This window comes from Hippopotamus amphibius, chromosome 14 (assembly GCF_030028045.1).
Source record: "Hippopotamus amphibius kiboko isolate mHipAmp2 chromosome 14, mHipAmp2.hap2, whole genome shotgun sequence".
NCBI lineage: Eukaryota > Metazoa > Chordata > Mammalia > Artiodactyla > Hippopotamidae > Hippopotamus > Hippopotamus amphibius.
Genome location: NC_080199.1, coordinates 32,041,709 through 32,113,797, shown reverse-complemented (window position 1 = coordinate 32,113,797; position 72,089 = coordinate 32,041,709). Strand labels below are relative to the sequence as shown.

The 72,089-nt window shown below is 38.8% G+C and overlaps 1 protein-coding gene across 1 annotated transcript; it reads right to left on the bottom strand.

The window, feature by feature from the left end:
* Positions 1-33,301: 33,301 nt before the first annotated feature.
* Positions 33,302-56,026, bottom strand: EDNRB (endothelin receptor type B). The gene is made up of 8 exons (XM_057707969.1): positions 55,805-56,026; positions 54,470-55,007; positions 40,129-40,241; positions 39,789-39,993; positions 38,258-38,407; positions 37,347-37,480; positions 36,656-36,764; positions 33,302-33,810 (listed from the first exon to the last, which is right to left on the bottom strand). The coding sequence occupies exons 2-8, from the start codon at positions 54,953-54,955 to the stop codon at positions 33,676-33,678; spliced, it is 1,332 nt and encodes a 443-aa protein (XP_057563952.1). The 5' UTR covers positions 54,956-55,007; positions 55,805-56,026; the 3' UTR covers positions 33,302-33,675.
* Between the last annotated feature and the right edge of the window lie 16,063 nt (positions 56,027-72,089).

The following is a 72,089-nucleotide window of genomic DNA, read 5'->3' as shown; positions in this document are numbered from 1 at the left end:
TTTGAATTGAGATGTATCATTTAGATCCAATCTTGCACTTGGGACAAGTTCTTATACTTTCTCATACATAAATAACTTCCTTTTCTGACAGAGATATCTGTTGCCCTGAGGTGCATTTCATGTATAGTAACAGAAATGACCAAAAAATGTAATATTTGAGACTCACCACCTCAGTTTTAAAATAGTAATTTAAACTACAAGCAAAGAAAACAATTTTGAATACCAAGGCTTTTGATTTTCAATAACTGGGCTTTTTAACAGATACAAGGGTTTTGAGTAGTAAAAGTTTGGTTTTGAGTATTAAGAGCAAAGCTCTGGAGGAATCAGGAAATAAAGTTAATGGGTTCAGGACTTTTTCTGGAAGAGGGCAGATGAGGAACCAGATAATCTCTCCTAGAATTCCTTTTGGGGAGATAAGAGATAAGGAGGAAGCCCACATTCCATCCTGTTCCCCTACCCCCAGGCCAGAAAATACCCTCAGCCAATACCAATAGGGATGGATACTGACAACCTGATTCCAGAGGAAATGTGGAAATCATGTAGTTTACAAAAAATGATGAAAGTTCTTATGTATTTTTTTCACATCTCAAAAATATTTTTGCCTGTTAAATAATATAGGTTAATGTGATAATGTAGATTAAGAAACAGTTTACTGGTTTTTCCTGTTAATAGAATATAACAAGCAATATTGTGAAAGACTTTGAAATGTACAAAAAACTGGTGGGCATCCTGCCTAGTGCACTCTTCTGGATTATCTACTATGCTTTTCATTGACTTTAAGCAAATTTTCAATCTAAATTATATACTAATATAAACAACTTTTGTCCATAGGAATGCAAATAAATTTTATCAGTGAAAATGTAATTTGTTATTTTCCTGTGAATATTAGCAAATTTTGAATCTATTTGCACATTCATTTCAGCATTCCTGATGGTTTTAACAGCTTACTGGTTCCCTCATTTATTAATGAGTTAAATAAATTCTTGATATGTTTTAATTTTATGTTTGTATAAAATCATGACTTTACACATTTATTTTTATTTTATTTTATTTTTGACCAAAATTGAGTTTTTATTTTTATAATTGTATAAATGTGATCCAAATGTGTCCACCACTAATTTTTCAAAAAGAAACATTCAATAAATAAGTAAAATACCCCTGTTCCTGATATGTGTATGGACTCCCTAGATATCTTGTTGGGTTTAATTATAGATCACTCACAGCAATACATGTTAGTAGAAACTGTAGCATGATGTGAAGCCATTTGAGCTTTTGCACAAACATGGTGCACTTTTGGCAGATGATGAAAAATGATTCTCAGCATTACACTGTTAAAATGGGCATGTTTTTACCTTTTAAAAATTATCTTTTTACTTATCAGGTAAACAGGAAATTTCTGGAGCTATATTAATTTACTTTAAATCTACGTATGATGGAAGGAGAAAAACAAATATTGTATAGTAATGCATATATGTGGAATATAGAAAAATGGTACAGATCAGCCGGTCTGCAAGGCAGAAGTAGAGACACAGATGTAGAGAAAAAACATATGGACACCAAGTGGGGAAAGCGGGGGGAGGTTGGGGTGGGATGAATTGGGAGATTGGGATTGCCATATATACATGACTAATAAGAAAAAAATGTCAAAGTGTACACTTTAAATACATGCAGTTTATTGTATGTCAATTATATCTCAATAAAAGTTTGTAAAGATTAAATCTATGCATGATGATGGAGATCTTAGGCATCTCCCACAAACACCAGGGGAAATAGTTTGTGGAACAATAGGTAGTAGTTACCCATTATCACTTCTCCAATCATACCACCTAGGTGTTAAGTGCTTAGGGACAAACTCCTTTCCCTTGGCTATCTGTTTGCATAGGAAGTTTTTCCATTGGGAATAAACTCTTCTGTCTTTTCCACCCCTTTATTTAGGCCTTCCTAAGGGAAGTGACGTGACTTATCTGACTGGGGAGATTGCAAGGAAAGATTGGACAAGGTTCGGAAGGAATATAACTCAATTCTTTTTTCCTGATGCTCTTCAGGATCAGCTGCTTTCATCTTAGAGACTTTATAGGGGTAGTGCTAAAAATAAGAGGGCTACGTTTTATCTGCATTGCCAGTGAAGTCCGCTGAACTAAGAGATCTGGAGCTCCATTTTCCAAGAGCTTTGTAAGTAATAAAGCTAATACTTTGAGTTCCATTGCCTACGTCCATCTATCAAATGGTTTAGAACGTGGATGAGGAAAAGGAGAGTTCTTCATTAGTCTCTCAAACTCTAGACCCAAGAAAAGGAACTGCTGTATCAGTCTTCCATATACAAATACACAAATTGCTGTTGGTTTCGCTTTAATACCAATTAACAAGGTATGTTCCAGGAATGCCTTAGTAGACATTGAAGTGATTTTAGAATAAATTTATATGACAGAGCTACCTCATGGAATAGAAATATCTATTTTAATATCTATTTAAGGGACTCCTTGGTGGCACAGTGGTTAAGAATCTACCTGCCAGTTCAGGGGACCTGAGTTCAAGCCCTGATCCAGGAAGATCCCACATGTGGCGGAGCAACTGAGCCTGTGCACCACAACTACCGAAGCCCACACATCTACAGTCCGTGCTCTGCAAGAAGAGAAGCCACTGCACTGAGAAGCCTGGGCACTGCAGTGAAGAGTAACCCCTGCTTGCCACAACTAGAGAAAGCCCACGTGCAGCAAAGAAGACCCAATGCAGCCAAAAAACAAAACAAAACAAAACAAAACAAAACAACAACAACAAAAAACTACTTAGCTCTTAACTATTCAATTTTAGAAGACAAAGCCTTGTTCTATTTTTATTACATCAGAAAATGTCTAAAAGTTTTTTTCTAGGCTGTCATTTATGTTGTGGGATGTGTCCAATGACCTATATACCTTCTGTAAGCACAAGGGACTACTTTGTTCACTGTGGTAAGTTAATTAAGTTAGGGAAGTTGCAGATTTCTTAAGACAGTTACAGACACTAGAAGAATACTAGATGAAACAGCCCAAGCATGACACCATCAAGAACCTCCAATGGTTTCATGGCATACTTTATATCCTATAATAAATAATTACATGATGGTTTTCATGTAGTATTTTTTTAAGCTTCTATGTTAGATTTGTGTAGTTAGTCCAATAAGATATTTACTAGGGAGTTGTTACAATTTTACATGGAATACATAAATGAGAATAATGGACATAGTTAATATCACTGATACTTGCAATATAAAGTACAGTTATTTAAAATGTGCAGTGCTGGTTACTGATTCCACGACTCCCTGAAGCGACCACCAAAATAAACTGTTGATAAAGCAAAGCCAAGTTATTTATTACCTCGGTAAGGGAGACTTCTACCTTGGGAGTCTGTAACTTCTCAGAAGAGGAGGGGTAGATGGGATATTTATCAGATTTTGAGGGTTCTGGTTTAAGGAACATCTTTCAATGTGGGGTAGAGGACTGATTGGGATTAGGGAAAGTTTGTAACAAAATAGTTTAGGATTGGTAGGTGCAGTGAGGTGACGGTTTTAAAGTGAATCTTGAAGGATTAGAGGTCGACTGGGGAGCCTGACGGAGCAGTCCAGTGTCCTGAGCAGGGGTATTTACTTTGAAAAGGGCTAATTGAGTAGTCAGTCTATTATTGAAAGAAATGGATTTTTGGAAAGCTTCTCCAAAAGTGCAATTAAGTTATTTGCAACTTCATCTTCCTGGGCAAGAGTTTACTGGAATAGTAAAGTCTTGTTAGAGCAGGCATTTGAATTGTAAAGCCATTTTGATGTAAACAGTATGCTTTGTGGTGACAGATAATTTAGGTTCTCCACAGCAAGTTTTTGTAATGTAATTTTCAGTAACATTTAATTTTTTGGTCATTTGTTGATTGTCTCAGGAAATAAGTGAAATTCATTGGGAAGGGCAATTTAGAAGCTATTGTTTAATATTTTAGAATTGAAAGAAATGGAAGCAATACAAATTTTGGACTTATTAAATGGCAGAATAATCCTAAAAAGATGAAATAAAGACAGTTTTTTAGGTAGAATTGCTTTGCTGGTTATTTTCCTTGTAAGTAATTTGTAGTCTGTCTGTGATTTGTCATGCTTCCAAAATAGATATGCCACTTTCATTGTATCTTCTTCACAGCAAAAATCTTTATAGACAGTAAGCTTATTTCTGTATTTTAAAATTCACGTTTCCTGGTTAGGAGTTAACATTAATAGGTGATGTTAGTAATGCGTCTGTAAATTTAGAATTGGCAAGTCATTGGTTTTTGAATATGCCTCATCTAGTTCTGTCAAACCCATCAATAAATTTGACTGAAATTATTAACTGACTATTTTGGGGTCATGTACATAGCTTTGGTATGAGTAGAAATCAAAACAAAATTAAATATCTCAGAGAAGTGAAACAGGGGTCGTGATCCTTAGAGAAAGAGGTGCCTTTGGAATAATTTTATCTATTATTTTGAACATCACCCTAGGAATTCCACAGCAGGTGTGTCTGGCTTGTGTTTTGTTTTTGTTTGTTTGTTTGTTTTTGTCTCTCCTATACCTTTAAAAAATTTAACCAGAAAGTTTTCATTCCTTTCCTCTCATTTTATTAAGTAGGTAGCACAAGAACCCAGATCTTCACTTTCTTTTTTTAAGTTGGGAAAATAGACATTTTTAAAGACGAACAAATTTAATAATAAAAATATATACCACGTTATGTTGCTTGTTTAATAGTTAAATATTCATTATTTTCATTTATAGTTTCCAATTCCTACCTTTTAGATGCTAAGAAATATAACTACACAAAAATAACCCTAGGGATGATGTATTGTATATTGCTTCTGGTGTATATATATCAAGAGCTTTCTGGGGACTTGAGCGAAGTCTCATTATAGAGAATATAGTGGAATAAGTCCTAAACAAAAGTTCATATTACATTCTTAGAAGACCAAGTACAATTGTAAAACGTAGCTCAGTATTCGTACCTTTGTGTGTCAACCCCCTTCAGAATGGGACTATTTTTTCCCAAATCAATCAGGCGGAATAAAAACTAAGTGGTTCTGAAGAGGAACCACACGTAGCTTTCAGGTGCAGCAAATCTTGTAATAATAATCTTGATCTTAGAACTTTAGATTAATCCAAAGCTCAGGGTCCTAAGATTGGGTCAGGAAGGCAACTCATGGTGGAAAGAAATTGATTCATCTAGAAGATGGTTTAAAAATAGCTGAGTCTGGGACTTCCCTGGTGACACAGTGGTTAAGAATCCACGCTCCCAATGCAAGGGGCCCAGGTGTGATCCCTGGTCAGGGAACTAGATCCCACATGCATGCCTCAGCTAAGGAGCCCACCTGCCACAACTAAGACCTGGCGCAACCAAATAAATAAATTAAAAAAAAGTAGTTTAGTCTGTCTAATGCATGGTCAATTTACAAGGTTCATACTGTCACCAAGGCAAATGCATGAGTTTTTCCTTTTCTTCCCAGGCTTCTGTTACAGGACATTGCTTTCCTTTGCAAGACTCATTTTTATTTTTCATTTATTTTTTTTTGGGGGGGGACCATGTTGTGTTGGAATTCATCACATGAAGTCATTAACCTTAAATGACACTTCTCTCAAAATAATCCATATGCGTTTATCCTTAGCAACTTTTTATTTGAAGATTTATAGTTTACTCTTCTGAGTCATATATGTACATCTGTTTATGGTATGGTTCACATGTGACTATATTAAAACATTTAACTCACCAAACTCTAAATAAATTGGGCCAGATATGCATGTTATGTTGCCCCACAACACTATAGAAGATAATTACTTAATTTTCCTTTTTTATTTTAAATTAAGAGAAACAAATGAAAGATAAATACACAGGTTGTGAATAGTGTGGAACCTCCAATTTAATCAGCCATGCAAGACATTTTTGGACTTTGTGTGGAAGTCGTAACACACAAAATGACATATCTACTCAGAATCAGGAAGCAGATTTAATTAAACAATTAGTATTTTTTATCTCAGGTTCCATTTTGATTGTCTTTCCTATTTTATTCTGTATTTCAACAGATCTTGTGTATAGTGTACAAATCTTAAGTTAAAACCCTTTTCCTACTCCACAAACTAAAATTACTTGTAGGGAGTATAAACCAAATACTGATTCCACCAAAACAAGCTTATACTTTATTGCATTTTTCTAATATCTTTAAATTTGTTTTCCACATGTGACAAAATACAGTCAGGAGTATTTGACAATAAGAGCTGAAGGTACAGGAAATAGCTGAGTATGTAACAGAGGGGGAAATACAGAAAACACTTATAAATATGAGATCAAATCTTTTAACAATAATTTTAAATAAATAAAGAAAAATACTTAAATCAAGAGTCTGGTTTTTATTTTTATTTTATTTTTTTCTAGTTTTATTCATATATAATTGACATAGTGTATAAGTTTAAGATGTACAACACAATGATTTGATATATGTCTATATTACAAAATGCTTACCAAGGTAAATTTAGTTAACATCTATTACCTCATACAGCTAAAAAATAACTTTGCTATCAATTGTAGTCTGATTTCAGTTGGAGGGGAGAGGGGATGAAGGGGTAAGACATAGGCCTAGACTGACATGCTGAACCCTAAACCAGGCTCTGTGTTGTCTTGGGAAGGCTAGCTCTGGGCCCAGCATAGTGGATCCTGGCCACCCTTCTGACCTAGCTATCCTTGGTACTTGGAAATGGCTCATGTCCCTGAGTAAATGACAATGAAAGGGAGAGCTGAACGATACATGAGAGTGGGGAAGGGCAGTGCTTTTGTGCCCCCACTTAGGACAGAGAAAATATGTGTCTTTTCCTTGACACAGTATGGAGCACTGCATGTGCAGAGAATAAAGGGGAAGAGAGACCCAAGAGAGGTTGGGGGTAAGCTGGTGTTAGTCTATGAAGAGATTTTTAAACCATGGGACTAAATTTTTTTTGAGCTTTTCATTTTGAGATAACTGTAGGCTTGCATGCGTTTGTGAAAAATAATACAGGGAGAATGAGTGTACCCTTTACTCCATTTCCCTCAGTGGTAACATCTAGCAAAAACTACAGTACAATCAGATATTGACATTGATACGGTCAAGATCCAGAACATTTCCATCACCAAAAATGTCCCTCATGTTGCCCTTTTAGAGTCACATCCACTTTCCCCTTGCTCCCACCTCCTTCTGTGCTCCATTTCTATAAAGACAAAGGCAGGTCTCTGCATAGTGAGATGGTAGAGTTTGAAGAGCAATTAATCATTCAAGGTAGATGTTTTCCAGCAGTTAGAAATCTCAAAGAAATTTTATGCAATTTGTCAATACTGGTTTTGGAATGTCAAAACATATTGATAATTCTTAACATGAGTTTGATATTCAGCTCTAAAGAAATTGGAAAATTTGAGTGAACAATTGATAAAGAAATCAATAGATGAATTAAATAGCAAAACTGTTCAGCCACTTAAAGCCTAGGTAGCTAGAAGAGATGTCTAAGAACCTCTCCCAGAAAGTATTAGGAGCGATTACAAATGTGGAAAAAAGAAAATAAAATTGAAAAGAGGAAGATAGATTGGACCATTTTTATTTACTAGAACAAACAGTGTTTCTTTGCATGTGGGTGTCCTTGCACTTAGCTGGTCACCTTGATAAACTGGGGGAATGCAGTTTCTATGGGTCTGGAACACTGTGAGAGGGGAGGAGATACAGGGCGAGGGGGGCAAGTGCCCCTGGGGCATGTTTGAATTGTCAAAAAACATGACACAGATGCTAGACAGCCAGGGGAAAAGAAAGGCCATGAAAAGCTTAGGTTGGACTTCTTTAATAATTTTGTCCATGAACATGTTTTAAGACACGGATAAGGGAGAAGAGAGACTATGTTATTTCAGCCTGGTGCACAATGGAATCACCCGAGGAGCTTTAAAAATGATCAGTGCCTCAGCATTGTCCTCAGAGATTATGATTGAATTGATTTGGGGGATGGTCTGGGCACCAGGATTTTTAGCAGCTCCCCAAGTGGTACTGATGGACAGCCAAGATTGAGAAAGATTGTTTAGATGTAGACCTGTTCAATATTGTGAGACTGATGGTTTGTATATTTATGAATGATGTTTCTTTTATTGTGAAAGAACTTGAATTAGGGTAAGTAAGTTAGTTTACAAATAAGACCATTGGAATTAAAACAAAACAAACAAACAAAAAACTCAACAAATTTAGAGCATCTATAGAAATGACTCTGAACTCCCCCTCTATATCTGAATCATCCCAGAGAACATTTAAAATATTCCAGCACCTGGCCCCAACCCTTAGATCTGGGCTGACTCTGCCCCAGACATCCAGTATTGTTGAAACGGAAGATTCTAATGAGCAGTCAGGCTTGAGAACTGCTGAAGAAAATTGCAGTATTCGAATAGATGCTATCAAGCACCTGAAATAAATGTATTACCTCATCCAGACATTTAATGGAGTGGTTCCCGGCAACAAACTCAAAGGGAAAACACGTTGCATGGCTTCCATTTTCTGGATGAAGTGTACTAAACACTTCTTTAGAAATGCCATATTTCTGGAGTAAAATTCAAGATTGAATTTTCCTGAACTGACCTTCATGTAAGGTCTTGAGTAGTGACCTACGGCTTCAACCAAAGCGTTTCAGTAGACACTGCCATGCTGCTCAAATGAATACTTCTTATAGAGACCTGTTATGGATGCAGAGGATATATCCTTAAAATGGGTCTGTGAAGGAAATTTTGGCTAGGTAAAGAAGCAAGGAGACCTGAGAGAGAATGGTCTTTTATTATTAACCTAGTTTAGATATAATGCAGTTACTCTGCAAGAATTGGTTTGCATCTCTGGCTTGCGGAATCATTGAGTAGCCAGGGATATTCCTGAAACCTGATTTGCATGGGTACCCCAGACTTCCATGAAAAGGTAATATATAGATATATCTCAGCTTTGGCCAAGTTCCTTAGTTACTTGAAGTTGCTTGCCTGGGGGACACTGTGATGAAAGCTGAGTAAACAACTTTAAGGGAAAAGTCTACCTCTAAGACGTGAGAGGTAAGGACCTGGCTTCTGCCTTAAGACCTAGATAAAAGGGAGATGAGTGGCTATCCAGAAGTGAGACACTAAACCATTCTGTACTACAGTGTGCCCCAGACCATGTGGCTTTTGTAGCTAATGTAGCGTATCTGCTCTATAGGTACCAGAAAGAGAATTCAGTCATGAAATAGCCTCCAATCAACCCTTGATAATTGTGCAAATTATCTGAGTTGAGGAAGAATCTAACAGACAGTTTTAAGTTCCTCAAGTTCAGTCCCTAAGCAGCTCTGTTGGTGACATCCTGGTGGTCTAGTTACTGCTGGCTCATCTCTGTTAATCGGTTCAAATCCTCCTTGAATTTATGGGCACTTAGCCCCACTGGGATTCATGGTAGGAAACTGTTAATGAAGAAAATAAGAAAAATAAATCAATAATTTCCACCACTGTGGGGAGTGGTATTCTGAGTCCTCATCTTTCTAGCTAAATTTTGTAAGGGGGGGTTAACTCTTTTATGCCTCAATTAACTCATCTACAAAATGAAGATAGTAATTGTACTAACTGGCAAGTTTGTTGTAAGAATTAAATGAGATAATGCTTGCCAAGGGCATTACATAGTTCCTGACACATAGTAATCATTCAGTAAAAACTATTTCTGTGGTCATCACTGATGTCTCCTTTGTCACTGTCATCATCATCGTCATCCCCGGAGTAAAATGCAAAGTTTTCCGGGGAGGCGGGGTGGGGGCGGGGTGGGGGGGCACGGTAAGACAATAGACAGACATCTATTTCTGGAGCGTCAATTTTACTAAAATATTGAAGAGTTGGGTTGGAGAGAGAAACATTTTTTATTAAAAAGAACATAAATATGTTTTGAAATAAATTTCAAAAAATCCCATGGATATTTAGGCTAAAATATGAGCAATTTGTGCTTGCAAAATGTCATAAATCTGTGCAACTTCATGTGAAGTCTCAAGACCTCAGAGGTCATACATCCTCTCTCTTCTGCCATCAGTGGAAATTTTCTGGAAAGTTTGGGAATGTGATGGTGTAGTAGAACTCTAGGATCAATTGCATCTTAAATAGCACCTTTCTCCAAAAGAGTTGAGCATCACTGTAATTCCCACTGGAATCTATAGTGCACTGTGAGTTCCCAGTGAATGATGGGGTTGATGTGATACTTGAGGAGTCCATTCAATAGACAGATGAACAAACTAGGCACAAACACACACACACACAAAACGCTGTATGCTGGCAAGATCTGCTGTAGGGAGACAGCTGCTGAAGCTCTGTCTTCCTAATAACAGCAGGGGGAAGGAAGAAACCACCAAGCCCTCGTGCCAGAGTAGCTACAAGAAGCAGCAGATGGGGTTAATCCCAAGTGATGGTCCTTCCAGGATTCCCCATACCTCTCCATTACCTCAACATGAGTCACTTGAAGGAAGAAGTGTGTGTGCGTGTGGGTGTGTGTGTGCGTGCACATGTGTGCCCAAGGGAGAGAACCAGGAAAAAGTTAAAATTAGATTGAGACTTGTGGGAAGTGATATATTTTTCTTAATCATCTTCAAGGATAGTGACTAACAGTGTCTGTGGTGCATCCCAGTGGGACTGAATGCCTGGGAATTCAGAGGGGACCCTTGAACCAAATGAAAGCAAGTCAATAGGATGTAGGCAACCAGTGTTGGTGTCCAAGGCAAGATGGCTTAGGGAAGAACTTGAAGGAGCAAGTGATGCCAGAATTAGCCATCTCTGAGATTTTCTCTCAACTCTCAGATATTTGGAACCTTTAGCAGATACTTGATGGAAATGAATGTTACTTCTTAATTTGGTAGAATAGGTATCCTGTGTAGACTGAAGGAGAGCCATATTGCGTGGATGCCAAATTTAATCCTTTAGCTGTGACCTACCTGCAGGAGGATCTCATTCCTGTTGTGTTTGAGTTGAAGTGGAGCTTGCAGGTGGAGTCAGAATTTTCATCAGAGATTTGCACTTCTCAAGCATTTGAACTCATGCACAATAGTCTTTTGAAAACATTGTTGTACAGGAGCCTGCCCAAAGGACTCGTGTGCCTCTTTTGAAAACAGCTACTCAAACCAGTTTATGTTTTTAGTTGCCTGTGGCATCAGAATATAAATTATGTGAATATCTATTATGAGTATGTAATACACATATATAATACATATATATACATATTGAAGATACATATATAAGGATTCCAAGTTGCATTTTCCTACTTACATTTGCAATAGAATTTAGTAATAAAGAAGTTAAAACCTTTTTAAAATTGAAATAGTTATCTAAGATGGATTAAAGTTCTATAATTTTTCTAAAACTGAATGGAAAGAAAATTAAAGTCCACAAAATATCATGGAGGCAAATTCTGATTTTCATTAAGCTTTTCTGTTTTGACTCAAAAGAATCTGAACAATATCCTGTTATAACAAGGGATTGCAATGAATGTCTGAAATGAAACAGGTAAACAATTTTGGCTCAAGTATACCTAAGGCGGCAAGACAAGATATGAACTCCTATAGCCTAAAGCTTAAAGCGTGGGTCTCCTGATGTGAAACATGTAACTAATAATTTCACCCCAAATCAGAATACACTGAAACTTGATAAGAAAGTGATAAAAATCATTTTACAGCGAAGGGGATATTGCAAGGAAACTCCTGCTTTACTTCATTCTCAGGACTTTACTCACTGAGTCATTGCCCTGAGAGCTTGCTGTCGGCTTCCTCTGATGTCACTCTTCTTTTTAAATTTTTTTGATGCAGACTAGTCAAACAGATTACAACTTTATTTCTCTGAATCAGGCTGCTATGACAGATTGATCATGCTGAGTAATAGAATATAAATTCTTAAACCAATGACACTGATGCTTATTACTGCCTGTGGCAAATTGACATATTTCCATTGATTACTGAATGAAGGGTGGACTTAAAGCCATGATGCTGTAAAAGTGGGCTCATGTAGAATTTGTAGTAAATCAAAATACTTTAAAATGTTTTACTTTTTCAAAATATAATTTAAAAAATTTCCATGTGAGTTTACACACATCATTTGGGGGGATGAGGGTGTATATGTGGAGAATTATCCTAGTTGTATCTTTTCATTCAGAATGTTGGTAGATCTTTGTAGGAACTGTTCTTTTACAGAAGTTGAAAAGGTATAGTCTTAAGGACATGTACATGAAATCATCACATGAGCCTACATTCTGCACTTGCTCTTAGATTTTGTGTAGGATTTGTCTCCTATGTTAGTCAATGTCTCCTAAATATGTTCCATATGAAAAATTTCCTATAATTCAGGACGCACAAAACCTTTTTTAAATTAATTGATTAATTAATTTATTGGCTGCGTTGGGTCTTCAGTGCTGTGCATGAGCTTTCTCTAGTTGCAAAGAGCAAGGGCTACTCTTGTTGCCAAGCATGGGCTCTAGGCGAGTGGGCTTCAGTAGTTGTGGCTCACAGGCTTAGCTGATCTGCAGCATGTGGGATCCTCCTGGCCCAGGGCTCGAACCAGTGTCCCCCGCATTGGCAGGCGGATTCTTAACCACCGCACCACCAGGGAAGCCCCACAGAAACTTTTTTTTCTTGATAAAATGTTTTTGTCTTCTGAGTTTGAAAAATGATATTTTGGCATGTCAGCCTGCTCATAACCAATGATTATATCCATTCATTGAAAAGATGTAGATCTGGATTTATTTTTTGTTTGTCTTTTTTCAGGTATTTGCTATATTCTAAATGATCAGCTTCTTTAACTTGTACCCTTCGTTGTGGACTGCCTCAAGTCTCATGTGGAAATAAAGTTGCTGTAAGTAGAATATCCATGACTTTTTCAGAGTCCATGCAAAAGCGTGACTGGGTTATGCCAAATTTTTGACTCCAGTTGATCAAGTCCTAGTAAAGCTGTAGTATTTGTGCAAGTAAATGCATATATACAGGAATAAGGCCTTTTAATGTTTGCTGTCCTCTAAGACATTTTTAGGTTAACCAGGCTGGGCCAGGTCACATTCTTACAAGACCTGCTCTCTGTCACAAGGAAATTCAATAAACTCACCTATGCTAATTATTGTATTCTTTCTGACAGTGGTGCCTTATAGCAAGGAAATTCTGGAGACAATTAACTATACCCAAAGTCTAACATACAGCATACGTATCTCTAGCACTTAGCAGACTAGTGAAGAGGATACTTTAGGCTTCAGGGGCTTTGTTTTACTTCTGCAGTTATGTCCATAGACAGTTTTCTCTCAGATACTTTTACTTGATGACTTAATTAAATGGGTCTTCAGAGGTTCATAGCAATACAAATGAATTTTGTCTGGTAGAGGAAATGAATCTCTGTGAACCTGATCCTCATTTGAATGGGCTTTAACATCTTCTTCAGCTTCTACTGGGCCCTCTTTGCTATCTGAGAGGTCTTATATTCAACCTCAACCCATATCTCCTGGAGTCAAGGTGAGTGTTAGAAAAACTAGTCTGAGAGTGGTTAAGAACAGCTCCAGATCAACTAGTGGAGACTGGAAGGAATGATGGGTGGAGAAAGAGGCCACCTTCTGATAGACATCTAACTGCCTATATGCTGTGTCTGTTTAATCTCCTGCACTCGGAAGAGCTAGCCTTCTGGAAGAGGAGAGTGATGTTATCTCCCAGGCAAACTTGAAAAGAGAATAAACAACACATTCCTCTTCATCAAAGTACGTCACACGGCTGATTTTTTGCATGTAAGAGTTTACCAAAGAAAATCTGGAACCACTAAATGCTACTTGCTCAACCAGGACCCTGTAATCATAACATTTAGCTCTATGGAAGAAAGAGGGAAGCAAGAAGGGGAATACTTTAAATCAGCCAAAGTCACTCTAAATAGCAGATGCACCATTCAGTCCTGAAGTCAATGAAGTTTGTCAGTTTTTAACTCTATAACTCTGTTAAGTTTTATAAGTATGAAAATACTATATTTTCCCAGTTGTATGAGAGAAGAGATAAGCTGAACTGTCTCACTATCAGGCATTTCTCATTCTCTCAAAGGTATCCTAGGAAAATCCTGGGAAAGTAGTGACTATACTAACAAAAAAAAAAGTAACATATTGTTAGGCTCTTTGTCAAAATCAGTTCTGTGATTATTTGTCCTTCTGTTTGAGAATAAACAAATAATCAAATACTTTACACAGAACTGTTAGATACATTAAGCTTGGAAATTTCCAGGGAAAATCAAGGGCAGATACTTCCAGACCAGTTAGACTGACCTCATGAAATGTTTAGCCAATGAGAAGTTTTTGGAAAAGTGTATTTGAAAGACTGGTTGATAACATGGTTCCTTGTTGATCTCTCCTTCCCTGGTAAACCATCAATCATCTGCTCCGTTGTCTTATAAGATTTAAAGGTTCTTTTGATGGAAGCAGACAAAGCATTGACACTTGAATAGATGAAAGGCAGAACTCTTTTGTTACCTACAGCACCAAAGAAGAGAAGGCTGCTAGGCAGTGCTATCTAAGCGGTTGCTGCCCGGGACAGGGGACCAGCTAGCTGGAGCTGTAGGGGGTAGCTTATTAGGGCAGGGGGTGGGATTATCTAGATTTCTGGGCTCCCTGTGGATTGGCTGATTTGAATTGTTTCAGGTCCAGGACAGAGGGGCTGTTCCCGGCTGCTGAGTACCTGGCCCTGGTGATTGGGGCTGTCTCCCTACAGTAGCCTTGAGTGTGAAAGCTGAAAGGGAAGTGCTTACAGACTTAACCAGCTGTTCAAGAAAGAGAACTGATGGGCCTCTAACTAGTCAGGACCTCAAAACTAGGTTAAGATAGCATTTAAAAAAAACCAACTATAGTCCATCCTTACCCACCATTGTGCTTGGGCTTCACAGGGCTTAGGTTGTATAGCAGGTCTGTGAGAAAATATGCTACCAATAAAGAAACTCCAGAATAGGAGGAGAAAAATAAGGTATCATGATTACTTCAGATTCTGGTTTGGAAATTCTGCCTGAGTTTCTGCAGTCTCTATTTCTCTAAGGACTTCACTAATTCATGTGAATGTCTGCTTCTTTAAAAACAGAGGAAAACTTTGTTGCGATCTAATTGAAATACCATAAGATTTATCTGATTTAAGCATACAATTTAATAATGTTTAGTACACTTATAGAATTTTGCAACCATTGCCACAATCCATCTTTAGAACATTCCCATCGCCCCAGAAAAAGTCCTGTGTCCATTTGCCATCAGTCTCCTTTCCCACCTCCAGCCCCAGACAACCGCTAATCTGCTTTTTGTCTGTGTAGTTTTGGCTTTTCTGGACATTTCACATAAATGGAATTATACAATAAGTGGTCTTTAGGTCTGGGTTTTGACTTAGCATAACGTTTTTGAGGTTCATCCATGGTGTAGCACATATCAGCACTTTACGGTTCCTTTCATTGACGAATGGAACTCCGTGGTATGGACACACCACATTTTGCTTATTCATTCACCAGTTGACAGACATTTGGGTTGTTTCCAGAGTGGGGATATGGTGAACAAGGCTGCTGGAATGTTGCGTACAAGTCTCTATGTGGACATGTGTTCATTTCTCTTGGGTAGATCCCTAGAAGTAGAATTTTTATTTGGTCATTTGATACATTTATGGAGAGCTTTTTGAGAAACTGCCAAAGTAGTTTCCAAAGTGGCTGCATCATTTTACATTCCCGCCAGCAATGTACGAGAGTCCTAATTTCTCCAAATCTTCACCAGCACTTGTTGTTGTTTATCCTTTTGATTATAGCCATTCTAGTGGGTGTGTGTGAACATTTACTTCTTGGTCTTGGTGCTGGAGGACGGAGGGAGCAAAAAGTGCCAATAGAACTGAGAAGGTATCTGGAGACTGACAAATGAGGCAAGCAGCTCCATCTGAGCAGTGGAGCAGTTTGTTATAAGGTGATTTACTCACAGGATGGAACCTGGCAGATGATGATCTGGAAGCATTTGTAGCTGTACTCCACACTGCTGAAGAGCCACTGGGACAATTTTATAGTTAACCTAGGGTATGGGGTACCTGCTTGGAAACAGGAAGTACATTCCTAAGTCAAGATTTATGAATGGCGACTAGTGCCAGGAATACACCAGCAAAGGTCTTCATCATTGTTTGGAGACTAACAGAGCATAGCGGCCACCTGGACCTGATGATTATTCAACAATATCAACTACAAGGCCCTTGATGACAGAGAAGAGATTACTACACAGTGCAGCCCTAGGTAGGGTCAGCAAAAGGACAGGAGGAGTTGAATGGGCCCAAGATGGCATCAGTGATGCTAACAGCCATAGTGTGTTTGGAATATATGTTTACTCCAAAAGTCTCTTCTAGTCTACGAGATGAGAATGTTACCTCTGTCTTAGAGCTTGTTCCCCAACCTCAAGGGGACCCATTCAGTTGGTTCCCTTTTGTGACAGACTCAGGGATCCAGGAAATGGGGTTGTACCTGTGTTCTTTCTTCTTACGGTTCCAGATGGATGAGGGACATTTCCATGTTGATTCCCTGACCAGAACGTCATGGAAAGGTCATATGACAGAGGAAAAGTGAGTGCTTATTTCAAGCATCGCCTTTGGTAAATGATACTAGGTGATAAATACCTCAGAATTCATTGCTCTTGCCCTGTTGTCCTTGGCCAATTGGCAGCACATAGCTAATTGGGGTGAGAGATGGCAGACCTAGCCCAAATTATCTGTGTTTCAAAATAGATTTGCTTATGGGGGAGGAAGTTGGTATAATTAAATGAAGTTTGGGTGAGCAGTCAGAAGACAGGTTATTATTCTTATTGGATAACTAATTACTGGACCTTGAGCAGGTTCTGGGATATAGTTACCTTATCCAAAGAATAGAAAAAAATAGACGAGGTAGAATAATCAGAGGATTTCAAAACTTTTTTTTAGTTGAAGAACTCTTTTATCTAGAATCCTAATATATTAATCAGAAATAAGAGGATTTGCTCCATTTGGAATGGGGTGAGAAGTCAAGTTCCTAAAGTTTTGCTCTCTTTTGGTGACTTCTCCCTCTCTCAGATAGCAGCATTATAGATCGCTAGGAATCTAGAGTAAGGAAATCACTGAGTATATCATCTGTGAAATTCCCACTCAACAGCTAGGAATCTATCAGTATATAGCTTTTCAATTCTAGGAAAAATTTTCTTCTGATGCCTTGTATAGATTTACCTCTGTGAATAGACAATTGGCATTAAAGAAGCTCAAACAACTTATTCATATTATTTTACATAAAATTCATAAGCTCAAAACAATGTATTCATACTATTTTACATAAAATGCAAAGCATATAATACTACTAATAATCCAGAGCATTTTTTAAATAAATTTATTTATTTATTTATTTATTTATTTATTGGCTGCGTTGGGTCCCTCTTGCTGCATGCAGGCTTTCTCTAGTTGCGGAGAGCAGGGGCTACTCTTTGTTACGCAGCTCAGGCTCTAGGATTGCGGTGCAGGCTTCAGTAGTTATGGCACATGGGCTCAATAGCTGTGGCTTGCGGGCTCTAGAGTGCAGCCTCAGTAGTTGTGGTGCACGGGCTTAGCTGCTCCTCAACATGTGGAATCTTCCAGGACCAGGGCTCGAACTCATGTCCTCTGCATTGGCAGGCGGATTCTTAACCGCTGTGCCACCAGGGAAGCCCCCAGAGCATTTTTTAAGGGAGAAGTTGTGCCAGAAAAAGTTGAGAGATTTTCTACCCAACTGAACTTGAAGAGTTAGAATAGAAATGCCTGTAGTTTTCGTAATAAAATCTCTTGGGAGGAGTCATTCTTAACACACCATTCTCATCATAAGTGAACTTCTTTTCTATATTCACCAAACTATTTTTGACAACTAGTACACACCCATCACTGAATCAGGTACTGTGGAGCCTATTTAATAGATATGGAATTTCTTTTATGTAGAGAAAATTGTCTCGGTAGAATATTCTAGTGGGATTTATTGGAAGAGGACTTGCCTTTGTTAATGATTAAAATCAGATTTTTAGAACTCTGATAATTCTCCTTCATTTCTGTGATGAAATCAGCTCTATCTGTTGACACTCAGCTACCCTGGGAACACCCTTTGGAGAACTCAGAGCATCTGATAATATCATAGTTAAAATAAGAGGTGATCTGTTCTCCCTTATGGGAAATGGGTACAATTGAATGGAAAGATGTTGAGATTAGGGAAAAAAGTGAACAAACAGAAAGTATGATTAAACAAAGGATTTTATGTGTGCTGGGAAATTGGTCCAGAAATTATTTTAAGAAAATTTTGTAGTCTCAAAAGCTAGAATTAACCTATCTTGCCATTAGTTCAGTTTGGAATACTGGTTAAATTCCAAGAAACAATAGAATGGCATTTTTACCCTAAACTTCTAAAGTTTCTATTTTCTTTTTAAGAGAAAGGGAGATTTAGCTGAGTTTTAGAGCCGTGATCCAAATAGTTTTACTGTCTCTTATATTCCTACTCTCATTTCCGAGTGTTGGACTTTGTCAGGGACCTAGAAGGAGTAGGGAATTCAAATGGCATTTTGTAGACTTAATAAAATGTATATTTTATCAAATAAAATGTATATAAAGTGTGTATCATGGTTTCTATCTTTATAAATTTGAAATAATAAACTGTTCTTAGTTTTTTTGAATTACTCACAGAAAAGACTGATTTAAGCAGAGCTTATTATTATAGTTTCTAGATTATGTTGTTCATTACTGAAATACCTCACTTATTGGATCTGAAGTTATCCAGTGGCTTAGGATAGCAATAAAAAAGATACACATTTTTTTTTCAGTAGGCAATTTCAAAATTTGTATTGTGCAATGTTTAGGAGGTAGATATACTCATGTTTACTTGTTCACCTGAAAAACATTTCCAGGAAGAAAAAACAACTTGTTTCCTACTCCTGAGTTGTTGCTATCTTATACCTTTCAAAGGGACCAGGTCAGTTATCCAGAATCTAATGTCTAGAATGCAAAGCAATAGGCAGGTTCACCTTCATCATTTTCCCTTTTTTGATGCACTTTAAAAGGCAGAATGTTTTTTTCACTGTATAGTTGTTGCCTCCTTGATTTTTAATTTAAAGAATCTAGAAGAATATGACATACCACATGGGCATCACCTCATGTCTTCTTTGATACACAAATTGTAGAAAATCTGTCCATTCATCTAAGCAATTACTGAAAACAGTGGTTCCTAAGTAGAAGACAATATGATCTACTGGGAAGAGCACAGGACAGAGAGTCAGGAAAACTGAGCACTTGTTCTGGCTTTGTGTCCACAGCCATGTGATCCTGGGTGACAATGGTCAACAATAACTGGCCTGGAACCCAACAAGTTCAGCATAAATACTTGGAGAACAAAGGGATTAACTCAGCCAATATTTGTTGTGTGTCTATCGTGTTCCAGGCACCGCTGTATGTGCTAAGGTTAGAACAGGAAGCCAAAGATCCCTTGCCTTTGTGGAGCTGTGATTCTAGCTGAGAAAGATAGACAGCAAAACAAAGTAAATTTATAGGGTGGCAGATCTGATAAGCATGGCTTTGGGGAAAAATAAAGCAGAGAGAGAGGGTGCCATAGATTGAATGTTGAAATTCAACATTCAAAATTCATATGTTGAAACTTAATCTATCAATGTGATATTATTCGGAGGTGGAGGCTTTGGGAGGTGACTAGGTCGTGAGAATGGAGCTTTCATGAATGGGGTAAAGCCCTTCTAAAAGAGGTCCCGGAGAGCTCCCTCGCCACTTCTGTCATGCAAGGACACAGGGAGAAGACGGCCATCTGTGAACCAGGAAGAGGGCTCTCACCAGACATCAAATCTGTTGGCCTTGATCTGGGACTTCCCGGCTCCAGAACTGATAAAGGGGGCTGCTGCTGAGGGAAAGGAAAGGGTTTTATTTTCTCATCCAGGGCTGGGTTTTAAAAATGCTTTGTGGAGTTGGAGGTGGGGAGTCTCTCTGTGAGTGCTCATGGATGTGTGTGCCCACATGCGTGTGTGGTGGGGTGAAAGCAGGGTGAAGTCAGTAGTTAGAACAATTGCTCCTCTGGCTCAACTTGCAAGTACCAATATCTAAAAAGCAAGAATATATGCAGATCCTGGCTGTAAGTGATGGTTAATAGCTACATGAGGCCAGTTATCACGTACTCATAGGATGGGAGGGACATGTCTCTTCACATCCACTATTCATCACCTCCCTTTGCATATCACGTATTTATTGCCAATCCCTGAACAGGAAGAACAACATGCAGCATCCTGATTTCGTATTTCTTTTTTGGTTTCACACTGCATGTGGTCTTATTTCTTACCCTTACTTTTGGCACAATTGATTTCTTATGAACCAAATATTTGGAAAAAGATACACTAGAAATCCTTTTGACTGATTCATAAGTCTTCTCCTAAGTAATAGAGCTGAATTTTGAAGCTAGATAATTGTGTGGAAGTGCTTTTTAAGAGATTTCACCACTTGGGGTGAACATTCGGGATAAGAAAAGCAGGCTATTCCTCTTATTGTTCCTAAATGGTGGACAGTATTACAGGGAACTCATCATGATTGACTTCAGCCTCATTTATTTCTTCCCAATTGCTGTTGTGAGCTGAATAGCCTATAGTATTTTGGGATGTATTGGGGTTTATAAGGCCTTATTAGTCTATTTGTTGTGCTTTGACCTATTGATGTTGGTTTACAACAGACTGAAAACTTAAAGCTGACCTTCAAAAAATAATTTCTCAAGCATAGACTTGGAAACAAATGATGTCTACTTTTCTCTAAGGTGATTTCTTGGTTCCTATTTTCTTGGTAAAGACAAGCAAAATGTTTTGTTAGACAGAGCACATGTGTTTCAAGATATCTGTCTGGGTAAATGGGCAAATAATTGTTTTACAGGAGAAAACTGAAAAATCAATCTAATTTCACTATACTATCAATCTCCTCCTTTTCCATAAAAGAACAACCGTTTGTCCATGCAGGTGGGCTGAATTAGAGTTGAGTCGCTGTATTGATGACAAGGAAGATGTGGTGTTTCCCCAGAACACTGGGGTCAGAATAGGCTCCTGGCTTGAGGAAAGATGAAAAAAGTACGCTACTGGGATATCTCTTCTTATTGTACTCTCCCTGACCAGAGTAAATGAATAGAAGAAAAGAATTAAATCAATTCAGGAAAGAATTACAAAATCAAGCAATTTATTAGAGGACAAAAAAATCTTTGAAAGATTTCAGGTAGTCAAATTATTTGTCTAGAACAAGAGAAAGTATAAGGCTTAATAAACAATTATCTTAAAATTATTTGAGAGAGTATTTTTACAGAGGATGTTTCACTCATTTAATACATATTTCTTGGACACTTGTGCCAAGTGTACAGTGGTGAGTAAGGTAAGACCCTGCCCTTAAGGAGTTTTGCCTGGGAGAGAGCCCCTCCGCACAAATCAAGTAAGTGAACAAAAGATAAAGGAATCACAAGTTGTGATAAGGGCTGTGAAGGAAGCATGCAAAGGGCTCAGACAAAAAAGTAAAAAAGAATCTACTTTAGATAGGAAAGTCTTTTCTTTCCAGTCTCAGTTTAAATATTCCATTTAGAGGAGGCATCAACTTTGGGGCAGGTGGCATTTAAGCTGAGATCTAAAAGAAAAACAGGAGCTAGCCATGCATGGCAAACGGTGGGGAGGAAAGAGAGTGTTCTAATCCTTTTGTATGTGCAAAAGCCATAAAGGAAAAGTGGTTGGCTTTGAGGATCTGCAGGAAGACCATTAAGCCTAGGTGATGGGAAGAAAAAGAGAGAGTGACTCAAGATGTGGTTGGAGAGACAGGAGAAGTCTACATCATGTAGGCTTCACAGGTCATGTTAAAGACTTCGGATTTTATTCCAAGTACCAGGAGGGTTTACTGAGGGGTTAAACTGAGGTAGTGGCATGATTCAATAAACATTGTTAACTCTTATAATTTTACAAATATGGAAGTGGAGAGACCAATCAGTAGACAGTTACAATACCCAGATGATGGTGGCTTTACCCGCCTGGCAGAGGTGGAGAAAGAGAAAAGTGTGTGGATTTGAGAGACATCTTGGAACAGAACCCAGAGGCAGAACTTTCTATTGCATTGGATGTGACAAGTATGGAAAAGGAAGGAATCAACATTTCTATTTTTTTGGTGGGGGGAGGGGTAGCTGGTAGTGCACTTGCCTTACAGAAAGAGGCATACTGAGAGAGGTGAGGTGGAAAAGAGATTTGATGAGAAAATCAAGAATTTTGTTTTAGGGCTTCCTAGGTGGCGCAGTGCTTAAGAATCCTTCTGCCAATGCAGAGGACATGGGTTTGATCCCTGCTCCAGGAAGATCCCACATGCCGCGGAGCAACTAAGCTCGTGCGCCACAACTATTGAGCCTGTGCTTTAGAGCACGTGAGCCACAACTATTGAGCCCATGCGCTGCAACTACTGAAGCCCACGTGCATAGAGCCCATGCTCCGCAACAAGAGAAGCCACAGCAATGAGGAGCCCACGCACCACAATGAAGAGTAGCCCCTTCTCACCGCAACTAAAGAAAGCCCACGCACAGCAAAAAAAGACCCAACATGGCCAATTAAATCAATCAATCAATCAATCAATCAATTTATAAAAAAAATAAAAGAGTTTTGTTTTAGATATGTCAGATTTCCTACGTTCATGGGACTCCCAAGTGGAGAAGCCAAAAGGATGGTGTAAAGAGAAGTATGGAGCATCAGAGGAGAGCTGGGTTAATGATACCAACAGGCGGATCAGCCGCTAATTCCAGGCTGTGGGAATGGGTGCAGTCAGCTATGAAGAGAATGGAGGGAGAGAAAAGAACAGGCCGGGAACTCAGCCTCCATGAGCATGATGGAGGCTGGGTCAGGAGACAGAGGAATCTAAGGAGAGATGGTGGGCACACAGGGCATGGGAGTCACGAAGAGAGTGTTTAAAGGCGGGCAGAGCAGTCAGTTGTGCTGATTGGTTCTTCGAGGTTTGAGGACAGGGTGACTAATGCCTGTTGAGTTTGATAACACAGAGTTTTGGGTGATCTTGATCCAGGTGTTTCCTTGAATGGTAAGGCTGGAAGACTAGTTGCATTAGGCTGAAAAACTAAAATGGGAAAGAAGGACATGAAAGGTAACCTTCTGTCCTATGTGCTTAACACTCAACCATGTATCCAACACTGGTGACTTAGGAATAATTTTATGACAGTCAAAACTGATTTCCTCTTTAAAAGAAATGTGGCCTCTCTCCTCCTTTGAAAGCATTTTAAAGCTACACAGTTGATGCATCCAGAATGCTTAATGGTAGTCTAGCTACTTGTGTTAACGGCACAAGAATTTAAAATTTGTCATCAAGCACTAGTTTTTGAGTTTTCCTGCTTACCAAAGTCATCTAATAAACGCAAATTTAAATCTGCACTTAAATGGCTATGAGAGGGTGGTTAGCATTTCTGAATATCCGCAATGAACAAAGTACTGTGTAAGGCACCCGGGGGTTACAAAAGAGACAGAGGCATAATCACAAACTTCCAAGAAATTTGCAATTTCAACTTAAGCTGCTCCCCAATATTTATAGAAAGCAATTAACTAACATTCTCTCATAATAATCTCTACAAAGTCCTGTTGTCCCCACCATGGTTTATTATGTATAAGGAAGATTTTCTGTACAATTAATGAATTAAATATCCTCTATTTCAGTGTTCCAAAATGTATTTTGTAAATATATGATTATGTGTGTCTTAGTAACAGCTTTTTAGAAGCCTAGGAGAAGACAGAGGCTCAAACTAAGGTTAATCCAAAGAGTTGTTTCTAATATGATGCTATATGCCAATTACAGCTCAAATTTTTAAAAAGTTGTTTCTCCCTCTCTCCTCCCATCTAAACCCAGTCTCTCTTTCTAGAACACCAATCCCATCTCCTCGCACTTTCTCAGGGTTTTCTTCTTTACAATATCTCCCAAATCTCCTGTATCTTTAACCTCTTCCTCTCTAGCAGTTTGCTTCCATCATTATGTAAATTCTCAAGATTCTTACGTATTAAAAAACAACAAATGACTTACGAGCTCCTCGATACGTTTTCTACCCTCACTCCTGGAGTGTACACACACACACACACACACACACACACACACACACACCCTTCAAAATAATTTCAGGCTGCCTTTCCCTTGTGATTCCCCCTCTCAGTGAACAGCATCGCCCAAGCCAGACACCTTGGATGTGTCATTGACACTTTACCTACCTGACCCTCACTTTTCATTCCTCACTAGGTGAGGTCCTGTTGACTTACCTTCTAAATATCTCTTTAGTCCAGCTACATCTTTCCAGGACTGTTACCCCACTCTAGGGCACAATAATGTCACTTAAACCACCTATGACCTCTTAACCGGTTTCTGAAATTCCATTTTACTCTATTTAACTGTCTACAGTGCACCCATGGTGATCTTTCTAAGTGCATATCCCTAGATTAAAAGTATTTAGTGTCTCTCCATTGCTACCCAGGTCAAACCTGAATCTCTTACCTTTGAGGAGCCTTTTTGAACTAAATTTTGTTCACTCGTCTGTCACTGTTCTCTTGCCCTTTTGCTACACACACACACACACACACACAAACACACACACACACACACACACCCATGCACATACATATGCTTACATACAGACACACACGCATACACATATCTCTTCAGAGATCATGTTCTCTCTCATCTCTAGGCTACATGTGTGCTGTCCTCTCTCCTGGGAGAAGTTTCCTTGTTTTTGACCGCTGTCTAGCTAACTCCCACTCACTCTCAGACTTCAGCCTCAACGTCACCTACGCTAGGAAGTCTTCCCTAAGTGCCATAGAGTCTAGACTCTGCGCTTTTCCTATCAGAGTTCTTACTGAGCTCCATGTTGTGTGATTGATTTTGGGTTTGCTGATAGGAATAAATGAACAGTGTTGCTTACCTCAGATTTATAACTTGGCTTTCTCTACAATCTTTTTAATATGTACTGAACAGTGAGTTTCCAAACTTCACTACGATGCCAGTTTAAACAATTGAAATAATAAAAACTTTCCTAGTCTAGAAGTGCACTATGATAATGCTTATTTGTGTCTAATTGATTATACTTTGTTTCAGCCTTTTGGAACAGATAATTTTTCTAGCACCACCTACAAGGTATTACAATGAACTTCACTTTCAGCCATTGTTTTCTTTCTCCCCTCTGTTTCCTTTGATCTGCCAAAAGGCTTAAACTTTCAAGAATTAATTTAGCAAGGCATTAGAATTTGCCTGCTTATTATATTGAATGTATTATAGTTTTAAAATCCCCTTTGGAATTTGTTTGCTTAATCTTTAGTCAACATTACAAAATGCTTCTATATTGCCTATTAAGTAAAATAACTTTGTTATACTTCTGCCAACCTCAAAGAATCCAGACATCTGCAAATAATAAACACCATTGTGATTAATAAGTAGCATAAAAAATCTAGCCAGAATGATTCTAGAGCTTACGACATAGGAAATGCATTCACATGCTCACTCTACTACTTTCCATTTTTCAAAATTAATGTTTATATTTATTAAACTGACATATGTACCTAGTTTACTGTAAGAAGGTTTATGATGAATAATAGGTGCTACCTGCGCCTCCCCCATATCCTTTGCTCCTGTGAACTCTGCACCCTTAAATAATAACTTTCTTTTTTTCCTAGCCTTTTTAGGCTTTTCCTTTCGTATTCCTAAATAACATACTTTTACTGCTATTTCTCAATTTTTCAATTAGGTGTTATCTATATTTTTCATGTTTTTTTTTTTAAACTTCTTAAATTGTAAACTATAACACAACTACAGAAGAGGGCATAGACGTATATTTAAAGGAATAATACAAATTTAGTAGCATATAAAGTACATCATATTTTATGTAATATGGATGTATTATATAATATATGCATACATAATAACGTGTAATTTTCTGTAGTACATATATAATATATAATATAATGTATAATACATGTATAAACTATAAAATATAACTATATAAAAGTACAATGTATAGTTATACTTTAAGTATATATTTATAATATAGTTAGGTATTAGCATATATAACAATATTTTATACATATACATATATTATATATTAATATACATGTTAACATACAGAATAACTATAATAACATAATAAATAATACACATCTCTCCAAAGCAGGAAGAGCCCCAGGTATCACTTCCAAGTCACAATGATCTCCTACCTCCCATGAATAACAACAGTCCTTATTGTATAATTATTTTCTTGTTTTCCTTTATTGATTGATTGATTGATTGATTGTCATCTATGTATGCATCACTGTAAAATATAGCTTGGTTTTGCAAGATTTTGAACTTTGTGTGAATGAAATCAGACTGACTGGCAGTGCCGTTGTTCTCAGCAGGTGACCGTCTGGCCCCCCGGAGACATTTAGCAATGTCACCACGGAGTGGGTGCTATAGGTGTCTAGTAGGTGGAGGCCGGGGATGCTGCTAAACAGCCCACAAAGAGCAAGAAAGACCCTATAAGAAAGAATTTTCTGGCCAAAAATATCATTGTATGGCTATACCACAAAATCTAGCCATAGAAATTATCATTGATGGAGTTAGAGTTTTTCCATTTTAGGCCAAAAAAAAACAATACTTCTATGACCATTCTGATATCTGTATCCTGGTCACACAAGCAGTTTCTCTACAAGTAGAAATTTTGGCCATAGGATAACCACATCTTTGACTTTTCTACATAGTCTGCAATTGTTTTCCCAAGTGAGTGTTAGGTTTTTACCAGAGAAAATTAAGATTTACCTTTGTTGCACCATAACTATCACAGACACTTTTCTTCCCCCTTTTCTTCCAATTTATTTATATCACAACTTTGGGTCACAAGATTATTTAAAACAATCTTCAGCGTTCATATTGACAACATAAATTAACTTATATCCAAGTTGTGTAGCTATGATTATTTCTTTTTTCTCTACAAGAAAAAATTGGGGGGATGAATAATTGTCTAATTCCTTTTTTTGTTTGCTTACATTCTATGTAACTATCATCCATTTATCCTCAGATGCTTTCATAGACTTACAAACGCCTATAAATATGGTTAAACAGAAAAGGCAATCTCTCTGTTCTGTTTTTTTTTGGAGAGATCCTTCCTCTGCTGTTCAGCTCCTAACCAGATTGATTGCATTGTAGACAGGTTAAACAGTATTTTTTCCCCCTCAATCATCTTGGGAATAGTTTTTGAGTCTTTCCTGTGTTGGATTCACCTGCTTCCTGGATTCCTTAATTTCCTTCCTCAGTTTAGCTTAAGCACACTTTGGTAGAACAGCTTTACTTTCTGCTTTCCCTCAACTTCATCTCTGAAATCTTTTAATTGTATTTGATTTTATTTCTCACATCAGATTTTCGTTTTCCAGGAGCATGTTTTCCATCTTTGAACGTTCCTTTTGTTTATACAGCATCCAATTTTTGCTGTTTGTTTATTACTCCCAATTTATAACTGGGAACATCAGTTATAAGTATGTTGCATTTTTTTATTGTGCTCCCTGCACTTTTTTGTTTCCTCCGTCTCCCCACTTTTTTCTGTTTGTTTCAGGTTCTTTCACGTCAGGCATTTTCCTGAAATGTCTACTGGTCTTCGCCGGCTTGTTCATATTTCAAAGTGTGGCACCAAGGGACAGATTGGAAATTCTACATCTGTGGTAGGGCAGAAAACCCATTTCGGTGAGAACCTTCCTCACCCTCAATGTTGATATCTGCACGTATTCTTTTGCTTGAGTTGAGCTGCTTATTTTCTCAGAACAGAAGCTCGAGTCTCTTGCCGGGACATAGAAGGCTGCCAGTCCCTCTTCTGGTGTGTAGAGTGGGGATGAGGGCTGAAACGCTCACCGTCTATAGGGCAGGTGTGGCTTAACCCTTTTGATTCCAGTCAGGGGTCTCCTTCCCTTCCCGCCTTCCGCTGTCCTCATTGTGTTACCAAGTCCGCAGGTAATCTGGTACAACCTCTCCGGAAGATAAACGACATGTCTTCAGCTGACTAAAGGCAATCCCTGGTTATACAGGCTGAAGACGGGTGCCCGAGTCTGATCTCTTAGACCTTTAATCAGTTCTTTTGTTTCTGGTTTCACTTCAGTCTCTTGTCTTCAGAGACACCTGTTCCTTCAACTCCTGAGCCTCTTCTGGGCTGCGGAACACGTCGGCTTGCCTCCCTGGCAGACACCGTGTAGAGAAAGTCCAGATCTGACTCAGCCATCCCTCATCTCTCTGGTTTTCATCTTACACAATTCTGTTAACATTTCTAGTCAGCTGCTAGCTCCTCCTTCTTCTCTGTCTTTGTGGGTTTATACACTTAAATTTTTTTTCTGTCATTTTAGCGGAGTTTTGGAAGGAGCATGAAGAAAGAAGCATATATTTTTAATACACTATTTTTAACTAAACGCTTAATCCTTTTCTATTGCTAAGGTGACATGATATACGACGTATATAAATATGTCTTAATGAGTGACTAGGAGATGAGAAAATAGAGACATACTGTCCTCATCTCTCTCTTTCACACACACACACACACACACACGCACACACTGCTCCAGATGAGGTCTCTGATGTTTTCCAAATTGCCAGTTTCAAAGGTCATGTTGAACAATCTCATTTTATTCACTTTATAGCCTACTTCTTTGTCTTTGCATTATCTTCCCGTGACTTTGGTGACACCAGGTTTCCTTGTTACTTGCAGTCTCTTCTGAATTTCTCTTCTCTGTTCACCCCTCATGCATTTGTGACCCCTGTGATTTTATTATTTTTTCCTACCTTTTCTGATTCTCCTGGAACATTTCCCCCTTTAATTAGCATCTCTAAACCATAACAAACACATTTTCGTCTTGAACCCCGGTGGAGCTCCTGAGTTTCTCCACAGCTCCTTCAAGGTACCTTACGCTCATTCTACCCCAAACAGACATCATATCATCCCTAGAATTCTTTTTTTCTCCTCTAAGTTCAATTGCTACCTCTCTTTTCCCTTAATGCTGTTTATCTAAGTCAGGGACTGGCAAATGTTTTCTGTAAAGGCCCGATAGTAAATACTTTAGGTTTTGCGGTCCATGCAGTTTCTGTTACAATTTTGTTGTTGTAGTGAAAGGCAGCATTAGTCAACATGTAAACAAATGGATGTGGCTGTCTTCCCAAGACTTTATTTACAAAAACTGGCCAGTAGCCTGGCTTTGGCTCTTGGGCTCTAGTTTGCTGATCCCTGATTCAGATTAATGGCCATGCAGCCAGAAAGCTCTTAAGAATTTCACCTTCCACATCTGTCTGCTCAGTGGGTTATGATGACTGTCTTTCCAGATCTGCCCTCCACACACTTTCCTCCCTCTGACCCTCGTCTCGCTCACCTGTCAATTGCAGTAGCTGTTTATCCCGTCCCCTTGCTTTCTGTCTCATAGTCATACTCCACAGGGCTTCCAAAGCAGTATCTTATGAGAATAGAATTTACCCTGTTACTTCTTACTTAAAATACTTGGTGTTCTGCAAATCTCTACACTGCAGGGCTTCCCTAATTTTAGATGTGTAAGAGCTACTTGAAGTCTTTGTTAAATTAAAGATTTCTGGGCCTCCCCCCAGAGGTTCTGATGATATGAATCAGAGCTGAAGGCCAGGAATCTGCATTTTAAACAAACATCCAGATGAGTCTGTGGCATGCGAGTCCTCGGGCATGTGAGAAACCCCGGCCATGGAAAAGGGGCAAAGCCCTCTGTGTGGGACACAGGCCCTGCCTCTCCTGCAGTCTCTCCAGCCCCACCTCTCACAACCCCTCCATCAACATGTTGTGGGTCAGCCCTTTTCCTGAACAGACCATGCTGGCTCACTCCCTTCAGTTTCCATGTAAGAATTAGGCTGGGAATATTCATATCTATATTTTATAGATAATTCAACTGGAACTCTGAGATGTTAACTGTCTGGTTTGAGGTCAACCATATTGATGAAACAATCAAGGATATCATTTTTTTTTGACTTTTGGTGCTTTTCCCAGTACACATGCTGCCTCCCCACCGTGATGGAGTTGTTCGCTGTGCTTAAGTGAGCCTTGAATCCTGGAATGGTTCAAGGAGATTTTCTGATTAGAGTATACACATTCGATCTGTTGATTATTTAATGTTGTCATTTCTGAGGCTGACTAATGACTGAAAGCAAGTCAGCCCAGCCAGATACATTGTTCTTCACAAGCTTGGCCTCCGCACTGTTTGGGTTTCTGGACATTTCCATCTTAGCGCTGCCACATCTTTTGGTTTTCTTCCAAGAATCTAAATTGTATTTATTCTGCCTACATTTACGATAATGAGTTATGTGGATATTATTATTATTACTGTAACTCGACAACTAACAGTTCAAGAGAAGGTAGGCTCTTTTTGGTGATTCCTTAGAGAGGGTTCTGCCTGGGTTTTGCTTTCTTGTACTTCTCATATAGCTCCTGAATTCAGAACACCTATAGCTCAAAGGACCCAGCTCAGGTTAGGCAGCTGAAATCCAGCAAAGGTGAGGGATAACTCACAGAAAACTCTGGAACACTAGGCTGAGTTTTAAGATAATGATATGGGAAAAGAGTAAATGCTAAGTCTTGATTATTTTTGTCAGGGAAAGAGAGGGATTATGTGCTAAGAGATACAGACACGTGAACCTCGAGAGCAGTCAGGACACAGTTATTTAGTGCTCACTTCATCTTGCCTTGTATTAAATTTTATCATCTCTATCTCCTATCAAGTAGGGAGCTCTCATTTTATTAATTTCACCCCATCTTGCACTTAGTAAACACTCAAAAGGAGCCTGTGAAATGAAATGAGTGATTCCAAAGCTTTTGTTTCAGCCTTTCACCTTTTGACCTATGGTACAATAATGATTAAACAGTGAAGTGCTCCAAAGGCAGGAAACCAGAGATGGAAAGACACAAGGTGCCATTGGAAACCATCAATCAGATTAATCAAGCTCAGAAAATTGAATGTATATATATCTGGTTAATCACCACAATAAAACATAATAGAAACTTGGCATCTTAATGTAACAAATTTCATATTTCCTTGATAATTGTGGGTTTAAGGTAAATAATGTCCATTTGTAACATTTACATTTCCTTTAAACACTCAATAATAAACTAGTATTAATTATTGCCTGCACAGTGAAAGCAAGCTGGTCTTTTTTGAAAACAATTTAAATTTTTATTGATTTTGTTTTACATAACATGGAATTAGCAACTACAGTAGCTGCCACTTTAAGTGACCCCAGAAAAACAAATATATAATTATTTTACATGGTTATATTACAACTTTATAAAGTTAGCTACAGCATACCCACGCTTTGTTATAAACTGTATTCCTTTGGCCATATGTTGTAAGCTGTCAGTACTAACATGCACCCATATTAGCAACTATAAAGGAGAAGACAGTCTATAAATCTTTTAAGTTTTACATCCATGTTAACATTATTTTTGTCTGTTGTTATAATATACAGTCTTTAATACTAGAAAATATGTTTTAAAATTAAACAGCAGCACCTTCTATATTGATGTTATTCATGCTAAGAAATCATATTTGTTTCTTACCAACCTTTGTTAGTATGTTAAAATTTTGAATCAAACATTTTTAGAAAAGCTACTGAACACAATTTCATTATACATAATGCATGTATATACTCTTTGTGTGCAGTTTAAAATTTGGCAACATGATTACAGACCACGACTCTGACAGGGAGAAGGAAAGGACATTGTGATGCAGATGAGGGGGAAGAAACAAAAGGAATGCTAATACAATGAGTTCAAATTTAAATAGGAATAAAAAAAATATATTGGATATGTGTATAAAAACAGATGATTGAACCTGGTGTACCCCCCCCCCCAAAAAATAGATATATCAGCAAACTGAAAACGGTAGTGACCCAAAGTTAATTTAAAATCCGAAGTTTGAAACGTCTCTCACGGTGACAAGCTTCTGAAAAAGTGATTGGGAAGAAATTCACAAATAAGACTGTGATTTGCAAATAGATTCCATGTGGCATGTGAATGAATTACTGTCCTTTCTTTCTGGCCACACTGTTGGGGTTTTGATATCACATTAGATGCTGGCAGAAAACAACATTGCTCGCTTATTCCCAACATGTGGCCCTGGGTTACAGAAAAAAAAAAAAAGTAGAAAACTGTTATATTTTAAGACAGAGTTAAAGCTCTTGGGCCCAATTTGTTCCTGAAGCCACTCTGAGAACATTGCACTGTGTTTTGCTGGAACAGAATCAGGACCTTTTGCATTGATGTGACGGGCAATGACGAACATCAGGCTAAGAATGGGAATTTGTCCCCATGGGTTTCCTCCCACCCCATCTCATTTCCTCTGTCTTCCGTTTTCTCTTGTACATATTTTCACACACATCTCATCCAAGTTAACCTAAGGCACTTTGCTGGGGAGATGAAAGAATGAGGCAAGAATGCACAAAGTAAGAGGTTCTTAACGGCCTCAAAAAGCAGTTTTGCCTGTAAGTGACAGGAAAGCACCACATCCGGAACTCTTTTCTATTAGTTATTTACAAAAATAATATAAAAAATTAGTAATCAGCTTTACAGGTAACTGTTATATGGACTCTAATATCTAAGATCTTAAAAATAGTATTTCAGTTGTCATATGATATACATGCCAGAGACCCTCTTCACTGCAGCAGGGGTGAGAGAGGATGCTGCTTTCTCCTTTGCCACGTGGACAGTGCTCCAGGCAACTGACTTTCTGTCCATTACGGGGTTTCTGGCATCTCTCCATTGCAAAGGTATGAACACTAGGGCCTGCCCTTCGTTTAATCATCTACATGTTGTGTATTGTAGCTAAGTATTTACAGATGACAAAACTAAACAAACAGCATTTAAACTACAATAGTGAAAGAGGAAGAAGGTTTTAATAATCCTCCAAAAAATTGTAGGTAGTATTTTCTCTGCAGAGTACATGAATAGGAGATTTCAAAGCAGTGCTGGGGGATGGCATTCCAAATCTCTCTCTGTCCCTTTGTGACATTTGATCTTATCTGAATGGAAAGTTGAATGATTTTCAAAAACCTCAGTTTCTCCGATACTCCCTCCTGATCATTTAAATATGTCTCTAATGTCAAAAAAATACACCAGCTGAACTGCTTTCATATTTGGTCTCCAATTATAGTCTAACCAATGGGGTGAGACTATTAATAAAAAAGTTCCTCTAAAAGATTTTTAAAATTTTAAATTGAGTAATTTAAATTTCATTTAAAAGTTTTGTTTCACAGCGACACATTTTTTTCCTTTAGATCAGATTCACCTTAATTTAAAAAATAAACTAATAGGAATTCTGAGTGAGCTCAATTTAAATGTAAGTGGTGTATGAATGTGTCAGAAGTTCTGAAGAGCTACACTGAAGTGCTGACTGTAAAGAAGTAAGTGCTTTCACAATGAGGCTTTCTTAATTCTCACTGCTTTTCTTCTCATGCTGTAAACAGCCCATGAAATGTCATGTGTAACTCTGAGTGTTAAGAAAATAATCACTCTTACATTTTTACATTGTTTTGTGCAAACACACAGTTGTTTTGTTTTGTTTTGGCAGATGCCTCCGTGTTTTAATGATTTCTGTCCAAAATAAAGAAAATGAATATTCCTTCATTCAAGATGAGCTGTATTTATTACTGGAACGGAAGTTGTCATATCCGTGATCATTAGCTTTGAACTTTAAGCACGACTGCTTTTCCTCCAAGGACTGTTTTTCTTCAAATGACTGGCACCAGCAGCACAAGCATGACTGTACAAAACAAAGTAACTCATTATAGGTGTACATCAGTTACACCATCACCCTTCCTCCTCTCCAGAATTCTGGCTTTCTTTGCCTAATTGGCAATTCTGCCACGTTCTTTCCATGCCCTCTTATTTTCCCCTTAAAAACATATAATTACATAAGTAGTATATGATAATTTTTTAAACTAGAAAATACAGAGAAGAAAAAAATGTATGTAATTAAACTTCATCTTTTAATTAAAATTAAGAGAGAAAGCTACACTTAATTCTTGATACTTGATCACTTGAGAAATATTCTTAATAGCTGATAAATACACAACTCAAGACTTTTTCCTATGCAAATGGAAATATTACCACACACATATGTATATACATGACTATATATGTGCATGTTTGTGGAAGTATGTGTATAATTATTTTAATAAATTATAAAACTGGACTATACATACTATTTGATGGCTTTGACAGTGTCATAAACATCATAAACATCTTCCCATGTCAATAAATTTAACATTACATAGCCATTTTTTTCAGCAGGGTGTTTAGTCTCATGTGTCTTTTCAATACTGCTACACTATAAGGTTATAAAGTATATGTGTCTCCGTTTTAGTCATCCAAATTTTTTCTTGGATTTTAAAAAATTCTTTAAAAATTTGCAGGGCAAGAACAGAGACGCAGATGTAGAGAAGGGAGTGTGGACACAAAGAGGGGAAGTGGGGTGGGGTGGGTTGGGAGACTGGGATCGACATTTAGACACTACCACGCGTAAAACAGATAGCTCGTGGGAACCTGTTGTACAGTGCAGACAGCTCAGCTCGGTGCTCTGTGATGACCTGGATGGGTGGGATTGGGGGTGGGGGGTGCGAGGGAGGGAGGTCCAAGAAGGAGAGGATATATACATATAGCTGATTCACTTCATTGTACAGCAGAAACTGCAAATTGTAAAGCAACTATACCCCAATTAAAAAAAAAAACTATATTAAGAGGGAAAAATTCTTTAAAAATTCTGAGAATGTATATGTATAAGAAAATGGGAGTTGCTTTCTGCTCTGTAAAATGAGGGACCTGATTTAGTGACATTCTCTTCCAGCTCTAAAATCTATGAGTTTATGAGTAAGCAAAGAATTTTATAGACTGTCTTTGATTTTACAAGGAAGCTAAGTTCTTGGCTTTCCAATAAAGAACTTCCAGTGGAACCAAGCAGAACCAAGGCAACATGCCCCCAGTACAAAACCAAGCAATTAATGATTAGGACAATAGAGTCACAGACTCAGTGTCTGATGCACATTCTTGAGTTGTTTTATTGATATGGTAACTGCCACCAAAGGGGAAAAGCTAACTACATGATGACCAGACTGTAGCCATGACATAAACTGCACCATCTTGAGCAGTACCGGATCAATGGCTAGCACAATTTCAAGAACTAGCCTCAAGAGAATGGGATTAACATTATTCCTCATAATAATCTATATCTTTGTGGGCAACACAATAATTGTAGCTTGTTCTGCCCATATACATAAGCGTGCATCAAAAATTGTCATCAGAGAGATGTTACAGACCCATGTTGACTTCTTCCGCTCTGAGAATACAGCACCCTATGTCAGCATGAAGAAGTTACAGAAGATAGAAGTTACAGAAGATAGACCTTTGCCCCTAATCCCATAGAAACGGAATGGTGTTTGACAGTGAGGAATTGAAAGCAGCTCTTTTGCCCCTTTCCTGTTTGCCCATTTCTGTTCCCCTCTAACCTTGAAAGACTCTAATTATAGGTTCTTGTGATCACTAAGCAATTGAAACCAACTCCTGAATTATGCTCTCCTGAATACACACCATGTCTTGTCTAACCTGTTGATTCTTTTCCTAGATAAAAAGGAGTAAGACTAGCTCTCTACCCCTGTAGCCCCCCTAAACAATCCTGTGTGCAGATCACTTGGGCAAGATAACATGTGAAGAGAGAGCGAGCCAGTCTACCTGCAAAGGAGATGCAGAAACCAACCTCCTGCCTCGATGATTCATTGAGATTCTTCCCCCTCTATTTTCCCTTTAAAAACTGTCATGGCTGAGCAGAATCTTTGGTGTTGGTCTGTGGGCACAAGTCTACCATCTCCCCAGACTGCTGGCTTTTCTGATTAAAGCACCTTTCTTTTCTACTGACACTTGCCTCTTGAATTATTGGCATATGAGCGGCAAGCAGCCGAACCTGGGTTCAGTTACACCAGGGACGAGTGGATCATTCCCATGTAAGGGAAGGCAATATTTTACTTAAGCTAGATTGTTGAAGGAGTGAATGGATGGATAGATGTATGTTACACACAAATGCATGCAGGCAAATGAGAAATAATTTCACATATTCCACATCGAGGAGCACTTCTCTGCTATAGAATGAAGGCAGAGAAGCGAAGGTAAAACTTGAATTAAATTGCTTTGTTTGACTCTTTACTGTCACTTCTGTATGAAAAAGAAACAAACAGTTATAATCTACACTGTGCTGCATAGTCCAAAATCTTCCAAAAATGGGAACATTGCCTTCAACTTATGTGTCACTCTTATTTTATCATGTGATATCTGTCAGACATCAAGGCATGTAATTTTTATTCCTTTTCTGAGTAACTCTCTGAGTAAGACTGATTGGTTGAGGCAGTAGGGAATGGTTGACTGGGATTTGTAGGCAGAAGTCAATTATAGTGATTTATGAGCAAAATTCACATTTAAAAAAATCATCTCTCATGTAATACAAGGGAAAACTATAAAATAATTAACTAGATCTCTCTGGATAGAAATATTAATAGTTTGGAAGGGTTATGTTTGACGCCAGATTAAAAAAGGCTTTTGATTTTCGAATACTCTCTTACCTTAAAGCAGTTTTTGAATCTTTTGCTCACCAAATACAGAGCTATTGGGTTAATACAGGAATTCAGAGAGGCCATGTTGATGCCAATGTAGTCCAATACCAACAAAAAGCTGCGAAAAATGATACGACATGTCTGTAAAAAAGTATGCTGCTCTAAGCATATATTCTTTACAGATCTTTGTATTTTTGTAAACAAAAAAATTACCCATTTACCATGATTTTGACTTTATCACTGGTCTTTGCTGATGATGATCTCTCTCTGTCTCTCTGTCTCTGTCTCTCCGTCTTTGCCTCTCTCTCTCTTTCTTTATCTCTTATTCTCTGTTCCTGTCATGGCCCCATTTCCCACTCCTGCCCCCCAAGCCCAATTCTCTCTCTTAAAACAAAATCTCTTTTGGAAGTGCTGAGACTGCCTGAAAAGAAAGGATTTACAAAGTGCAATGGAGAATCAGACCTGATGTTTTCAATCATGCCATTCACTCATTTGGACAAGCCTGGCTCTCTGTTCCCAGTGTTCTTCTAAGTCCCCTTTACTTCTCCCTTGGAAATAGGAGCAAAGGTAAAAAATGGCCATCTTAATTGCTCCCTAAGGATTAGAAAAATGGTACTTTCTCTTCCTGCCAATGAAAGGAATCAGTGGGAAAACTTCTGAATGGCATTTACTTATACTATTTTTATTTTACCTTTCTTACCTCAAAAGTTCACATCTATTGGGATCACTCTGATCATAAAGAGTGAGCTTCAAAATCCTGCTGAGATGAAGAGGAAGCCAACACAGGGCAAAGACAAGGACCAGGCAAAATACGGTTTTGGCCACTTCCCGCCTCTGAAATAAAACCACAGTTAGACACTGAATAGATGCCTCATTATAATCACAGCGTTCTCTCTTTCCAAACAAAATATTCAATACTGTTTGCAAAAAGTCAGTGGCATTTGTAAAAATTCAGGACGCTGAGCTTTAAACTGAATAGCTAACGTGAATTAGAATGAAAATGATTAGAGATTCATCTTTAAAAAGTAATGGCTCTTTTTAGGTCCTTTTATATCATGTAGAATACCTCCAGATAGATAATATAAGAAATATTCTTTATATATTAAAAAATACCAGCATTGGACTTTCCTGGTGGTACAGTGGTTAAGAATCTGAATGCCAATGCAAGGAACATGGGTTCTAGCCCTGGTCCTGGAAGACCCCACATGCCACGGAGCAACTAAGCCCATGAGCCACAACTAGTGAGCCTGTGCTCTAGAGCCTGTGAGCCACAACTATTGAGCCCATGTGCCACAACTACTGAAGCCCATGCACCTAGAGCTGGTGCTCTACAACAAGAAAAGCCACCGCAGTGAGAAGCCTGGGTACCTCAATGAAGAGTAGCCCTCGCTCATCACAACTAGAGAAAAGCCCGTGTGCAGCAACGAAGCCCCAGTGCAGCCAATAAATAAATAAATTAATAAATAAATTTATTAATAAAGAAAATACCAGCACAAGAAAAAGGAAGTATGCTCTGGTGTATGATAATCTTTGTTTCTTATCACCATAATAATTTGCATATTCATAATCAGGATTGTACTCATGAGTCAGCAAATATTTCTATTTCCTTACCTGCTTTAAGTGATCATTTAAAGCAATTTGCATGCCACTCTTCTTTCTCAACATTTCACAGGTCATCAGGGTGTAAAACAAAGCAGTAATGGCCAATGGTAAGCAGAAATAGAAACTAAATAGCCACCAATCTTTAGCTGTCTTGTAAAACTACAAGGGAGAGAGAATATTATACTTAATATTCCTCTGTAAGAAAATCTAATATATATAAAATGTTAAATTAAAAAAAAAGAATATTTATCAAGGGATAATTATCTTCTAAAGAAGAACCCATATACTATAAATACTACATAGAATCTTTCAGGCCAGTCTGCTGAGTAAGTAAGCTAAATGAGACAAAATTTTCCTAAAAAGCACTTTAATTCTCGAAGGCTGTGTGCTATCATCACACACAAAATGTAAGCAGTTGGGCAAAATTTTAAATATTCGGTAATTCAAATTTTTTATCTTCACATAAGCAAGTTATCCTTCAAGAATTCCTTGCATGAAATACCACATCTGAATATGTAAAGATATCCTCATGTGTTTAAGGGAGGTTTTTACTTTTTAACAAGTTTCTTTCATGGAAAAGGCAGGTAGAAGAGGTCTATATTAATCATTTAGTTCAGGAATGTATACATCGAACCCATCCATTAAAAGTGAAAGTTGCTTATGAAATGACTTTTCTCTTACTCTTTTTCTGTTTTCCTTTTTTAAATTGTTGTTCCAGCTCTGTGGTTAGAGCAGAATTTATGTAATCTATGCAGTACTTTTCCCATTTTAACTAATAAGAAACAAGAAAACAGCAGTTTCATCCTCAACTTCACATTAAAGCCCTCTTTATTCTTTTGTTTACCACGATCTATACATATATTCATAAGTTTTATATAGTCTTATGTGTAAAATAGAAAATAACCACTGGCGACATTTGGACCAGCTCCCTTTGCATTAATTCCTCTTAGCCCATTCTGTTGGGAAGAGTCTTTTATACGTAGGATCTGTCTTCTGCTGACTAGCACTACCACTTTTTCCCATTTCCTGATTAAATGCTCTTGAATAAGTGGCCACGATGAAGTTCTTTGCCACGCAGCTTTCCCTTTAGAGAGTGGACAAGACTGGCACTCATGCCAAGATTCATGATGTCACATAGATTCCTGCCAATCCATCCATACCAGGGCGACTTCTATGCGATCATTCCCTGCACCATGCACTCCCTCGGTTGACAGCTGTGTTGCTTAATGCAGACCAACGAGTAGCTGCCTGTTCTGATGAGAATTTGAGTGGAAAAGCTACAAATTCAAATCGAATCTCTCCTCGAAACTTGGTTTATCTGTATTCCTGAGCACCAGGGGGTTCTTGGAGAGGTCCTGACCCAGCTTCTTGCAGCTTGGGTTATCAGTCACTGTTAACCCCACAGTCCTGGGACCTATACTCTTAATTTATGCCAAGGCCAGTCATAAATCAATAGCTTCCCCAAAAAGAGAAGATCAGGGGAAAAATAGCTAAATATTTATAAGGCAAGAACAGAAAGGGGAAAAAAAGGAACATTTACCTGCATGAAGGCTGTTTTCTGTGTGGGATGGAGCAAGCAGATTCTCAGATTACTTCCTTTGTAGTCAGTGGTAATCATATCAAAACCCACGGCTTCGGGGACAGCCAGGACCACGGAGACCACCCAAATTAAAACAATTTCTACTGCTGTCCATTTTGGAACTCCGATTCCTTTAATTCGACTCCAAGAAGCAACGGCTCGATATCTGAAGAGCAAAGTAGAATCATTTGCCACGCTGGCAGAGCCTGGTTTTATTGAATTACACAGTTTATTTTCCAAGTAACATCACAATCACTAGACTGGTGGTCAGGATATCCCTGGCTTAGATACACACTCTTACCTGTCAATACTTAGAGCACACAGACTCAGCACGGTGATTCCCACAGAGGCTTTCTGTATGAAAGGCACCAGCTTACACATCTCAACTCCAAAGGGCCAGTCCTTGGCGAGCAGCTGCATTGAGGAGACACGAAGCTCTATTAGGGAGATTTTCACAGGCACCCTCTGAACTGTGTGCATTACTCAGTGGAGGCGAATGATCATGTAGAATAAAATAACAAATTCCAGTTCTTATGCTTTTTCTCATGGACTACTCCTTTGAAAAGCACCCGTGCTTGATATCTGGAACAGGAGAGTGGATTGGGAACAATGAAAGGGCAGTCAGGTCAGGAGAATTAGCTACACACGGACAGTAGTTTAGGGTCAAGGTCTCCTCCACTGCAGGGCCAACGGGGGCCAGGTGCTTAAGTTCTTCTTACAAAATTGGGCCTGCAGTGTTGAAAATGCCTGTCATATTGTTATGGCGTCTCAAAGGCTCCGTTGGTGGCCAAAGCAAAATAAAGGTTACTTAAAAATAGGTGACATGGGACTTCCCTGGTGGTCCAGTGGTTAAGACTCCATGCTTTCAATGCAGGGGGCGAGGGTTTGCTCACTGGTGGGGGAACGAAGATCCCACATGCCATGCGGCACGGCCAATAAATAAATACGTGACAAATGTTCCTTGGCCAGAGAGACTAGACGACTCCCATGGAGAACAGTGTGTGTGTTCGTGTATTTATTCTTCCCTCTAGTCAACTTGACTGCACTGTAACTCAGCACACTGCTCCTTGACCACACCAGGCACACGTTTTCCGTAGGGCTTCACTTGAGGTCCTTCCTTAGCCTGGAAGGCTTTTCCCCCACAGATCCACTTGGCTAACTCCTTTACCTCCTCCAGGTCTTACTCCGATCTCATCTTTTCAAGATGATCTACCCTGAACACGCTATTAAGTATAGGAACTGGCCAGGCCGCCCCATCTCCCTCATCCGACTCCACTTTCCTTCTCATCCATAGCATTTAACTCCTGCTGTACGTATTATAACATACGTGTTCGTTTTGTTACGTTTTTGCGGTCTGGAACCGCTGGCCTGTCAGACAGAATCCAGCTTTTACAATTGCCCTGTATAGTTCCTGACACACAGCAGATGCTTAAATAGTCAAGCCTCTGAAAAACACAGGCACCGGCCATCCAGTGAGCCAAAAGACCCACTTCTTGCTCCTGTACGTGTATTTCCCTTTATCTGACAATAGACTTCATCTATTGTTAAATTCAATGATTTTCTTTTTTTAGGACAACTGGGTGTGCCCCCAACTGGTGAATGAATCACTTTAGGTAAACATCTGGATCGCATGTTCACGAGGTTTTGAAAATAAAGTATTTCACATCTACTGTGTGTATTGAAATGTTTTAAAAAATAACCCCCCCAAAGTGAAAAGTGTTTTGAAACACAATTGAGTCTTTCCGTGCTTTCACTCGTGAAGGTTCTTTGTGGAGTTTGTCGTGCTGGGTGATTGTTCTGTAACTAGAACGGCACCCAAAGCTGAAAGCTGTGTCTCAGTATGAATATGACTCAGAGCTCCAACTTCATTTCTGTGGTAGATATGAAAAATTACGCTGACTTGTAGAATAAATGTTGGCAAACTTACAGCAAAACACTTTTTCTAGGGTCTGAAAGCCTGCGAGGCCAAGCAAGTAACAGAAGAGTGGAAGAAGCCAGTTGTAAGGAAGTCATTGGTGTCAGGAGTATGAGGGGTCTGAGGTAAATAGTGTCTAAAGGAGATGCTGCTAATAAATGTGCTGTGATTTTTGCCAAGAGATCCCCAGTACAAAAATATCTTGATTTTTTAGCCCCCAATTGGAATTTTTATATGAAATCTCAATTTATAAAAATTATCAACTAATTTGTATTAAAAAAAAAAACAACACTGTCAGATAACATCGTATTAACAAAATACTTTTATGTGTCAGACCAGTCTCTAACTTATGACCTATGTATATGCCACACACCATTTGAAGTACAGGGTGCCTATCAGTGGGTAAGGCAAACTCTCTGAACTCACGGAGCTTATAGTCTAGTGAGGGAGGCAGACAAAAGTCACATAAATACTTAATATGGTGTCATACAGGGGGTGTCATCATATTAAGAGATTGTGGTGGAATTTGGGGTGCTTTCTTGATAGGCTTCTCAGCAAGGTCTCTCTGAAGAGGCAACCTGCAGTAGGGAACTGACTAACATTAAAGAGTAAGCCATGCTAAGAGCATTCTAGGCAGAGGAAAAAGTAAATGCAAAGGCCCTGAGGTCAAAATGAGCCTAGTGAGAGGAAGGGACAGCAAGAAGGCTCTCAAGACTGGGGAGGAGTGGTCCAGGCCAAGTGTCTAGGAGATGTAGTTGCAGAGGGAGGAGTCTTAATTTTTTTTTTTTTTTTTGAGGAAATTCATTGCAAGGTTTTGAACAGGGAAGTGACATCATCTTATTTATGTTTTCAAAAAGATCACTCTGGGGACTTCCCTAGTGGTCCAGTGGTTAAGAATTTGCCTTCCAATACAAGGGACGTGGGTTTGATCCCTGATTGGGGAACTAAGATCCCACATGCTTCGGGGCAACTAAGCCCGCGTGCCGCAACTACAGAGCTCCGCGCACTGCAGCCCTCACGCCACAACAAGAAAGAAGCCTGTACATCACAACTAGAGAAGCCTGCATGCCGCAACTAAGAGCCAACGCAACCAAGCAAATAATTCATTAATTAAAAAAAATAAAAAGAGCACTCTGGATGCTCAATGTAGACTAGAATGTGGAGTTAAGAAAGGAAGCTTTGATGAGAGATTGTGGGCTGAAACCTGTGCTGCCCTGGGGCTGAAAACAATAGGTCATAGTCTGGATATGTATTGAAAGTAGAGCCAGCAGGACTTGTTGATGGGTTGGATATAAGCTGCTAGGAGTCCGGAAGCTCAAAGAGCTTGATCATGTGAATGGTGGAGACACTGACTGAAATGGGGAAGACCTCGGGTCCTACAAATATGAACCAGCTCTGAACTCAAGGTGCTTTAAAAGACTTGCCAATTACCCTTGGAAACATAATAAAAAGATTCCAACCAGTTCAAAGAACCCTGCCAGAGCCAGTTTGGTACAAGCTATCCAAGTAATAATCTGTCTAATCATTCTGATTGCCTTTATATGTATGGAGGAAAAAAGCAACACTAACACTTACATGGGTACTTACAATAGGCTAGGCACTATTCTAAGCCTTTTACACATGGTATATCATTGAATTCCCAAAGCAATCCTATGAGGTAGTATTACTATTATTCCCATCTTATGGGTGAAAAAACTTAGGGACACTTAGAAGTTTATTAACTTGCTGTATTGATTTTAAATATGCCCACAAATTCTTTGGTCCTCCATCCTACAAAAGATGAAGCCTCATTTTCCTCCCCTTGAACACGGGTTGGACTTAATGATTTGCTTTTAGGGAACAGAACGTGGTGGGTGTGATTATGCATGACATGGAGACCAGCTCATAGAAGGCATTACGGCTTCCTCGTTGCTCTCTCTTGGATCACTCATTCTGGGGAAGTTGCCATGTCAGGAGGAGACTCAAGCACCCTATGAAGAGGCCAACGTGGCAATGAACTGAGGCCACCTGAAAACAGCTGGCACTAATTTGCCAAATGTGTGAACGAAAAGATCCTCCAGCCTCAGGCAAACCTGCTGATGACCGCAGCCCCGCAGCCAAAATCTTGACCCTCATGAGGGATCCTGAGCCAGCACCACAGCTAAGCAGCTCCTGAATTCCTGATCCACAGACACAGTGCGATGTAATAAATATTATTGTTCAAGCCACTAAGTCTGGGGGTAATTTGCTACTCAGTGTTAGATAACTAGTGTATTTGTCCATGGTCACGCACTTAAGAAATAGATCCACATTGGAACCCACATGCTCTGATTCTAGAATTTATAATGTTTTGAAGAAGCTGACCTTAGATGAAAAATGTTTAGAATTAAATCAACATTAGTATTTTAAAATCCATAACTATGTGTCAAACAACGGTAAACTATCTAGATGTAGCGTAAAATTTTTTTCTAACCCCCTATTTTACTCATCTAATGTCCAAAAATTCAGATAGTGTCAAATGTTTTCTTGTCTTCTACGATTTCCAAATATGTAAATATTAGTATCACGTTGGTACAGCCATCAGATGAATCAAGATGAATGAGTGTCTGGTCACTGAAGGGAGAGAAATCTCCCAATGAAAATGAGCTCTGCACTGAATCCAGGCCCTGTTTTGAGGTTACTATTGTTTTTGGCTCAGCCTACAAATTGAATGATTGCTCTTCATACCACTAGGAGGCCTGCAGCCCAACCTCTGACCCAACTTATCACAGAGGACAGGGAAACACAAACTGAAAATTGTAGCAATTCTCTTCAAGTTCAACACAGAGATAGTCAGAAACCTAATCACAACCAAGAGATTACAACTTTGGAATCTACCCTTCCAAAGGGAAAGAGTCTGCAAAAAACCCTTTCGTTATTTCAACTCAGACCTGAATGCTGCTAGTCTTGAGAGGCCACAGAAGGTGGGGGATGGAGTGTCCCTCTCTATTATTTTGTAGTCAGAAGGATGACGTTGGCAACCTCTGCTTCTCTGATCAGAAGGCTTTGTGGAGACACCGAGAAGCCTGATACCCTGTGACAGAGACCATGCCTACTGCTGATGCTCTACTCTGAATGGCCTCCAGCAGGAATGTCTTGGCAATTTAGGGCTTGGAGCTTATTTAAAATATAAATTCTTGTTTAATAGTAAACAAAGCCCTGGGTGGAGGAAAAGCTGAGAACTTAAAAAAAAAAAAAAAATCACTCAACCAAGACGCCATCTTTAAAATTTGGTGAAAGAATGTTCTTAGAGATTTTTATAATTGCTGGAAATTAACTAGTTCACTATTTCTTGACAAAAATAATGACAACCAACACCTATAATTTGAAGTCCAACAATACTTTCTTCTTGGTGGAGGAAATTGATTCTCTTATGGCAAGAGGAAGTGGCTCTACCTTTAAACCCAGTGATAACACATTCTTATTCCTTATGTGTAATTTTCCCCACTCATTAGAAAACCGAAGGGCAAGATCTGAACACCGAAGACAAATCATGCATGTAATTAAATCTCTCTGATCACAAAAGAATGTTAGAGTTCAATATCGTTTCTAGGTCCCTGCCACGTGAATTAAAATTTTGGGTTCTGTTCAAAATTAAGTTTGAATATATATTACCTACCATTTATCAAATGTGAGCCAGTCAGAAAATACTCCCATAACTGACACTGGTTTTCACATGATGATGTCTCATCCAAGGAAGAGCTTTTGTTAATGTTGGTCCTAGGAGTAATGTGGTGTCCATTTGACAAATGATAGCCTGTCCTCATGCTGGCCCCTTTCCCCTAAGGCTTCTACTGCTTCCCTAGCACATTTCTTTAGCATGAGTAAACACAAATAAATAAACAAACACTAGATTGAAAAAAGACATGGTCATACAGACTGTAAGCTTTCTACGCAAGCATGGCCATGATTTCATAACTATGTTGGAACAGCTGTTTGAGAAAGAGAAAAGGCAACAGAATCCAAAAAAGTATTTTATATTTAAAAATTATTTTTATATTATGTAATTTTTTAAAAAACTTCTAAGAGGATAAAAAGCATGAACAGAAAAGAAATATCCTCTCTTTAAAGATATTATTGAGTCCTACAAACTCTCTCCAACTGGGGGATTTATATTTTTCAGTTCTCTTTTTAATTAAAGATTACATTCTTGAGAAATTAAATGGGGAAAATCTTTTGAATACACACAGCTCTTAATGCCCAAAGGAATCTAGCACCATAGAGGCAGGAAATGCCAAAGTTAACCACCTTGCACTAACCAATGTTCAATTACCTCATTAACCATATACACCATTTTCCTTTCCTATTTTTTTTTTTTATAAATTAACAGTATACACTTGGCTTTAACTGTTTCTTTGTTTCAGAATATTCTACAACATTTTTAGTGCCTAGCACAGTGCCTGGTACACAGTGGACTGACCACTCATTAAATGTTGTTGAATAACAGTGAATGAATGAGTTCATGGATGAATGAATGAATTTGATCATAAAGCAGAAATCTTGTGACAAAACTTTTGTCATGAGTTCTTCAGTTCTTGTATTTGGAACAAATTCTTTAGAGAATTGAGATGACTGTGCATTTTATTTACTGATTGATTTTTGTATTGTCTAGTCCATGTCCTCCTCCCTTCCAGATGATCAGGACTTCCTGACACATAAAAGCCAGGGCCTCTGGAATGGTGGCGTTGGCTCTTCTCTTTGGAGTTCTGCCTTCCAAGCAGGCCGGAAAAGGTGGAAAGCAAAATTTCTTCCCTCCCCTCTTTCCCCTACTCAAAACCGTCAGGGAAATGACTGATATAAAACAGAACCTACTGTTTCTCACTATCTGACGGTATTCTATGAGGCGCTTTCATTGTAAACTTGGTGGAGATGGACGCAGGAAGCATAGAGACACTGTAAAAGATGGTCATTTAAGAAGGTAGGTGAGCAACACATTAAAGATGACAACGAGGGTTGCTTTGCCAGATTGCTGTCTGTTCCATCCGGTGATGAACTGTGAACGTTTCTTTCAAATGACTGGTATTATGAAAATGTTTTTACAGTCTGAGTCAAAAGAAGGAAATAATGGAGTGGTGGTGTTTCACAAGTTTGGGGAAGGGTGTATTCTTCTGCTTTTATCTCTGTTTCCTGTAGCAGATAAGAGTTTTTCTGCATTTGAACTGGCATTTTATTAAAATAGGACACCCTCATTCAAGGACTTCCTATGTCAGATCTCCCTTTCTTTTTTTTTTTTTTTATTCAAACATACAGGGAAGATTTAAGTTGCCGGACAAGTGCCTAGAAAATATTTTCTTGGCATACATCGTACCCGTGCCCTTGGCGACAAATATCAGTTACAGGATCCATCCTGCATCCATTAAAATGCAAGTAATCAATTAAAGATTAGGCCATGTGGGTTAGAAATATGTGGGTGAGGAATAATATCAGCTTATCCCCCAGGGGTACCATTTAAATAGACCACAATATGAACAGTGCCCCCCTGGAGCTGTGCTAGGCAGAGGCCTTGTCCTTGGAATCTGTTGTGTGCATAGCGGCAAAGAGAGGGCTTTCTACTGACCTGGAAAGATTCCTATCGCTTACTGAAATAGAAGAATGACTCCATTAAAATGAATTAAGTTTCTGGAAACAAAATCTTTAAGAGAAGCAAAGAGATAGAAAAAAGATAAAAAATAAATCTGTCTTAGGAGAAACAAGTTCACTTTAAATATATATATTCTTACTTGTGTTACAATGAAATTTATTTCCAAGTCTGTAACAGGCCACTAAATAAATGGATTGCTACTCTCCTATTATCTGAACTTAAAAACTTATCCACAGTTTGTGCTTAAACCCTTTCATTGACATGTCACATATTTTGAAAAGGTTCAACTAAGAGCATTAAGAGATGCTATCCACAAACCTAGTTTTATGGTCAAATACACTTATCTGAGCTGGATCTCGTAAGATCACTGTGACACCTGAAGAAACTAAAGAATTATACCCTGATGGTCTCATGGCTCAGAAAGTGACTCTCAAACTTAATGAATTCAACAAATCTCATTCAGTAATTCCATGTCTTACTTAAACAGAACTCCATCCAGAGAATAGCTTATAGGATAAGCTATGGTGAGAAAACGTTTGATTCCCATGGCATTCAAACGTCCTTTAACGTAATTTGAAAACACTTTGTGAGGAGGTAGAAGATATGCACAAAGTAAACATCCAGAGGATAGGTTTCCTCCTCTCTGGAAACGACGATGAAGCTAAGGAGGAGAGAAGTGGAGAGGGGACAGGAGGTGTGAATGCGGCTGGGAGACTCAGGGACAGCACACTCTTGATAAATGCTTCAGTCACCTTTGCTAATAATTTCTGACTCAAGAACAATCCTCTTTCTCTCTCTCTTCTACCATCCCAGTTTGGCCTCTTTCTTGTTCCTCTACCTTTTCATCAGAGGATCTATAGGGTGAGAAACAATAAATCTCTAAAATAAAAGCGTTGGAAAGAAAAAAACTCTGAAACTAGAGACGTTGCCGGCTAAGGTATATCCACACTCAGTTATCTCCCAAACATAACCAACTGCTTCTTAACTTTGCAAAGTCCTGAAAGAGAATGTTTCACGTCATAAATTACATCTAAAATCTTATTTCAGCTCAAGCTTTGTCTGTCAACACCCTTGAAAGCACTTAATCATTGATTAGCATTTGACATGTTTCTCTAAAAATCATCAGCTCTAGCATATTAGCCACACGGTGATAACCTTATATGGTTTTCTTTGGAAAATGAAGACCCTGTCTCCCTGGCCTTGAAACAACATGGTCTTGGCTGTGTTATCCTCTTGTACAACTATGGAGATACCTTCAATCTTGAATGATTCATTTAAAATGAGCAAAGAAAAAAATGTAAAGCCTTTGATAGATAAGCCTTACCATATTGAAAGAAACATTGCCTTGACATTTTAAGAGTCTTGGACTTATGGCGTGACCGAGTGGCAGATCAAAAGCAAATACAAGAAGTATCTTAGAGTTAACCTGAGGAATCTTTTGTTGCCCAAGGCCAAGAGTTTGCCAACCATTATGTCACAGGCATCCAACAGCCAACATGTGAAACAGTGAATCAGAAATAGAAGTCTTGAGTTTCTGGGTTATTTGACATCTGCTATTGACCTATTATTCTACTATGGCCAATATCCTCATATATATGTAGAAAAATGAATGAAATTTCCCCCTTTTTTGGGGCAGTTATAAAAATATGAGTATAACATCTTATGTCAACAATCACTTGTCTGGAGCTGACTGTTGCAGGCACTATGCTACGTGGATGTTGGGGGGTTAGTTTTATTTATTAATTGACTCGAGGTCAATCAAAGCTAATAGTCTTACTCTTTATTAATACTTTTAAAGTGTTACTACTACAAATGTGCTTAATTAACACTCCTTAAAATTTTTTTTGCTTTAAATTAATGAATTTCAAAGATATCTAAATTTTGTTTTGGGTACAAAATGCATTCTGCTACTAAGATATCTCTAGATATTACTAAAAGGTCACTAAAATATCTCAGTTACGGGAAAATATGAGCAGTGTTATTATCTTGGGCAAAATCAGACTCCCCAACCCAACAATACCTTTACTTCTTGTGTTGCTCTATATGCATAAACTTCCACTTACTCATCAGGAAAGGATAACTTTGAAAGTTAAATTTGATGGTCTTCCATTCACTTTTATTTCTAACTATGAAATTTGTTAATTATACACAGTCTTGTTAAGAACTAGAAGTAGTCTACGATTGGATAGTGAGAAAGGTGATTTTGTTCAGAGGGATAGCTTTGACTGTGTTACAAGCAGGAATGTCTGACTACCTGACAAGGTCACTTCGCTCAAAATTCATTTGAGGGTTCAGTGAAGCAATTCCCATTGTGAAAAATCAGCATTTTAATGTTACATGTACCCCACCTTAAGTAGTTAAATGTTAAAGATCAGTAGCTTTGCTTCTCAGAGCTATGAAGGCAGCCTCTTTGCCTCCAATAGTAGCCTACGAAGTCTTAACAACAAAACCATCTACAGGCACTCCAGTGGGTCACCAGCTTAATGTTTAGGAAGCTCTCCACCACCACTAGACATCTGATTATATCTGGATCCTTATCAAAGTAATGCCCATGGAGATATCGTCATCGGTTTACAAGATTTTTTCAAATGCAATTTGCTTACACATAAAGGAGACTATATTTATGTCATTTATCATATTTATATTACATTATATTTGTTACATATATCAACTCGGTTATCCATGTAAATACAGTACAAAGGGAGCGAACTTGTAATCACTGCTAAACTAAACCAAGCCAGACTAACTAATCAACAACAACAGAAAAAACTTTACAGCATCTACAAGAACACCCAGCTCTTCCTACTCAGCTTTGACACTGGTGCTACTCCAACTCACTCCAGGCTCCTATGGGCAACAGACGTCTAGATTATTCCATTCATTTTAGTCTACACAGGAAGGACACAATAAGTAGCTTGTGAATAAGGAGAGATTCATCCTCACATCAGATGCTTAAACACTGGTTTTTGGGTCAGGTACTTACATAGACAATGTAAATACTGGCATAGTGACCCATGTATATATTAGAGATAGACATTGATACATATATACCTACATGGAGATGTTACATAAAATAGGGGGTCAAGCTAAGAGTACAACACAACTTTGGGGTACAGTATGGCAATATCTATCAAATTACAAATGCACATATCCTTTGATTCAATAATTCTAATTCTATAAATGTACCCTTTAGATATAGTCACACATGTGTAAAGCCACATGTACGAAGATGTTATTTGTAGTTATGTTTATAATGACAAAAGCTGAAAAAAAAAACACCCGTTTCCATTATTATTCACACACACACCCACACACATTCTAATAACATTTATTACTTGCTTACTTTGTGCCAAGCACCGTGACCAATGATATTCACCTATGTACTTATGCATCTATACATTCTAATAACATTTAATATATTCATATATGCATATGTATACACATATATACATATGTATTTTTAAACATCCTCTTTGGATGCTTGCATTTTCATTTTTCATTTGGATGTTCTTATGTAATGCAGTGACAGCCCTAGTGTGTGCTGCTTAAGAAGGAGAAACAGGCTTTTATTTCCAGCATGTTCTCATGATTATCTGAAGCTCTTTTAGAGCTTCAGTTTGCTGAGTCTCCCACAACATCTCTCTATCAGGATTTCCTCCCTGACACAGGAGCCCTGGTGAAGGGACTGACTGTCTAGAAGTTTCCAGACAACCAGTTCCTTGAGGGAGTCAAGGCAGGACAGACACATTCCCTGAGGTTTGTCAGTCCTCACAGCAGCCCCTCCCTGCAAAGTCCCATCCCATTCTACAGCTGCATCAAGGAACATGGCTTCCAGCCAGATCTATGACACTTTGTGGTTTGTCAACTTTATGGAACTCTAGATTTCTTGGACTCCAGCTTAATGTGGTAGATTCACATTGACGTTTCTGGGCCTGTGGGTAAACCAATAGAGGACTGCAGGATTCTATGAACCCTCAGAAACTGTGAATGTATATATGTATATTATATTATGCATTAATTAGAATGTATACATAATCTATTTATATATTAATTATATATAACATATAAAATAGCTAATGAACTGGATTCTCAAGAGAATAACAACACCCCACAAAAACTAAATTAGAGATCACTAGTTTAGAGCTTCAAGTCCCTTGCTTTAGGATAAACTTAAATGGCACTCATAATTCACTTAAATTGCTTTGTATGAAGTATAATACTTGACTTCTCTGAAATTCTAAGTGCATTTTTTTAAACTTACTTATATGGTGTCACAATTATTTAAGGTGATAAATGGCGTTTAACTAGTCCTGGATTAGGTGTTTTTGTAAATAAAGCCTTTAGAATAAGCAACAGTGATATTAGCAATATTATACATTACAGATCATCCAAAGGGATTTCAGGAGATAGAAATCTTCAGATGACTCAAATTAAAACTGAAAATGCTTACCAAGTATCCTACTGTATGGTAGCGTGTCACATAATTGTACCACTGCACTCAAATGAGGTCCTGACAATACTCCAGTTTGGAGAAGGGCAGTCTATGCTCAGCTCACTCTGTGCAAGGGGGCAGGAGGACCACAGGTTCTAGGGCCAGAGGTGTGGGTTCAAGCCTTAGTTTCATCACTTTCTAGTGGTGTGACATTGACCTTCTAGTGGTGTGACATCGAGTAAGTTACCTCTTCGCCTCTCCAAATGTAGTTTCCCCATAAAACAGGGGTGATAACAATACTTCTTCCATGGGGTTTCTTGCAGTGATTTAATGAACTAAACCAAGTACCCAGTGCATCATAAATGGTAGCCATTGTTGTTATATTATATCTCAAGTGACACATTTATGCATAGTATAAAAATAAACCAAAGGCCACTACGTAGGATTCACTGATGGCAAACCTAGTGATGGGACCTAATTGTATGTGATGGATTTGTTCGTGATCAATATTGATGACTACATGGCCAGATGTGTAACAGCTCATTAGTATGTTTATTTCAGAAATAGAAAACACAGCTTTAACAGACTGAATGGTTTCAGGCAAAAGGATGTAACTTCCTAGGGAAATCATAAAGGAATTTGAAAGGAAAGGAAAAGCTGTGTGTCCCTTTGAGAGGAGGATATTCTCTGGCTTACTGAGGGTAATAATCTGGCCAGACAGAGAAAAGAAGATGGTCTTGAAAGAGCTGATTTACATCTGGAGGCAAAATGCCCTCAATCCCACCTTCCACGCAGCACTTCATCTGCTGGCTGACTCACAAGGGTTTCTGAGTGGGCTGACCACGTGGAGTTTCCTAGGACCTCCCTAAACAATCTTTCACAAAACTCGGTACCAGCCCAGCAAAACTAGATGTCATCTCCCTTTTCAAAAGGATCTTATCACATTTTAAAATCTCTCACAACACCTTGTACTCTAAAGTTTCTCAAGTCAGTTTTGACGAATCGAATTGAAATTCTTCTGCCACATTGGAATGGTAACACCTGGCCTGTAGGACTCCTAACACATGTTCCTTCTGGCCCTAATGGAGCTGTGACTGTATTTAAGGGACCCATTTCAGCCTGTGCTTCTCCCAGGAAACCCTCAGAGTTCATAAGAACTGGTAGCCTTGCAGGAATTTAGGATTTCATCTATTTATCCCTCATTTCTGGGAGTGTTTCTTCTAGGACCTGCATCCTAATCCAAATCCTATCTCTAAACCTCAGAAATCTCTAGAATTCCTTAATGTATGGCTTGTTGGATTAGGATTTCCAGAGATTCATAAAAGGCAATTTAAAGGCATTCCATCTGGTGACTTCTCCTGCCACAAAGATCAAAGTATCCCCCAGAATCCTATCCTAACCCTACATGCCTTTTTCCCCCTTGTACTGAGCCCAGGACTAGCTTTAGGCAAATCCCCAAAGCACATTCCCAGTCCCTTACACTTTTGATTCTGTTTTTATGTGTGACTTTCTATTGCTGATTATGATGGGGAAGCAGTTTTACAAATTTGCAGAGTCCTTTAAAATTATCCAGCTCTTTCACTTTGGCTATTTTTCTTAACATCACAAAACCCCAGTCGGTGGACACTAGCAGCCTTATTGTAGAGCTGAGGACACTGAAGTCCAGAGATGTTGGGATGTGTCCAAAATTCCAAAGCAAGCAGGAGTCAAAGAGTATGGGGGTTTGTGTCCTGCCCTAGCTCTTCTCGCCCGTTTCCTCTGATGCCTGTGGTAATCACACAACGATGTTAGCTGCTGAAACTGTTAGAGACCTTGAGTGTCCTTGGTCCTGTCCACAAAGTAATTTGATGGGGTGCAGTTTGCCCTTTAGAACCTGACAGATTGAGCCTGATTCTCCTCACCTCCATCACTTATTCATTGTGAGACCTTGCACATCCTATGATCTGTAAAGTGGAGTAATACCTACTCATGAGTTGTCAAAGGAGTAAAGGAAAGTAACACAACTATTGCAGTGCGCGGCCCATCATAAGCATTCAGTCGAGAGTAGGTACAGCACAGTCATTCACAGCAGGTGAACTGTGTTTTCCTACTCACTTGTCTGGGTCTCTTTCTCCTGGACCATTTGTTTCCTAAAAACCTATTCCAGCCCCTCTACTGTTAGGGTCCTTTAAGAAAATGCTTCCCAAGGTTAGTACGCATATGAATCACCTATAGGTATTTTAAGATACAGATTCTGATTTAACAAGTCTGGGGTGGACTTGCAGTTCTAACAAGCTCTCAGGTGATAACAATCCTGCCAGTCCATGGACCATCAATCTCTGAGAATGTACCTTGTGAGCTGGATTTAGGCTCAAGGTCCTTCAGGACCAGCGGGCTCTCAAACTTTACATGGAGGGCTTGTTAAAATACAAACTACTGTGCTTCACCCAGAGTTTCTGGATTAGTAGGTTTGAAGTGGGGACATAAAATGTCATTTCTAACAAGTTCCCAAGTTATGTTCATGTTGCTGGTCTGGGGACTATGCTTATTCCAGGCTTAGCAAGGGGCTACTGAAACCAGAAGGGTATTTGGTTCCAATGATTACTGACTTCTAGGAGGGGATGGATGTTTGTGAATAAGCTCCCTGCAAAAGCTCTAGCATCTCTCCCTTCCTGACGGCGCGCCCTCCCATCGCGATATTAGCAGGCACCCTTTACCTTGTAGACATTGATGGGGATATCAATGACGATGTGCAGCAGGTCTCCCAAAGCCAGGCTGGCTATCAAGATATTAGGGCCATTTCGCATGCACTTGTTCTTGTAAATGATTCTCAGCAGCGTGGAGTTTCCAATGATGCCCAGCACGAACACTAGGCAGGACACCACCGTGTTGATGTACTTGAAAGTCTCCTTGATCTCAAGGGTTCCTTCGCACGGGGGCGGGGAGAGGGTGCGTGGTGGGGTTCCCTCCATCTTCCCTCCTTTAGGTATCTGCGGAGGTGCTGACGACCGCGGCACGCTGGCGTTGGACCCCCTGGGCCAGGAGGTCTTAGTCGGGGGCGCCATTATCTCTCTGGTCCCCAGAAGTGTCGGAGTGGCCCGGGCCGGCGGGAATCCTCTTTCTTCAGCCTGGACCCCCGCCACGCCGCAGGCAAGGATCAGCGCCACCAGGGCGCGTCCGCACAGGCTGAGCAACGGCTGCATGCTCCTGCCTGCTCCAGTGGGAGTCGGGTAGTCACTCCTCAGCTTGCCGAGTCTGGAGACCAGCAAGAGAAGGAAGACAGGACACCCGGGTCAGCTACCCCAGCCACGCCCCTGCAAGCCGCTAGCGCAGAGCGCAGCCGCGCCCGCGCGATCTGCGCGCAAAAGTAACTCAAGTTTGCGCGCCAGTGAGGGACTCTGGCGCGTGTGACCCGCCCGCGCCCTTCTACTGCCCTTCTAGAACCAGCTTTCGCTGGTTTTTCTCCTCTGCGTCCCCCGAGGGGTAAATGACTCTCAGTGGGGCGGGGTGTTTTGGAAGCGGTGTGACCAGGAGGAAAGGATGGGTGTCCAAAGCAAAGCTTTGAGCTCCTGGTATGCCCAGAGGGAGACGTGTGTGTTAGTTCTGGCTAAGGGCGCGTGTGGGGACCGGGAAACTCAAGGCACCTAGAGGCCAAGGGCATGTGCCAGTCTCTACATTTCACTGCGCAGGAACTCCAGATACCTGGTGTCTGGACGCCAAGGCTTCTCCCTCCCCGCGGGTGAAAGCCGCTGCTTCCCGGCTGCCTGCGCTCTGGCTCCCCCGGACCCCCCCACGAGTGCGCCCGGCCGACTCGGAAAATCTCTGGGACATCTCAACTCTGATTGGGAGAGTATCTGCATTAACTCGGAAGCTTCTGTCCCCTCCAAGTGGCTTCAAACACTCACACACTCTCCTTCACTCTAACCCCACTTTAATTGCCTGTATCTATACATTAAAAAAAGAAAAAAATCCCCAAACAAGTAATCCAAGCTGATGCCCCAGGATAAGGTTCAATCACTGATTTTAACTGAACACCAAGTCAGAACTTTTACCTCGCGGACGGGACGCACCAGGAGCAGAGCGACCAGCGGGGACCTCCTTCGCGGGACGCACTCGGCTTGCAGCTGGGTTCCAGGCTCCCCGGGAGCAGAGCGCGCCTCCCTTCAGCTGCCGGCGGGTCTGGCTCTGACGAAACGCTGCGGGAATGCCTGACCGTGTAGCCTCCGCAGCTTGGTCGGGATCCTTGCTGTCCCTAGACAAGTACTTTTATTCATTCGTCCCTTCCCCATCAATCACCGCCAGACTCCTCCCGCCCCTTGCGACCTCACGGCAACCTTTCCCCTTGCACGACGCCTGGACAGCATCAGCAGGACCTGCCCGCGGCCGCAGAGGGCAGTCCTCGGCCAGCGACGCGTCCTGAGAGGCTGTGGCGTTGTCACGGTTCTCAAGTCTTCAAATGATGAGTCAAAACCAAAGGCAAGTGTTCACATACCGCGCGACACTCAAGGCTCCAGACTAGACCCGGGCTGTGAATTAAACGTGTTGAATGCCCGCTGTGACTTTTCAAAGAAAAGTGAAGTATCCCGCCGTGATTCCTAAACCTTGATGGGGCGGGGAGCTGCTTTTGTTTTGCTCTTCAGTTTCAAGTCCGCATTGGCCCCACCCTCGTGGAAGAGCAGAATCCTTTCTTTTCAAGCCTTGTCAACTGCCCTAGGAGAGAACTAAAATTCCTCCCTCGTTTTCTCTATAGCAGCGGCTATTCTCTCTTCCTGCTGCGTCTTGAAGTGTTATTGTCAACCTATCTCTGGATTTTATTACCTTCGAAGGGCCTGATACCTACAGGGGGCATGAAAATAATCAGAGCTGCTATTCATATTTAGAATATTTATTTATGAGGTAGAGCCATAAAGTAAACTCTTCCTATCCATTCTTGAACTCAGTTTTTAAGGGGTAGAAAGCAATAATAGTGACTGACAGTTTTGGCCAGAGATGGTATAAAACAGAAGTCAGAAATCCATGCAGTGTAGACTGGATATTGCTCTGCTGTCCTCCCATCAGTGAAGTCCCTGTTGGATCTGTGAAATTTAAGATCCAGGAGGAGCCACTCATTATAGCAATTCAGGTGGAGTCTAGGTGTCTCATTCTTGGCTTCACAGCTGGTTAGCGGCATAGGTGGGGCAAGAATCTTGGATATTTTTTGCCTTGTACGCAATGCTTTCTGGGAAAGTCAAAGTAGAAAATCAATTTCTATTTAAAAAGGTGAACTTTAAGTGTGAAATATGGTCTAAAGAACATGATTAAGGAACAATGCTAAAGGAATGAGAAATATGCTCTAGAGTTGTGAGTGCTAATTCTAATGCTGGCTATTTTGAGCTCAGTACTCATCCTCCTTGTCTTGGTAAAAACAGGGTCAACATTCAGTTGCTTCAAAGCTGAGACAAGTAACAATATACCGTCTTATGTGAATGAGGAATTATATGGATGCATTTGGAGTATGAGTGTTTTGTCCTGTTTTGAACCTGCCCTTCTTCCCATTGTGCATAGAGCCCTACAGATGGGGCCACTTTCTCTTCCCTCCCAGTTGCTCTCCTATCTTCACTTCTACCTCCATTCATATTTCTGCTACCCAGTCCTGGATGTCTACTCTAAGCCTCTGAGACCTCACTCTCCTCTTTTCTCTTGGCAATTTAAGACTGTTAAGTACAACTGAGCACTTGATCACATTGAGGCTTTTATGGCTCAATACTGATTTTATGTTATCGTTTCTTTTTCAGGACAGGGACAGAATGATAGGTTCTTTCTGGACCATCATAATATACCTGCCACAAGTTGAGCTCAAGAAATAATTTTTATAAATGTGATAATTACATTTAGGTTATTCGATTGGATTATATTTTAGTAGCTCTAGTCATAAGTCTCAGGGTCAAAGCCAAACAATTTTAAGGTAAACACACACATTCCTCACCTGGAATTTAAAATGCAATATTGGCTACCTATTACGGGACCTACTAGGCACCTCATCCACAGGAGCTCATTTACTCTCTCACAGTAGTCTTTAGGTTAGGAATTGTTTTTCATGACTTGATAGGTAGTGAAATGGAGCTTTAGAAATACACATAAGGTCACACAGCTGGTTAGCTGTGGGACTATGATTTGGAGCTAGGATTTGAATCCGAGTCAATCTGGTTACACAGACTGTGCTTTTGATTAATTACGCAGAGTCTAAACAGATTTTTTTTTCTAATTTGAGAAAAGAGTATTTTAGACATCAGAATATTTAATTGAAGTTTCACTTTAAATTGAGTGAAAATGTAAAAGTAACCATGTGAAAGATTTATTATTTGATTCTCTTGAATGGCCTTAATCAAGACACAAGAAATTGAGTCTCAATTTCCTCTTTTGTAAAGTGGAGGGAAAGGATTAGATGTTCTTTAAAGCTGTCTCACTATAATACATCAGTTTGATAGATAAGCTAACTGATCCTGTAAGAGCGGCCTGAAAAGCAGAAAAGTGGGGAGAGATCTTATGAGAGACCTTAGTTTTCTTCTTTGTACTTTCTCTATTCATGCCATGGGCGTTACTACTACAGATACCAGGGTTTTTTCACCTGATCACTTAAAAGCCTTTATTGATAAACTTTATTTGTAAATTCAGCAGTTAATTGCTATGTAAACGTCATTTGTAAATAGGAGCAAAAAGTTGGGCCAAGTTTTAATAACACTTTCCTGAAAACTTTTGGGTTTGAACTAATTTTGCTGTTAGCACTCATGAAGGAAATTTTTTGACTTAGTAAGTGTGGAATCTTTTATAAAGTTGCTTTTATGAAGACACTTTTTGAAGTGTCCTAGGAAGTATATCAAATCCTAGATTGGCTAAAATCACCCATCAAAGACAGAAAGGGTGGTGAAGAACAATGTCCCACAATCATTTTTAAATGCTTTAACTAGAAAGTCTTGAAGACATGGCTGAATGCGCTTCAGAATTCATTTCTCAGAGACATTTGCCATGGAGAGCTCGCCCAAAGCAAACCTTTTCCCCTGGTAAGAGAACAAAGAAAAGCCCTCTTAGTCACCAAAAAAGCTAATACTTTCATGTGATCCCCTTGATATGAATACACCTTTCGAAATCTACCTGGCAGTCTGTAAATCAGGAAGGCTGGGGAACACAGTGTGTGAAAAACACAGGAAGAGTTGGTTCAATTGCTTCTCCACCCATGATGATCAAATAGTGGTTGAAGGAAGAGCAGGTAGAAGATTTAAAGTGACTGCACAAATCAATTGCAAACAGCCTGAGCCTGTCTATTTTTGGATTTTTCTCATCTATTAAGTGACTGCAGCTATTTGGGCCTTATGGCTAAGGATGCTTTTTTAAGTCTTTTAAAGTTAAGTTATAATTTATATATAGCCAAATGGAGAGGGCATAAATGCACAGTTTGCACTTTTGGAAGAATTTTGACAAATGTATGCCTCCCTGTGACCCATACTTAGGGGAATTTTGAAAATGCATTTATTCTTCTAAAGTAGCAACATTTGAATATTTTGGATTGGGACACTATTCTATTAAAATTTTTATTTAGACATTATTTCTGCTCTATTAACTTATTTTATACATATCATCATTTTCTGTAACTGGAACATGATTCATAAATTAGAGGTGTGCTTATAACTGAATCTAAGATTTTGAAACTTTATCAATGATTGCTTAATAATGCCCCTAAAGTAATGAAAATCTGATAGGCTTATAGTAACTAGAAATAAGACATAATTAGTCTTTTCTGCTTATAGATAATAAGAGAAATAGCAAGGCCACGCTTCCCTTTTTTTTTTCCTGGTTGAGAAAAATCGTCTACTTTAATTAAAGGATTTAATTAAAGGATTTGCTCTCCTGTTTATGGCTTAAGTAATTTTTATATTCCTTTCTTTGATTATTTTTTTTTGGACACCAGTGTCAGTAAAAGAAAAAATGAGGATAACCTGATCTACAAAATCCTTAAAAGTGTTCACAAGAACTATTTGGCACAACTTAAAAATGTATTGGAAATTCCTTCGAAGCAGGCAGTCCCACCTGGGCTCTCTTGGTTTGCCAGTGCACACTTGACATTTATGGAAATTATTCTTAGGCCATTCAGTCATGGACAAAACACTCCCATTCCTTGATATTAGAATAATCCTCTCATGTATAAGGAACTCCTTTTGGGGGCTATTTCATTGGGATATAATTTATGATGAATTCATGGGTCATTTCCTCTAACTCTATTTTCTTTAATTTTCACCTTTCCTTATTTCCATTCTTTTAATATCTTAATGGTGTGCCCAAAAGGAAGGGAAATAGTCAAAGGAAGTTAGAAAGAAAGGAGAGAGAAACTTGGGGATTTAGCAATTCACTGTTGAATAAAGAAGAATTGCTACTTTCTTAAAGAAAGGAAAAGTTCTTTGCAGTACAAAATAGAGTGTGCTAGGAGAGGAGAAAAAATTTCCACAGCAGGCTTTAAAAAAACAATTGTATTTAATCAATCAGATACTTTTATTTCACTTCTGCTAATAATTAAGTTCTGGATTTTAATGAAAATCTTTTAAATCAAATTCTGCTGACATCTTTAAAAAGTTTCCTATCCATGGAAATCTAGTAGTAGAAGAATAGAACTGCTTGGACTAAAATGTAAAGGGAAACAGTGAATTTACCGAAAGTTCATTTACCTTACATAAGATGAATAATTTGATCTCCAGTCCAACCTAAAATAAATAGCTCAGAATTATAGCATCTTTGCTAAGGTGAGGGATCATCAGGGGATTTCAAAGCTGTGCCTGATTTCATAAGGCTGTTTTTGGTCATCTCCCTTAGAGATGGATGTGCAGAGAATTGCCTCTTCTCTTTCAGGCCTTCGGGAAAGAACATTTATTGCCACCTGTGGAAATAGGGATTCTGAAATGGTTTTATCAGCTATGGATTATTGAAATTTCTCACATGCTCTCCTAGGAAATGCACAAAAGGCATACTTCCTTCAGGGGCTGCTGGTCCAGATGCAAGGCTGGCATTCAAGGGGCGACTGCAGAGGCAGTGGGTACCAAGTAGGCAGGTAGGCAGGGAGGATATAGCAATAAGGAATCCAGAGAGTGGTTTATCCCTTGAAAATCTATGTTGTTTATTTTTTTTATTGTGATAAAAAACACATAAAATTTACCATCTTAATCATTTGTAAGTGTACTGTTCACTGGTGTTAGGCATTGTTACAGATCTCTAGCTTTTATCTTGCAAGACTGAACCTCTGTACCTTTTCCCTCTCCTCCCAGGCCCTGGTAGGCACCAGTCTAATGTTTCTATGAATTTAACTACTTTAAATGCCAAACAGTAATTGTCTTTCTGTGACTGGCTCATTTCACTTAGCATAATGTCCTCAAGTTTCATCCATGTTGTAGCAGGTGACAAGATTTCCTCTCCTTTTCAGGCTGAATAATATTCCATTGTACACACACACACACACACACACACACACACACGAGTGAGTCAAAAATTATCTGCACTCTGGCTGTAGGAATTCTATACACCTACATTTATATATGTATACATGTATACATGTATATGTATATAACATATATATATACACACCACATTTTGTGCATCCATCCTTCTGTCCATGGACTTTGGGTTGCCTCTACCTCTTGGCTCTTGTGAATAACGTTGCAATGAGATGTACTATGGACTGAATGTGCACCTCCAAAACTCATATGTAGAAACCTAATCCTCGTGTGATGGCAAGTGGGAAAACACAGGCTGGGACTGATGAGCAGAAAGCCTTGGGCCAAAACTGGTGAGCAGGAAACATTAGCTGGGGTTTTGACAAAACTTTACCAAGGGTGGGAGCCCCTGGTGTTCTGCATGCGTGCTGCTGGGCATACAATTTGAAGCTGAGTTTCAGTTCATGTGAAAGTTTCCACCCTTACTCCTAAGAAGCAACACCTTTGAGTTGCAACCCAAGTGGAGGACATTTACGAGGGCTCCCACTCATGGTGTATCCTGGACTCCAACTTTTGTCCTCCTAGCTCTGCAAGGCTGGAAAGAAGCTGCCTCTTCCCACAGCCGAACTGGTCAATGCCTGTGGGCAGCAAAAGCAGCCCCAAATGACAGGCTTACTTCTCTGGTTTTCCCATTTCTCCGGGAACTTGAACCAATAATCATTACCTTGTTAAATCTTTGATGGCTTCAAGTTAGTTAACACACACACACACACAGTATATAAACTATGTATCCATTTCTCATCTTCAACAGAAGGTTGTTCTTTTTTTTCTCCACTGTGGTTTATCACAAAATATTGAATATAGTTCTCTGTGCTATGCAGTAGGACCTAGTTCTTTATTTATCCTATACGTAATAGTTTGCATCTGCTAATCCTAGTCCTTCCCTCTCCCAGCCACTTCCCCCTTGGCAACCACAAGTCTGTTCTCTATATCTGTAAGTCTGTTTTTGTTTCATAGATATGCTCACTCGTGTTGTAGAGTCCACATATAAGTAATATCATAGGATATTTGTCTTTCTCTTTCTGACTTACTTTGTTTAGTGTGATCATCTCTAGGTCCACCCATGTTGCTGTAAATGGCATTATTTCATTCATAAGAAAGCTTGTTCTTTATTGCCTACTTCTCTATTCCTGGTGGTAGAAGTCAGAAATTCAAAGATCACTGTGGGAGCATCAAACCCTCAGGTCCTAGATCTGGGGGCTTGAGTAAGTTCAGAGATTTTCAAGTTGAGGTAGGTTGAGGGTTGGACTCTTGAACTGTATTGTTGGACTCAGAACTTGCTCTGCATTTGTGTAGGAACTGGGCAGGCCTGAAATTGCACAAGAAGGGTATTAACAGACCCATCTGGGGGGATGTGAGGATTGGGGAAGTCTGTGTCTAGAAACTAGGTCAAGGGTTAACAAGGGTGGGAATGCTCAAGACAAATTTCCCTTTTTTGACAATTTGGTAAGAGATTAGCCCTGGAATTTAAGTGAAATAGACAACCAGAAACTTCATAGAAATGTTTTCATGATATTTTTCCAATTCCAAAGTGGTTCAAAAAGTAGGTAAATGATTATCATCGTTGGGGTGCTTTGGATAAAATTTATCTGAGTAAGAGCTATAACATCTTTAGACTTTCACAGTTTCTTTTCTTCTAACTTTATCCATCTATCCATGCATCCATCCATCCATCTAGATATTCACCATGAATAATCTGTATCTTGTGAGGGAGTCAAGTATTTCTTGAAAAAAGTTATTGTTATTCAGGTATATTTAATCTTTTATATGTAAGCAAGAAGACAATCTTTTATCTTATAAAAATTTGGGGGGTAAATAAGATACCACTTTTATTACGTATACATATGTGTGTGGATTTAATATTATATATGACTATAATATATCATCATATTTTCAAAGCTGTAATGTTAGCCACTGTCTTATGTCAAGAAACAAGTGACCTGATCTTTGGTGGTTCTTCTTTACCACCAAGAAATACTGTGAGGAAATATTTCATCCTTTTTTTTTTTTTTTTTTTACCACAGGGTGGTTTTGGTATTGTTACCAAATACTTTATATATTTTTTTCATAACAGTGTTTTCTGGTGTAAACTTAGCTAGAGTACATGATATTTTAAGGAGCTTTGTTTCCAAAAGGAATGTCTTTTCCTGAAAATGTTTACCACTGTCTCTAAAAACACATATTTAAGTTATTCAATCTGAAATACATAAATGCAAATAGATTTGCCTGAAAAACAAAAATGGCCCCTTTCCCTTGGAATTCCATAAGTAATACAACTTTTTGGAAGTCAAGAGAAGATCAAGTCAGAGAACAATGCGATCTTTACCTTTACTCTAGGAAAAAGCTGAATTTGCTAGAGGGATAAGAAGCAAATGCAAAATGTCATTGTCTTGGTACCATTTGCACCAAGTTATTTAAGAAGAGTTTCCTAAGTGTTTCCAAAAATATTTTTAATGCTTAATTTAACCACCATCATCTTCCAATCTCCAGCTGTTAAAGTAATTTAAGTATCAAATTTACTTAGAGCCCAGGCCGTTAGTAGAAGATCCAAAGCAATAATGACTGAAGCATTTTCAGTTGTATTCAAACATGTATCAGGTTGGAATTTTAGGTGCACACACTGACGAAGGTCAAAAGGTGAGTGACTTATTTCCTGTACTTGTCACATCGCTGCTTGTTACAATAGATTTCTTTTTTTTTTTTTTTTTTTTTTCTGTCACACGGGCTTAGTTGCTCCGCGGCATGTGGGATCTTCCTGGAGCTGGGATCGAACCCGTGACCTCTGCATTGGCAGGCGGATTCTTAACCACTGCACCACCTAGGAAGCCCTACAATAGATTTCTGAAAGTGACTGACAATGGAATAACCATGCAAAGGGATTGTTTGTTTTGCATCAGCAAATGTAATGTGGGCCTAATACCAGGACATGTTTTGATTATTAGAAATCCTCAGAGCATATGAGTGAGATGACCAAAATATACAGGACTCTATCTTCCTAAACAGTCACTAATACGATGTAGGGGAAAAGGGTAAGATAAATATCTAGGATCTGGTCATGGTAGGTGTACGGTTCACCTACACATCTGTGTGAATCTGCTTTGATACTTAATGATGTTATATGGGCTTCAACTTGGTCTAATAACACAGCTTCCATTCTCTTTAGGTGGCCTTTATTTTTAAAAAGTACATTAGAAGATTTCCCCTTCTCTGGCTTATTTGATATTATTTTTTGGTGAGATTGATCTGTCTTAGAATGACATATCAACTCTCTTAGTTCTTATACGGGCTAGATGTTTCTTAATGACTTGAAGACATGTTTGTACATGGATGGCAAGTTTTCCAATACCTTTTTGATAACAATCTTCCTTTTAAACCTCTGGACTAGAAAAAGGAGGAACTCATGTTCCCTTACAAGGGAGGTGGCCCAGAAAAGAGAAAAGAGCAGGGACCCTGGCAACTCAGAATCTTGGTCATTTACCTAGCTGAGAAGCCTTATGGCAATCATTTTACCTCATATATCTCCTGGATAAAAGGGAGAAGAAGAATAGTGACTCCATTGTAAAATTTAAATTCTCCAATTTGTAAAGCACTTAGAATAATGCTTGGGATAAAGTGACCGTCTAGAAATATCAGAGATCATTTTTATTATTAACACATTTTCTGGTTGCTTGAAGGTAAGTATTAAGGTGAGGACACTGCATGATGGAGTCTCTCTGGCGAGGGCTTGCTTCTAACAGAATTGATGCATTTGTGATTGATTGATAGCTGAGTTTATGCAATCCCTGGTTGTTGTGCCGGATTGCCTTCTTTTGATGATCAACTATATGATGACCAGAAATGAGCAAGACTGACCACCTAAGTGATTGTTTCACTGGTCTTCAAAGACATGGCTGTTGTCTTTAAGGCCAATTCAGTGATAACCACTTGAAAACCGGCCAAGAAAACTGAAAACAGTAAAAATCAGTTATATAGATAGCTGATTTTGTGTTACTTACAGAGTTAGAGCTACATAGATTCAAATGCCTTGTTTATTTCAGTAAGTTTTTATGTATGTATGTATGTATTTATTTAATTTTTGACTGCATTGGGTCTTTGTTGCTGCATGTGGGCTTTCTCTAGTTGTGGTGAGCAGGGGCTACTCTGTTGCGGTGCGCAGGTTTCTCACTGCAGTGGCTTCTTTTGTTGTGGAACGCGGGCTCTAGGCTTGCGGACTTCAGTAGTTGCGGCACATGGGCTCAGTAGTTGTGGCTCCCGGGCTTAGTTGCTCCACGGCATGTGGGATCTTCCCGGCCCAGGAATAAAACCCATGTCGCCTGCATTGGCAGGCAGATTCTTAACCACTGCGCCACCAGGGAAGCCCCTATTTCAGTAAGTTCTTAAAATGCACTTTTATATAAAAAGTGTGTTCCAGTAAGCTACTTTTGGAGAAGAATATATAAATAACTGGTTCATGGTGGTATCAGTTCTAATTTTTACTTCAGAATACATTAACATTTTATATTTAATATTATTAAACATCTGTAGCACGGTACCGCAAATTGGCATAAATGATTTCTTCATTCTTTGGATGTTTGTTCTCTGGGATACAATAGCATTGTGATGGAGCAATGGTTTTGGGTAGAAATTTCCATGTTGGTGGACATATACCATCCATCAGTGCAGATCTGAGACCAAAATCATGTCAGAAATTTTGATAGTTTGTAACATACTAACTTTTCAAACGTACATACAGAAGGCTATCTAGAAAAATCCAGCCATTATTGATACATCTGTTATGTGCCAAAATAGCACTTTTAGCAGTTCTGAGATGTTCTCAGAAATGAAGAGACTTGGCTAAACGCATGTAGTGCCTGAAGTGTAGTCTTTGAGGAGTTTGACATGCACAGCTGGGTCTTGTTATTGGTGCCAGTGGAATCTGGAGCTCTGTTTTACGACATTTCTACACCTATTTTTACCTTATAAGGTAAAGAATCAAACTCTAAATGTGTATTATACATAAGCCTATATTTAGCAGCAAAATACTGATTTTGCAAGCCAAAAAGAAATAGAAATTCAGTCTCCAGATGCTGTCTTTGAAAAGCAGCATCTAAATAGCTGCTACCCAATGTCATGATGTTGTTATTGACTAAAATAATTCCAGCCTGTTTTTCTAAAGCCATTATGTAAAGCCAGATTTCATTTTTTTAATACAACATCTAAAATACTTACATGGATAATTGAAACTAAAATCAAATGAAACTTCAAGTATTGTAAGGCCATTGATGAAGTGATTCAGTTTTATTAGAGTTTATGTTTAAAGTCATGCCTCCAAATCTGCCTTTCCTCATAGTGGTGAGGAATTTTTCAAATTTTCTATAAGAAGTCATATTAAACAACAACGACAACTTGGAATCAAGCTGCTTGCAAGCTGCTTACAAATGATGCTCTTGGAGAAGCTTCCTGACCCATAGAGGTTTCCTCCTCTGTCCTAATTATACAGGCTTGTACCCCCACAAAAGACCATGTTTGTACCACATGACAGCCTTGCTGGCCAAAGCTGATTGGTGGGGAGGTACCAGACCCAAGCGGTCCTACTGTCCTATCAGTGTCCTTCTCATAGTTTTTTGTTTTTGTTTTATAGTAGGTCCGGGAAACATTTTTTTTTCTCGTGGGAGTTGTTAGTGATGTCTGTCAAGTGGCAGAGGTAAGTGCACAATTAAGAGAATTTTACCAACTGCCCAGTAGGGGTGGGGAAGAGCTCTATTGACTTTGAATCCCCCCATGTAGTTGTTTCATTTTGTTTCATTTTTTGTTTGTTCTGTTTTGTTTTGTTTGTTTGTTTGTTTTTTGAGGTCTAGCTATAACCTTCCCTTTCCTTAGGATTGAAATAGTGGAATATGAAAAAAACTCCTCTTTTTGACAGATTATGCCCAGCCGAGCATCTTTCGGGAAGCACAGTAAGCAAAAATACTTATGACTGATACAAAAGTAAATTCAATTCCATAACTTGCCGCCTTATATGCTGATAGATTGTACGCTTTTCTGTTTGGCAGTTGTCTATCTCACTCCACTGGAATATAAGCCCACAAAGACAAGACCCTTTTCCTTTCTTATTCATTACCATATTCACTGTGCCTAACAGTGACAGACACATGGTAGGTTTTCAGCGAATGTTGGTAAGTGAACACGTTACCAAACTTTAAAGATGGCAGAAGACGGCAGCCATCAGCATATCTCTTTCCTGGTGACAGAGAGGAGGTGCTTATCTCTGTCAAATATTAGGGGACTGAAGAATGGATTTGTTTGTATGAACTTATAAGTAGGAGCATTGGAAACAGAAATTAATTGTTCAATTAATGATGGCTGAGTCAGATGGCCTGGCTAACCTACTTCCTTCATGTCTTTGCTAATATGGAATCTTTTATGAAGAAGACTTTCCAAAGCTGCAATAGATTAGGCCCTCTAAGGGCTTTCTTATCACAATAATTATTACACTATATTGAGTTTGCTTCTTTGCTTGTCTGCCTCAAGCAATTTTCTCTACTTCTAATACTGCCACCACCATAAACACAATCACCACACCCTCATCACTACCACCACCACCACCAAGTCATCACCACCACCACCACCATCACCATCACCATCACCACCACCACCATCACCACCACCACCAAGTCATCACCACCACCATCACCACCATCACCAAGTCATCACCACCACCACCAAAGATTGCAGGTCTCTTGAGATCAGGGGCCATGTGCATACGTACAAGCAGGGTAGGTTTTGGACAAATATGCTCCGGTGTGTATCAGAGGTTGGAATAGAAATATATGGCTAATGCCTCTAAAACTTAACTGAAAAAACCCCTTCATGGGATGCTAGGCTTTTTTTCTTTTGGAAAAAATTTTACTTGAATTATCTGATTTTCTACTTCAAGTGTATGTAAAGGCTATTGTGATTAATGTAATGAAAATTTATTGAAGTAAACTACAGTGGAGAAAAATTAGAAACAACCTACACGTAACCATTAAAAAATTGGTTACAACATAATTTTATTACATCCATAATAGGAAATACTCTTTAGTCATTGGTGATTGAATAACGTATCAATAGATCTGTATGGAAAGATGTTCACAGTAGATTGCTGTGTGGAAGAGTCTGCTTCAGAACAGAATGTATAGCTCCGGAATATTTTTATGAACTATATACACACATGTGCATGTACAAATGCACATACATGCATATATGTAAAAACATAAAGGAAAATTTGAAACTATAGACAACAAATCATTTATAATATTTATATTGGGGTGTGAAGTGTGTAGAAAGCTTATGAAAGACTTCATTTTTTGGTTTTAGAAGTATGTGTTGTTTAGACTATATTTTAATTAGTATGAAATTAGTTACTGTGGCAGTCAGTCTCCAAGATGGTCCACCGTGATCTCTGCTTCCTGCTTTTACATCTGTGTGCAGCCTTTCCTACATGGTACCAGGGTTGATGTGTTGATCTGTGTTGTCAATAGAATGTGACAAAAGTCATAGTATGTGACTTCCAAGATTAGGTTATAAAAGACCCTGCATTTCTCTCTTCTCTCTCTTCTGTATCTCTTTCTTTCTCTCTGTGTTACACACACACACACACACACATTCTTGTCTCTCCTCACTTAATCTGAGGATAGCCAGTTGCCATGGTACAAGCATTCATGTAGAGACGCTGTTCCTATAGAGAAACTGAGGTCTTTGGCCAATAGGTAATGAGAAGCTGAGGTCTATTAAGAGCCATGAGCTGGAGCTTGGGAGTGGATCTCACAGACTTAGTTGAGCTTCAGATGACTAAGTTCGCAGCCGACAGTTTGACTACAAGCTGATGCAATCCCTGGACCACAGCTGTCCAGCTGTACCACTCCTGGGTTCTTGCTCTCAGAGACTACTTGTTATAATAAATGTTTGATATTTTAAGCTATTAAACTTTGGGGTAATTTGTTACATAGAAATAGATAAACAATACAGCTTTAAGTACTTATTGAATGAATACCTGAATTAACTTTGATTTCGAAAAATATATAATTGTATACAAAGAATGAGAAAGCACTTTTAAAAACCATTGAATCCATGGCAGTTCTATGTCATTATGTGTGGTCTCAATCCACAGATATGAGAAACAAAATTGCTGTCATATGGAGGAATTGTTTAAGAAATATATTAACATTGTAAGTATTAATATCTTATTTGAAAGGGTTAGAAACATTGTCATATACTATTGTTTATAAAATTGAAGTGATTCTGATTTAGATTCAAAGGAAAGCAACCCATTTTTGTAAAGTGGGTTATTTTTTACATAACCATATATAAATAGTCATAATATAATACTCATACACACATCTGTAAGTGTGTGTAAGAAACATAGACACACACATAATTGACAATGCTAATAGAAATTAGATTGTTTAAAATCAAATGTAAACTTGAAGTCCAAAGATGAGGGGGAGGAGACATTTGGTAAACAAGAGCAATATGTCTATTACCAGGAAAGAATTTGCTTTACAAGGATTTAGGGAAACTTCTATCGTGAAACACTGACTTTCCTCTTTGGAAATGAGTGCTCAAATTGCTTTGTTATTTGGGAGAGGATTTTCTTAAGATATTTTTGTAACAACCCAGCTTTGATGCTGGGTTGCCCTGACTGGGGGCAGGGGGCAGCAGACAGTGAAGTAGGGATGGTGCTTGGTTACAAGTTTTTAAAATACATCTCATATCCGAGGGAGGAATGGTTTGCTACACTTTTTTTTTTTTTTGGTGGGCAACATTTTTTATTTTACAATATCATTATTCACAAACATTATTGGAATTCAGAATGAAAACTTTACAATACGCAATTCTTTTTAAATTTATGTATTTTTATTTTTTAAACTCTTTATTGGAATATAATTGCTTTACACTGTTGTGCCAGTTTTTGCTGTACAACAAAGTGAATCAGATGTATTTATACATATATCTGCATATCCCCTGCTACACTTTTTATCTGTAACCTTTCCTCCATATAATAATTCTTTTCCTTGATGCTTTAATTGCTAATAAAATTCTTGTTGAATTGAATACAATTCATGCGTTCATTTCACTCATCCATTCACTTACATGTAAATAAAAAACCACATTTTGAATATCTTTTCAGCCTGTAAGTATTTATGCAAGTATTCTTAATTGAATACTATTTCTTTGAATATTACTTCCTGTTTCCTTTTACATCTTTTTTCTCTACCTACTCTAGGTTAGAGTATATGACATGTCATTTGGAATAATCATTTCTTATCTGGAAAAACCTAGCTTACAAGTTATCTCTTACTGTTACCTGTGAAATTTGGGTCCATGTTCAGTTAAATGAGACTTTCTTCCAGACCTGAATTCTGTGTATTCTTTGATTACTCACTGAAATATGCTGATGAAAAATGTCAATGCATCTCCAAGTTAATCAATTTACATGATGCTAAATATCCCATATTTGAGAGCTTCTTTATTAGGTCCTATATTTGAAAATTTTCCTTTGGATGTTTTGATTTAGAAGGTTCTATCTGTATCTTTCCTCTTTACCTGTGGTGGAAAACTCTGTCCAATCACAAATTTGGTGCCTTTGATCAGGGTGCACCTTGAAAAGTGGGTGGCTATTGCTTAGGGTGTGTTGAGAGGACAGAGACGTAACCTGCCATAACATTGTAACATACAAATGACTTCTGGGAAATTCTGATTGGAAAGGTCTTTGAGCCAACCCTTTGTCAGGATTAGAATTTAGCTGCCAAGTCTTTAGAGCAATTAGCATCCAACTCCTCTCAGACTACTTCCCTTAGCTACTATAAGTAGCTTATTTTCCTTCTTGGACTTTCTGAGTTATTTAAATGGATATTTGTTTGCACTTCCAGGTTTCTGATCTTTAGGAAATCTGGACTACTTTCTCAGTATCTTCTCTGTCCTTTCCTCTCCTAAGAGCTGAAGGAAAAAAATGACAGGAAGGGACCACATGGGGCTTGTCTATGCTGAAAATACAGGATGATTAGTTACGTCTACTTGAAGTGAAGTAGTCTCCGTGTTATTATGACATAGGAATTGAATATCCTGTCATCTAATAATAGTTATCTCCGGTTAAATACATTGCCTAGGGTTGGTCAAATCATACAATAAAAGTTCTCTTTAATAAGAAACATTAGCTTACAGACTAATTTTTATACAACTGTTTCCCAAAAGACCCAATTCTGTTTGTATATACAAAAATAAGACAAAATAATATCAGAATCCAGTTGTATAACATAGACATAATTATCTTGGCAACATAGATTATCAGAAAAATGTGGAGTCAATTAAGAACAGGGAACGAATAGACCCAAGGGTGGAGACAGAAGTCCTGAATTTTTGACACTGTCTCAGAAAGGAAGGCCGAAGAGGGTACAAACACAAACAGATGAAACCACGATCCTGGGGATTGAGGATGCTCAAAGTCTCTGAAGGAAAGGGCACATCATAGACAGTTTCATCTATTTCCCAATCTTTTCAGTGTCTCTCCTTGGATCTAATTTATCAGAATATATTTACTTAGTGACATGTAAAAAAGATGAGAAACAATCTCTGTTACTTATTTAGCAAGGTTTATTATTTAAAACAATACTAGTAGCAATGGTTTTCATTTATTGAGTGAAATCTCAGTGACATATCAGTTACTTAATTTCTCTATGTGTATGATTTTATTAAAATCTTATTTAAAAATTCTGTGAAGTAGGTATTTCCCGGCATTCAAGATGAGGAAACTAATGCAAAGAGAAAGTAAGTCCGGACTTAGGGACATAGAACAAGTAAG

What these genes read in the sequence shown, in the direction of transcription:
- EDNRB (XM_057707969.1), bottom strand. Translation starts at nt 54,955, where the DNA reads ATGCAGCCGTTGCTCAGCCTGTGCGGACGCGCCCTGGTGGCGCTGATC. An exon ending in TCCCCATCAATGTCTACAAG is followed by an intron (nt 40,242 to 54,469) that starts GTAAAGGGTGCC and finishes TCCTCAATGCAG; the next exon opens with CTGCTCGCCAAGGACTGGCC. An exon ending in TGTGCTCTAAGTATTGACAG is followed by an intron (nt 39,994 to 40,128) that starts GTAAGAGTGTGT and finishes TTTGCTCTTCAG; the next exon opens with ATATCGAGCCGTTGCTTCTT.